The 71,452-nt window shown below is 42.9% G+C and overlaps 2 protein-coding genes across 4 annotated transcripts; one reads left to right on the plus strand and one right to left on the minus strand.

Annotated features, from left to right (window-relative positions):
* The first annotated feature begins 7,885 nt into the window (after positions 1 to 7,885).
* Positions 7,886 to 26,205, plus strand: C5H14orf180 (chromosome 5 C14orf180 homolog). Of its 3 annotated transcripts, XM_056493732.1 has the most exons (6): positions 7,886 to 8,008; positions 14,905 to 15,005; positions 15,838 to 15,945; positions 19,520 to 19,646; positions 21,385 to 21,411; positions 24,103 to 26,205. In XM_056493732.1, exons 3-6 carry the CDS (start codon positions 15,928 to 15,930, stop codon positions 24,303 to 24,305), a joined length of 375 nt encoding a protein of 124 aa, XP_056349707.1. In that variant the 5' UTR covers positions 7,886 to 8,008; positions 14,905 to 15,005; positions 15,838 to 15,927; the 3' UTR covers positions 24,306 to 26,205. The 3 variants fall into 3 exon arrangements, with proteins under 3 accessions (XP_056349707.1, XP_056349705.1, XP_056349706.1); XM_056493730.1 differs by lacking the exons at positions 7,886 to 8,008; positions 14,905 to 15,005; positions 15,838 to 15,945 and adding an exon at positions 17,010 to 17,243; XM_056493731.1 differs by lacking the exons at positions 7,886 to 8,008; positions 14,905 to 15,005; positions 15,838 to 15,945 and adding an exon at positions 17,010 to 17,243 and having other exon boundaries at positions 24,106 to 26,205.
* A 2,291-nt stretch (positions 26,206 to 28,496) lies between these two features.
* On the minus strand, positions 28,497 to 42,593 carry TMEM179 (transmembrane protein 179). Its single transcript, XM_056493775.1, has 4 exons — positions 42,292 to 42,593; positions 38,498 to 38,635; positions 36,849 to 36,927; positions 28,497 to 35,950 (listed from the first exon to the last, which is right to left on the minus strand). The coding sequence occupies exons 1-4, from the start codon at positions 42,591 to 42,593 to the stop codon at positions 35,771 to 35,773; spliced, it is 699 nt and encodes a 232-aa protein (XP_056349750.1). The 3' UTR covers positions 28,497 to 35,770.
* Positions 42,594 to 71,452: the final 28,859 nt, after the last annotated feature.

Consider the following 71,452-nt stretch of genomic DNA (forward strand, 5'->3'; position numbering starts at 1 on the left):
AGTGAAACCACGTTGTTAGATGTGCAGCAGAGCCTGTGTAGTGCTTGGACTGCCTGCTGCTTCATATTTATTAATTGAGAAATCCTTGGGCAAATTGCCACTCAAGCCTCAGTGTTGATAAATTCAGGAGTTGCTGGCACTCCAGCAGCATGCAAAGAAGCTGAACAGGGCTGATTACAGTGTGCAGCTCTCTCTGCAGAAGGTTGATTATATGGTTTCCTTCCTAATTAAATATCTAAGCACCCATTTACTGAGGAAAGTGAAATTGAAGAATCATCATTTACAGCAGCCTTGTGTGGAATAAGAGACCCAGTGTGAAAATTCCTGGAGCACAAAGACACTGTGCTGGCCAAGCCCTCTCCAAAAAGCAGGCTGGAGCACAAATGCAGTTTTGCATGATGAACACATCCTGAACCTTGTCACTCACAAGAGTGAGATGAAATTGGTGGTGGAAGAAGCAGTAAAATCAGCTTCTGTCTCAGCTTCTGGTGTGGCTGGGATGGAGCTGTGCCCATGAGCAAGAGTTACCACAGCACCATTTTCTGCTGGCACCTCCCAGGGGCTGCCCAGGATGCAGCAGAGGGACTTTCTGAAATGGTGCCTCAGGGGATCCAAAATCTCAATTCCAGATATTACTCCTGAAGGATGGCGTGCAAGAGGCTCACTCTTTAGAGGAGGAGAGGCAAGGGGCAGGGAGGGGAAATATCTTCAGCAATGTCTTTTCTCTTGTTCCCTCAGTACTTTGTCACTCCACCTTGATGCTGAATCAGACATTTACAGGCATACTCAAACACAGAAATTACCATATGGGCTCAGCAGGGTCTCTAGGAATGATTTCCCCCTTCACAATTCCACATTAGGTCTCATCCTGATCTTTAGCATTTAACAGCATTATTTCTAATGTGAATAATTAAAAATTAAAGTAAAATGGCGCTGCAGTCTCTTTTGTGGAGGAGTTGTGGAAGCTAAAGGATGTTGCCATGAGAATAAATTACTACAAATTAGCCATCAATAACTTTAAACATGATGATTAGAGCACAGGAAAGTCTGAAAAGGGCTTCTGAAGGACTCTGGGCTCTGAGAGCTGCTACACTGTGTGAAGTCTACCACATTTAGAAATGGAATTGTATGATATGATTGCCTGTAATAGGGGACTGGATTTAATGCCTACTGCATCTTTTTCCATCTCAGTCAGCATTCAGCAAGTCCCCAAATTCTTTTCTTCATTGCTGATTTTAAGGACTGCTGAAACAATACAATCTCCTTTAATGATGTCAATATCTTGTCTGGTCAGATGATGCCAGGGGAAAAAAGGTCACTAAAATGTTTGAGGGCCAAAACTAAAACAAGCTTTTCTTTCTTTTTTTTTCACTTGGGTGAACTCCTGCCTTGTTATTGTTGTTGCTGCTATTTTTCAGCCTGGTATAGCTGATGGAAAAGGTGTGAGTGAACAATTAAAGGAAAGAAAGGCTGAGCAGGACCAACATCACCAAGGGTGATCCCAACAATGATTATTCTGCTTTATGATCCTACTCAAGTCCATGCTTGGGCAGCTTAGGCCAAATCAGCACTTTTCATTTCATTTAACAGAGCTACTTCCAGTTGGAGCTGAGGCCAGGTGAGGATCCACAGAGCTGCTTCTCAAAAATCCACCTCTGACATCAAACACATGACTTAACCTTCATTTTCCTTACAGCCCTCTGGTAGAAAAAATGCCACCAGATAAACACAGCCCACCATTGCAGTGTCTGTGGTGCAGCAGACAGCATTTGCAAAAATTAAGGGAATTTTTTAAGTACTAAATGATTAGAAAAATGCACAATCAATACATGGGAAATGCATAGAGTTTAGCTCCAAATTTAGAAGAATATGATGCACTTCAGAGATTAAAAGAAATGACAAAAGTAAATAAATTGCATAGTACTGGACTGTTAAATATTATTACCCTACCAACCCAAAGTAAGAAATACTTTGAGGGTTGACTATATGTGCCCTTCTATAAAAAAAATAACATATGGTTTAAAGGAAACCATAGTCACACAAAGTTAGCAAGTTTATGTAAATATAGAAAACTGATGCAATGGAGACTTAAGAGCAAGATTCTCTAAGAATAAGCAGAGGCACAGAAGCACAAATGGTTCAGCAATTCCCAAGGAGCTGGTTGGTGCTGATTGTGCTGTTTAAGCTGTGTGTCTTGTAGGTTACTAATGTGAGCAACAGGCTGCCTGCTGCATTTTAAATCACCAGCCACTTCCAGCCCATTGTTTTATGTCATTCCCCCTCTGAATAAATATATTTATTCATAAGTAGCTGGCTGTTCAGTGAGACTCCCTCTGCTTTGTGGAACTCACTAAACCATATATTTCTTCAGTCAATCTGCACCAAACATTCCCTGTGTGAGCTGCTGTGAGCTTTGTGGGTCACTAAGTCACTATTTAGATTAGATTTTAGGGAGCAGCTCTTTACTCAGAGGGTGGTGAGGCAGGTGAACAGGTTGCCCAGAAAAGCTGTGAATGCCCAAGCCCTGAAGTTTGTAAGGCCAGGTTGGATGGAGCTTTGAACAATCTGGAAGGTTGGTGGAAGGGACCACTACCCATGGTGGGCAGGTAGAAATTATATGGGCTTTAAGATCTGCTCCAACCCAAATTTTCTATGAGTCAATGACCTGTGAAGCCTGAAATAGGATCAAAATTTGGTCTCTAAATATTGCTGTCGATCACCAGACCTCTGTCAAGAGCAGAAGGGCTCCACAGAGGCATTAGAAGAAGCAGAAGGGTTAAAACAAAAATAAACAAAATAAAAAATTAAATTAAAATAAAATAAAATAAAATAAAATAAAATAAATAAAATAAAATAAAATAAAATAAAATAAAATAAAATAAAATAAAATAAAATAAAATAAAATAAAATAAAATAAAATAAAATAAAATATAAAATAAAATAAAATAAAATAAAATAAAATAAAATAAAATAAAATAAAATAAAATAAAATAATAAAATAAAATGCCTTCAGCAAATGAAGCATTCATTCTGGTGAAGGAACAGGTGAGTTGCAGAGGTGACCTGGTGGCTCTCCTCAGATGCCACCAGAGCTGAGCATATTTAAGCATATTAGGAACAAGGGCCCCACACTGTGTTAGTGCTGTAGCCAGCAGTGGTGTCAGTGAAGCAGGGACTGGGACAGGGGGTCTGACCTGGGCTCCATCTGACCTGGGCTCCATCTGACCTGGGCTCCCTCGTGCTGAGCCCATGGACCACGAGCAATGCCAGGGGACCTGGGAGCCAGAGCCACCTCTCCATTGCATCACCAGGCAAGGGGATAAAAGCAAGAGGGAGAGCTCATCCATCTTTTAATAACAAGCACTGTAGCTGTCTGAGGCCTGGAAGGTGACAAAGCCATCATAACAGTCATAGGATGTTGCCAGCTGATGTTTGCCTTGCTGTGACAGTGCATCCAAACCTAAAAATTTCATCACAACTCCACCCTCAGCCATGGCTCATACCAGGAGAAGTTGTTGAGATGAAGAACTTCACAGCCTGTCCTGAAAAAAGCAGAGCTATCACAAGGCTGATAAGGCTAAGGATTAATTCCTATTTTTATTCTCTCTCACTTGTGTCCAAGAGTTGAATGCTTGGTAAGATGAAGGGTTCAGCACACAGCACACAACTCTGAGCTGAGTTATTGCCTCTGGTGCCTGGAGCAAAAGTGCCCCCTGGGATGTTTGACAGGATATAATGTCTGACTTGATGATGGAAACAAAAGAAGTCCTCTCCATGGCAGATTTAGTCTCTTGAATTTACTGATAATGCACTCTCCTCCAATAAATCAAAATTCCACTTCACCCACTCAGATGTCAGCTCTGTGCCCTGCTGACATACGTGGAAATGCAAACCTCCCATAAAAGTGAAAGAAAATGTAAGTTATGTTCTGATAAACAAAGAGAGACTTCGGAATAGGGGGAAAAGCCTTGGTTTATATTTAAAATTATCTCTCTGAACCACAGTAATAGAGAGATTTCAAAAGAAAGAGGAGCTGGTGCAGTGCACATGCAGCTCACCTGGGTAGTTCTGCACTGAGGATTCAATCAGGGGTCAGTTTTCTCTTTGGTAACCCCTCCTTGCCTTTCCCTTTTCAGCCCAGAAAACTCACTCTAGTTAACATTCAGTGCAAGGTCACCCCACAGAGATCTCCCCCTCCCCTGCCCCTCAGCAATATGTATTAAAATGTCATCCTGGCCTTCAGGAAAAGCAATTTTCTCTGCCTTAGTGTAGGGTAGGTGTGATGCACCAGTCTGGATGGAGACATCTGCATCAGAGCCTCCCTGCTCTGGAGAGAGGAAAAGGCACCTGCAGGATAGGATTCACACATAGCTGATTTAATTTTAGGGTTTTAAATTAGGATGGATGAATTGCCCCTAAAAGCACTTTTTGTCTCCCTGGACTGTAGTGGGGGCCTGGGGTGATGTTCTGAACTGTGGGGCTCCTGCATGGCAGCAGATACATGAGCAACAGAATCCTGAATTTGCAGCTAGTGAAAGAAAGTATTTCCTGGTGTGGAGGAAATCCTACACAGGGTGTGAGTGCTCATGCTTCTGCTCCATCCAGATGAGCAAGGATTTGCCAATCTGCTGATATAAATGGGAGCTGAACTGCTTTATGCATCTTTTCCACTTTATGCTGGTGAGCCTGGGAAGAGGCAGGAGAGAAGGGAAGGAGTGCAGTGCTTAAGGCATGAGAGCTCATTTGTGATCAGAATTTTGGCAAATAGAAGTCCTGGCCATTCCAGACAGAGCACTTGAACCCTCACAGCCTGCAGTTCCCAAGCAGCTGAACATGTTGTGTGCCCAGCAGTGGAATCACTGACACTGACACTGGCTCTAGCCCACTCCCACTCAGAGGAACCCAGTCCCTGGGTCTTCTCAGCTATCTCAGACATCTGACCTAAACTAGGCATTGTGGCTCCCTGCAGAAAGCTGTCAGCTCCCCTCCAGCCCAGGGAAGGGGTTATCAGCTCATCTGTTTTAGAGCTCTTGGAATGGGATGGGCATGCTGCTCTCTGTGACTGCCTGCACCTCTCCTGGCTGATTATTCCATTTGCTGAGGAGGATAAATGCCTCTAAATGAAACTCAGCACAACACTGAGAGCACTTTGAATGCCCCCTGCAGAAAGCAGATTGAGGGCAAATTTAGCCCATCCATGCACAAGGTGGCAGTCCTTGCTTGGTGGGGAAACCCTTTCTCCCTTCCTCTCATCCCAGACCTCAGAGGGTGCCTGGGAGGTGGTGGGGGCATCCCAGCTCTCAGTGGGGGGAGTCTGGAGCTAGAAGCCCAACAAACAAAACAGAGTGAAGAAAACCAGGCTTTGTTAATTTATCCTGGGGTCTCAGCTCTCCCTAAATCAGCAGTCTGTACACCAGCCTCAGCCTGCTTGCATATTCTTATATATCAAAGGAGAATGAAATGTTGGCAGAAGAGCTGAATTTCATGTACTAATTCAAGAAGCAGCCTGTTCGAAGAGATGTCAAATGTCAAATTTAAGTGTCTCCCTTCCTCCAGCTCCCCCATTCCAAAGAAAAACTGGAGCACAGTCATCTTCCCCTAACAGAGGGCAGGGTGTGCAGGAGCTGGGGTGCTGTGCAGGCTCAGGCTGCTGGCCAGGCACAGCAAAATGCAAAATCCCTGTCCCCTCCACACACTTTGTATGGGCAAGGAGCTGTTGTGTGTGACAGATGAGAGCTGCAAAGCAGGCAGGTCAGCACTGTGGTGAGGGTCAGGGCTGTTTCAATGGCTGGAGATGCTCTAATTGTAGTGTTGGGAAGGCTGGAAGCTGCCAGGTTCAATATGGGAATTATGTGACAAGGGAATTGCAGAGTAAAGACATTTGTTGTTTTGTTCTTGGCTTAACTCAGGGACAAGGCCTTTGAGGAAGGAAAAGCAAATTTAAGGTTATAATTCAGTCCCAGGAACACTGAACATATATATATAATTAGACAGAATAAAATAAATCAAGGCAGCCTTGTGTTTATTGCACTGGCTCCATCTCCTGTGCTGTTGGCACTGTGTGCTTCCAGCTGAGCTCCAGCCAGTTGCCTGGGTGGTTAAATATCCTTCAGCAGGATAAACAGCTGAGGAAACCCTGCTGCTCACTCACACAGAGCCTTGGTGGGTGCTCAGGCAAGTACATGGCTTTATATATATTGCACTGTCCCTTTTTGCTACCTGCTCCACACTCTGCTCTGCCTCACTGCAAAACTTTCACAGGGCTGCTCTTTGGTGTTACAGGATTTATAGCAGCATTTCCCACAGCTTTTACAATCTGATTATCCTTAGGGTGCTTTCCCTGGATAGTTGTGAGCTGCAGAAGACTTTGCTTGAAGTGTCTCAGTGCAGACTGGTAGCAGGGGAATTTTAGGAGGTGGGATGAGCAGTAAGTTGATCCCAGCACTCAGCTCTGCTCTTGCATTTATGAGAGGGCAAGCCACTATACAACCTGGTGCCTCAGACAGATGGGACAAAATCAGTACAGAGGCAGCTGCATAAAATATTCTTGGACACTTTGACCAATACAGCAATCAGAACTGGGAAATAAACTCCTCCACATCACTCACAGCCCAGCTCCTGGGGCTGCTGCCAGTCTGCACCAGCTTTCCCCATGCCCTGCTCTTCCAGAGACCCTCCTGCCTCCATGGCACACCTCCACCTCTCCTGTGCTTCAACAACCTCTCCTCCAACTATCTTTTTTTCACTAGCTCAGTGGAGCATGTTACCTCAATTTCCTTGCTCCCCTTCTCCAGGGATTCCTCCTGTTAATTACTTCAGCTTCAGCAGCTCCCCATCCTCTCTCCTGTGCCCACCACAGCAGCCAAGGCTCTGCCTGCTCCCCCATGGGGAGCTCAGTCAGTGATTTCCCCCAGCTATTCCTGCTTAGGAGAGAGTTGTTTATTTCCCATTTTTTCTGTAGTTATGCGAACATTCACATCATGTACGGTGGTGATTAGTTTTTTCTTTAATTTAAAAAGTAGGAAAGAGCTGGCAGTCAGTATCTGGTGTAATGTCAGAGCACTAGAGAAGCATTAAGTTTTGATCTGTTTACTCTGATACTATTCCTCAGGCAGGGATCAATCACTTAAAATCAGAGACATTGTAAAAAATTTACGATAAATACAGCTAAAGTCAAATACTCTGATACTCTTTTATTTTATCCAGGATAGGATTTAGTCACATCCAAGCCAAATTTATCCCAGATGGAACTCAGAGAGGAACTCAGCTCATTTGCATTACCTTACCTTTTTTATGGAAACTGAAATACTGGTAATGCAAGCAAAAGTGCAAGGGAGGGACAAGCTCATAACAACCCCCTCTCTATGGTCACCATGGCTATTTGTGCTTTGTTTCACTCTTTTTACAAGTTATTAAGCATATTGACCACAGCTCTGTGTTTTGAAATCAAGAATGCAAAGAATCCATTTTTATTACTTTATTAACCTTTTTTATTTAACCTGGTAACAAAACTGCTCAGCTGTGTGGTGGAATCTCAATTAAAATTTGCCTCTCCAGGAGTCACAGAGTCAAATGCTCCAGCAGTTATCAAAGTTGGTTTCCCTGTAAAAGCTGTGCTGTGTTATCAGATTCTGTTATTCAGTACACAGATCCTGCTTTCCAGCAAGCATCTTTTCAGGAGGTGCTTTGAAAGCTTCCAGGCTCTCCCAATGATTGCTCTGCTTTTCTTTCACAGCAATTACAGTCTCTTCATTTAATTTCAATGGAAACTTTAGTGTTTTAGACCTTGCCCATGTAGCTGAATGCTCATCTCTGGATCTTATTTCCAGTCCTCAGGAGGACTGGTTTTGATGACCTAGTCTGATTACAGCATCTTTGACAGCTTTAAAGGAATTTGCCCTGGGGAAGAAGACAGCAGCTGCCCTGATGAGGGATTTTTCTGAGCAGGCCTCCCAAGCCAGACATGTCAGTGTGAGATGCTGCCTGCATTTTTCATCCTGACCAACAGGTATGTCTAAAAAAGGTTGTGCGTTCTAGGCTGCACAGGCCAGTGTGGAGAGAGCCTCTGTCCTTAAACTGCTTAACCTGTTCCTGTCAAAACACTGCAGCTTCTTGGTTTCTTTTCCCTTGTGCTCTATACTCAGCCTCTCTGAAAACTGTGGGCCAGATGTGTGTGCTGGTGTGAAGTGGCATTGCTCCCTCAGTTTATACAGAATATATACAGTTTATACAGAATTTATACTGCAGGGTAGGAACAGTCTCTTGTACAGCTCTGGTCTCCAAAAAGGCTGATGAAATTTTGCACTTTATTTATGAACAGCAGCCCTTATTAGGAGCTGCAATAAAATAACTCATCAGACTTTTTAGAATTGAATCAGTATAAAAGCAATATGGTAGTCGGTTCCCCTAGAGCCCATTTTTTCATGAATGTTGAAAAGAAGATGAACAACATTTCAAATCCCAAACAACCCATTTTACCTCCAGAAAGGAGGTCTGATCTGCTTAAAATAGTGTGGATCAGGAAAACTGCATGTTCCCTTCCAAACCCAGGAATGAAACTCAGTTTTTCTCAGATAAAGTACCTAGAATGAAAGGATCATGATTCAGAGGGGCATGTTTTGCAGTAAAAGATTTTGACAAATATCTGAATTTACAAAGTTCTATATCTTCATCCTGGAGCAGCTACTTCAATTTTTGGGGAACAAATAAAGTAAAGATTTCAGATAGAAGGACCAAAATTAGAACTGCATGAGCTGGGGTAGTGCCAAGATTTAGAAGAATTCACCCCCAAGACATCTTCAGCCTTGGTTTTTTAAAAGAGATAAATAGATGGCTTGGAGTTCTGAGAGGTCTTTGGTACATGGAGCAATAACTTCTCCTCTCCAGTGCCAGCCTGTTTCCACCACATGCTGCCCCAAAATCAAACTCTGAACTGACTAGTAAAGGTGGCAGTCACCAATTCTCCAGAATTTAAATTTCCAAAATTAATATTCTCAAAATTCCTTTTTTCCTTCTCTGTATTTTTTATTTATTTTTCATATTTTCAGGGGGAAAAAGAAAAAGCAAAAAAAAAGTGTCATTTTGCTGCCTTGCAGTAATTTGATTTGTATTTGGTAAAGGCAAAGGAGCTGAGGGTTCCTTTCTGAAATGACAGTGGAGAGCACAGAAGAGAGCAAACCCACCAGCTTTGATTAACCTGGCACTTCTTAGTCTTAATCTCTGACACTGATGCTGGCTCACACTGATCCTCCTGAAAAGCACAGACAGAGTGGTGGCTCCTGGAGCATCCCTTGCTAGTAACCTTTTGATTTGGGCTGTCAAATATTCCATTGAAGAAGTTTTTATTTCCCAGTTCTGGCATTATCCACACAGCAAGTAACAAACCTTGCCAAAAGCAGGAGTGTCAGGAAAAGGTGTTTCAGATCTACAGGTGTCACAAAGGCAGGAGAGAACTTCTGGGGAGGAGGAGTGGTGGTGTCACTTTTCCATCATCTTCACTTTGGAGCTGCAAAGAGCCTTTGGGCCCAGTGTGCTCCAGAAAGAATCTGATATTTTCCCAGATTTCCAATGAATAGGGAGAAATGCTATAGGTAGGAAGTATAGGAACACTCCAGTCTCAAAACTCTCAGAAACACTTGCTGGGGTGGGTATAATGCAAGATAAAAAGGATGCAAGACACTGCACTAGCTCTGTGTACCCAAAAGTTTTGTCTTTGTGAGGGAACAGCCATGTAGACAGAATCACAGAATAGACCAAGAGCTCAGCCTCCACTCCTCTCCCTTCAGATTCTTTTATTTCAGCATCTCCACAGCTGTGCCATGAGCTCCATTCCTTGCCTTTGCATTTCTCTGGCTTTGAAAGAAAAGGCAAAGTAATTTCTATTGTTTCACTGAGGATGCTGACTGAAAGGCTCATACATTTGAGATGATGACAAATACACAGGTGAAAACACTCCACATCAGAAAACAAAAATGCGTTTGTTGAGACAGAGATTATTCTGACCAACATATTAATTTGAGAGGTTTCCTGGTCCTGGACCAAATTTCTGATAAGAATGAAGAAGAGAATGGGGGAGAAAGAGAGACAGCTGAGCTGTTAGAAAGGAACAGGAAGGAGTAGGAAGCTGCATCTTAGAGGATTTGCACTTGTAGGTTCTGATTCAAACCTGCCAGGGATCAAAGCTGGACCCTGTTTTCCCACTCTACCCTCAAAGCACATCCTGCTCTCAGCTTTGTAAGGCACAAATTGTCTCAGTGTGAGCAGCATCCTACAACTCTCTTGAAGGAATGCCAAAGGATGCTCTGCTTTGGGATGAAAGCACAACTTAAATATTTAGCTTGCCTCTGCAAAACACAACTGGCTTTCAACCTGACTTATCTGTGCAGCCTGATGCCAACAAGTGTACTTTGATGTTCTGCCTGAATTTTCCCTTGCTTATTTTCTTTGTCTCAGCTTAAACTGAGATTAAATTGGATATAAGCTCCAGAAGTTCTCGTCCAGTTTTGGATATTGTTAAACCTATTTGTTTTTCTCTGAAATCACCAGTCTCCAGGGCTTGGAGAGGTGGAGGAGGGAGACTTACATACTAATTAGAAAAACAAATATCCTTCATTAATAGACTTAACATTAATGTAAAGCAGTTGCCAATGACAGAGGGATTTGCCACTTTATAATCTCTATCATCCAATATCATTATTGAAATGCTTTCCAATTCATACTTTTTTTTTAATACATTTGGGCTTTTGTTACACTTCAATCTGCTCTTTTCTCCATTTTTCTGGTCTTCTTTCATGTCATTAATCTAATCTAATCCTCTTCCAAGGTGACACCACAAATGGAGCTCAAGTGCATTTACATCAGTGCCCTCAAATCATGTTGTGTAGCTGCCTGTGTCTTGGTGCTTTGTGATTCCCTTGGCTCCTTCCCTTCCCACTGCTGTCAGCCCTGCTTGCTGCCCCTTGCAGGGCCAGTTTGGCATTAGCAGCTGCCAGGCTTCTAAAATCCATTTTAGGGGAGAGACAGCAGCTCACAGAAGTCAATTGGAGTCTTTTGATACCTGGGATTAAAACAAGACCACTAATCCCCTTTTGAGGCTGCAGTCATCCTAGCTGGACTTCTCCTCAGGTCAAAGCTCACCTAGGAAAGTGGGCAGGAAGCCCCAATGAACACAACATCAAGCACAGAGTGATTACTGCTAAAATAGAGCTCCTGAAGATAATTCCATTTTTCCTTTTTATGAGGGGATTTCTTTGCATGACTTTTCTCTTTCAGCCAGATGTCCCCCTGCTGGCAGTGGGTTTCTCTTCATTCATCTCATGGCTGATGGCAGCCCTGCCATCAATAGCAGCCCAAATGCTTTAGGAAGAGGTTCCAGTTCCACGGTTTTTGCTCCTAAAATAAAATGGGTGTTTAACAAAAGCTGACTCAGAATGACCTCACTCCTTCCAGCCCTGTCCATCTCTCACATCCCACATCAACAGGACTGACTGATTTGGAATCAGTGAGCCAACAGCAGATATTAGCATTTGGTTCCTTGGTAACTCTTATTCAATCAATACATGTTTTACATTTTAGGTCCCAGTGACAGGATGATCAGAACAAATTAGAAAATCTCAGGTGGAATAAACCTAATGGCTATGGGACATTTCTAAAATAAAAATGCATGTTGAATCACAAATAATAGCTTGGCTGCAATCTCAAGAGTCTAATTATGAAATGGATGTGGAATCATTCTGTAATTATTTAGAAAGTTCATTTCAGCAGCCAGAAATTCTCTCTCTGTTTACTACATATCATCACAAGTCCTCTGTGGTTATTTGTAACATCTACCCGGAAAGACACATGACTAAGAGAGGCAATTTTAAGAAATGGAGACAGATTCATGCCTTTTGTAAGTCAATGGACTCATGCCAGGGATAAATTGAGACCAAATTCATTAACAGAGTTAAATCACTTCCAGTCACTCCAAATAGAGCAGAGATTTCTCTGCCCTGCAGCAGGGATGTTCTCACCATAATGCAAAACCCTACAACGCTTCTGCTCAGTTCTTCTACTTTTGTGTTACACTAGGGCCCAGTTCAGAACCAGGAAAAACCTGTGCACAGGTGTAAACTGGTGCCACAGCTGCAGGAGCACAATCATCACTTTGAAGGACCTGCTGCATGGTCCCCATGGTACTCAGTGCTGGTGAGGCTGCACCTTGAATCCTGCTTTCAGTTTTAGGCCACTGACTACAAGAAAGACATTGAGGAGCTGGAGCAAGTCCAGAGAAGGGAAATGGAGTAGGGGAAGGGTCTGGAGCACAGGACTTATGAGAAGCAGCAGAAGAAACAACTCCAGTTTTGACTGGAGAAAATAAGGCTCAGGGGAAACCGTATCACTCCCTGCAACTACCTGAAAAAGGATGTAGGTGGGGGGTGTTGGCCTCTTCTCCCAATTAACAAGAAATAGAGCAAGAGGAAATGGCCTCAGATTGCACCAGGGGAGGTTCAGATTGGATATAAGGAAAAATTTCTTCACCAAAAGAGTTGTCAAGCTCTGGAACAGGCTGCCCAGGGAAGGCATTGGGTCACCTTCCCTGGAGGATTTAACAGGCATTTAGATGTGGCACTTGGGATAAGGTTTACTGATGGCCTTGGACTCACTGACCTTAAAGGTCTTCTCCAACCAAAACAATTCTGAGATTTACATCTGCAAATAGGGCCCTGGCTCTGCCTTCAGAAGTGAGTTATTTCGTGGTGGATTAGATGGCCACGTGCAGTAACACCACCCCAATCCAATTTTTACAAAGGTTGGCAATGTTGAACAGCCCAGGTCTGCCTGCCTGCATCACAGGGGTCCTTACAGACCTGTGTGATCTGTGAAAACTTCCAGCACAGGGCAGTGATAACTAAGGGGCACAGGGAGGGTGATCCTGTGGGTCCTTCACGGAGCACCACGGGGAATGTTGATGCTGCACTTTGCACTGATCACAGCTGCACTTCCTTGGGGAGAAACACAGCTGGAATCACAGCTCTCAGGAGCTAACAGGAATGAAAACTGATTGCTTTCATCCTGGCTGGCCACACACACCCAGTGTTACCAGATCATCTTCCCATTCAGTGCTCTGTTTCCATTATGCTTTGTGGTTGATCTTTTTTTTCACCAACTCCACAAAAATGCCCCATTTTGGACTGACCACCAGACAGCAGATTAATCATGATCCTTCTGGATGTGGAATGGAAACATGCAGTCCAAAGAGATGATTTTTGTCTTGAGGCTGGGATTCACACAGTGGTTTCTTTACTGGAAGGTTGAGAAGAAATGGTGCTGTACAATATCTCATGGGTGTCCCATAACTTCCAGCAGTAAATCTGTTTCTCCAGAGGCAGAAAAAGGAAGGAGGCAACAGCTAATTATACTCTGTGGGTCAATTTGCTGTTTTATTTCCTGATGTACTCCCTGACTAGTGGAAAATCACTCTTGGCAAACACAAAACTTACCCTGCTTCCAAAAGGTGCATCTCTAAATTATTAATCAAGAGTACACAGAACCGCCAAAGGTGGAATATTGAACAAAGGCTCAATTGACACTCTGGAAGTTGAGGAAGATATGGAAGACACCCCTCTAATTTATTTATTCCTTTTCTGTTCTGTTATCCTGATATGCTGCTTCCAGTTACCACTGCACCCCACACTGTATGGTATTACGTGATTTTGTTTTCAGATTGTTGGAGATAAAGTTACTTCATTATTAATATATATGCACTGTGCATATCCATAAATATTGAATATGTACGTGTGTGTGTGTAAACCTGCTGGAAGTGTTAATGGTTAAGATAAACGAAGTCCATTATTGCAATGAGTGACTATTTCTATGACCCTATTTGCAATAAAAGCAGATTCAATGATATGAGAAAATTGCTAGGTTTCAGAATAATTGAACCAGGCCAGACGAATCCCCACAAAGGCATCATTTACAAAGTACTTTGCTTGTCTAAAATATTTATTCCCACAGAAGGAAATGGAAAAAGAGTTCATGTGGTTACATGGCTATCCTCTGAGTGTAAAATTGTTTTATCATGTTATGTTTATTTCCTAGACACCTTCCACTGGGGTATTGCAGAAAAAATACTGGCTGTGCAGTTAATTCCTTTGTGTGGACTGTTCATATTTATTCTCTGGGAAGTCAATCATGTTTTGTTTAGGCATGTTTTGTTTTTCTGCTGAGCAAACACTTAGCCAACCCTTTTCTTGTAAAAACTTATTTGCATATACAATATGCACCAGTCAATGTCGGTGCTACACAGAGAGTTGAAATGTTTTTGCTTTCCCTCCTATGTACCATGGGAAGTAGTGGATTTCTTGATGAAAATGTTGGTGTTGCTCTTTAAGACTGCAGTATATTGTTCATGTTTAAGGGTAGAAATTATAATCAGTTATAATCAGTAGTTATAGATAATTTTAGTTTGACTTTTATTGAAAGCCTGGATAGATTTTTACTATTAAATGTTCACAGCAAAATGATTCCAAGCAATCTACAGACAAAGAATTACTCCCAGCAATTATCCACTGAATAAATCTGAATAATGAATACATTCACAAAAGTCACTATCTATTTGTGAACAATTAGCTGAAGGAAATAGAGGTGACACTCACAAGCTAAATAATTCATTTATGAATTATTTGTCCAGCTTTGTTTTTGACATACGTTGCATGAAATGAGATCAAAGCTTTGATAAAAAATTACTTTAAAAAGAAGGGCAATAATAAAGGAAATTCTTACAGCTTCTAATGCAGAAATCATCCCACTATAGTAACTATTATTTATTACCAGTGATTTCAGAGGCTAGAGAAGTTATTTTCTTAGATTATTTTACTTTAAGAATTGGGCTGTGTTTTATTCCTAACATATATCCAATTTTAGATTGTCAAACTACAATCAAAAGCACTTAGTATGAATGGAACTGTCCATGGCATGAGATTTGAACTCCTGACATCTTTATCCACTGAAACTTGAGTGCCCAGGTAACTACTAATTATTCAAGCATTTACAACCATTGCTATCAATATAATTAGCACATCTTGAGATAAAAGTGAGAATGTCACTGTGAAATTATCATTCCTGGCATTTAGATAGCAATCTTTCAGGAAACACTTATAAGCTGCCCAATTATTTTTCAATCAAATGAACAGAAAAATGGGTTACATTTAAGCACAATCTAGAACCGAAAAGAATTTGTTTCTGGCATCAAAAATTGTAAATGTCATCTCCATATGTCCATTTATTGAATAGAACAAATCCCATCAACTTCTGCATTGGTAGTTTTTTGGGATTGGGTTTTGGGTTTTTTTTTGGGGGGGTGGGTTGAGAAATTATCAAAATATCTTGGACCAAATATTTAGAAAACTGTGAAACCTTCCTTTGAACAAAGCCAGGTTCAATGAAAAAGACATGAACAAGGTTTTTCATTCAGGTCTAACAGCTGACAAGTGCATTGTCCCACTCTGTAGGAATAAGAGGCTGCACAAGACCTTCTTATGTGCCTTGCTGGATGACAATAATAAAAATAAATGAGACAATTCCCATGGACAAAGTCAAAGCTAGATGAGGACTAGAGTCCTAATCCCACCTTTCTTTTGCTGGCCAAAACAAGGTAAATTCCTTCTTACATGAATTAGTAGTAAGTGATTACCACAACAGGAGGAAGGAGGAGCCAGAGAAATCAGGGACCAGGGTTTGACAGATTTTGTCACTTTTCTGTCTAGCATCTACTGTGAACAAAATTTTAATGACTGTCTTTTCCCCACCAAAAGTCATCCTAGATATCCTGAAATAACTTCTGTGGAACACTTGCAGGACACAGCAGAGAGGGGATTTTGGGAGAATTTCACAAGGTCTGCAGCTGTGAGCTGGTTTCAGCATGAGGAAAAGCCCTCCATCACCCCAATGCACAGGAAAGAGAAGGTAAGGTAACCCTCTCTGGGGGGTTTAGGTTTAGTGCATTCAGTGGAGAGCCCTAGACCAGAAAAATCTGTCCCTCTCACGTGGATACTGATGCCACTAAGGGCAGGTTTGAGGACAGTAGAGCCAAACAGAGGCTGAGCTGCAGGAGAGCAGTTGACCAGTTTCCTCTGGGGGAAGATCCCAACCCTTTCTATCTGTTTCCATCTATTCCAACCAATCCCCATATCCTTGAAAGGAGGTGAATAAGCAGTGAAGCCCACAGAGCAGCTGTGCCCTCTGGTTCCCAGGCCTGCATGAGCATCTGCATCTCTCTGCACTGCAGAACAGCCTGAACATGACATGGAAATGTGCATCCAACCACCTGCTAAAAAACCAAACCATGTACATTACACATGGCAATGCAAATAAATAGCTCCAGGAAAAGAACTACAACAACAAAACCACATTTGTGCTTGCAGGGACAGTAGACCAGTATATTTAAGTAATCATGGCAGGTATTTCTAAATAAAAAATGTATAATTTGATGATTCCCAGACTTCAGCATTTGACAAGGGGCTGTTAACACCTCTTTAACAGTAAATCACCTCTCTTTCTATCAGTAATCTTATTATAAGTAGAAATGTCAAATGTTTAAATCCCACTCTATTACTATAATAATGGATTTAATTTTTAAAACATATAAAGTGAGGCCATAACTGTTCTGGAGGGAGATATCTGTCATCCCACTATATTCATATAATTTCCTGATGGCTTTATCCACATATTTTGAACTGAAGGAGGATTAAAAACAATCCCACTTGTAAGATTTTTGTGATTGGGAATGGATTCCAGAAAGGAAATTAACATGATCACAGAAATGCAGAAATTGTTTTTTAGAAAAACACCCTCAACTTCACATTCGTGCAAAACAAATACGTAGGTGTTTATCTGTGACTTGCTCCATTCAGCCCCTCTCCTGCTGCCAGAAAAGCCCTGCTCCCAGCTGCACAATCAGTGTTATCACCATGTGCTATTTTTGGCTCCTGAGTACATCTCAGCAGCGTCATCCTTCCCACGCCAGCCCTGGTGCAGAGGACACAAATCTTCCTTCCTTCCCCTGCCCCGTCCTGGCTGCCGCTGCCGCCGGCCCCGTCCCACCGCACAGGGCTCTCCAGACCCTTCTCCTGCTCCTTCCCACCTTCCCAGGCAGGAGGCTTTCCATCCAGAGCTTCATGTGGGAGGCTTCATGTTGGCATCCAGAGTACATGTCCCAAATATGTCCAGCCTCACTTTCTGACCCTAGTGCCAAAGAGCTGCGGGTAAGTAATCTTCTGATGGGGGATGCAGTCCCTGCGTCCAGTGCCTGGAGCTTGTTACAAATGGGTTGCTTTTGGGGTCATACAATTTCCCAGCTGTCACTTTGGTAGGTTTCCAGCTCTTGTTGCAGTGTGTTGACACCAGATTTCTGTCTGAGGGGACTGTGCTTTGTTTGTTCTGACACTGTGTAGCTTTGATTTCCACAGGTTATTAAAGTCTAGTAAATATCATTAAATCACTTCCTTTTTAAGGTCTTCCTTGACTAGGTGCTCTCCAACCAGCTAGTTGTTTAATGCTTTTCTCTTCTGATGTGCTATCACTGCTAAGTGTTTGGAAAAGCTCATATGGGCAACAGCTGCACTTGGAGTTTTAAATCTCTTCAAATATAAGGTTCAGTTTCCTTGGTGCCACAGGAGAAGCCCTTATAGCTAAAGCTATAGCCACCCCTAGCCTGAGCTGGGCTGTGTCTCCCTAACCCTGTTTCATTTTACACAGAATAATCAAATATTTATTATGTGAGCAAGTGTGTGTGTGGCTGTTGCAGAGTGATTGGGGTACTCACCTGCTAGATGAGAGACCCTGTTCCCAGTGACCGCTCCAATGAATATTTAAGCATTACATATTAAGTATTCATTGGAGCAAGGATAGGAGCAGACTTCTGCCACCCCCAAGGGAGCACCCAAACACCAGGCTGTAAAGTCATTCTTTCTTTCTTTAGCCCAATGAGTATTTAATTATTCAAGGCCAAACAAGACAGCTTCAGTGGCAGAGACTGAGATTCCCTGCTCTCTGTGTGCACCATAACTGATGATGAGGCTGTATCTAAGACATGGCTTTGTATTTCTTTGGACTTGGAAAGAAGTGAAATCCAGGTTTCCCATAACCTGAATGGGGCTTCCAGCTTCATAGCTACTGAATGAAAAACATAGAGCTCCAACAAACCCTGCCCACAGTCATGAGACAGAGGTGATATGACCCCAAGATCAGAGAATGCATCCTTATCAGTATTGAGATTGGTTTTATGAATCTCTCAGGAAAAGGAATCAAAGCTGAAGACATTCCTCACCCCATGGCAGTTTCTGATGGATGTGTAACATGCCTTTTGAGGTTATCCAGAATGTGATGTGTAAGAAAACCTATTTTTGCCCTTTACTCTGGAGTCTGGCACCCCCAGATTGTAATCCTGATTCTGCAGTCCAAGGGGTGGGTGTGTGAAATGGTGAATGTGGGGAAAACATCCAATAAGAAAAGTCAAGGCAATGGCATTTGGGTCTAAAAGAGGACAAAAGTAGATATTTGAGGAGTAGAAAGATCAAAGCAAGGAGAAAAATTGAAGTAAGGAGCAGGCAGTCACTGAGTGGGGGAATGACAAACAAGGGGAATAAAGGCAGTAGAGACAGTGACCAGAAGAAATATCTTTATCTAGCAGAGGAACAGAGGGAAGAGATGGAAAGGGCTAGAGAAGATTACTTCAGCCTTAAAAATAAAATATGAAGAATCTCTGCCCCTCACTTTGATCTTTGAAAAGTAGAAAAATTGCCATCTGCTCTCTACTGCCAGAGGACAGTGGGTGTCTGAACCAAGGTTCTTTGGATTCACTTTGGGCAGTTGACAGTGGGAGCATTCCCATGCAGAACTGTGACTTATTGTTAGTGAAGCTCTGTTTCTTGTCATTTCAAAGAATCTACAGCATTATGATTCAGTTGTCAAAGACTAAATGTTGTCAAAGTTGTCAAAGACTAAAAACCAGAGCAACAGCATAATTGTTATATTGAAGTGCAAACAAATTACCATCTTGTACCCATCAGGAATGTCCAAAGCCAAGTCAGCTGCATAGCCCCAGTTGTTGAAATGGCAATGCCTCATTCTGAATGGAACTGCTTAGCTCAGAACATTTCAAAGGTGCTCCAAATGATACGGTTCATATATTTCATATCACATTTATGTTCTTCCAGGAGCAGCCCAAGGCTGTGGAGCAGCCACCTTCAGCAAATATTTGTTACAATTTAGAGAAATCCTTTCTGAACATTTTGCTGTCCATTGCTCTAACTGTCCTTTTCCCTGAGAAGACAGCTTTAGAGCACTGTAGGTTTGTGGCAATGAAGGAATATCCCTTTTGTCTTTCTGTAGATGTTACAGTGCTCTATGTCCAAGCAGATGTGTTACATATCATGTCCTTCACGGGGCACAGTAACACATCCACCAAAGATCCAGCCTTCACCCAGATACCTCACCCTGTCTGAATGGCCACCTGTTTTGTGTTTTGATAACTCTTTAGACAGATGACAGCAGCTATCCTCCTTCCATACTGAGAAAAAGGCCACCTGTGGACCAAGCTGTGGGGGAAAAGCGGAGAGCAGAGAGAAGGGTTCGATTTCGTGAGCCAGAAGAAGTCATTGAACATGGTATGCTCAAGTTATCAGGAATTTTGGCATGACCTTTCTAGCTTTTAACATCCACTCTGTCTGTCCACATCAGCTTCCCCTCCTGCTAACGTGATTTGTGATTTTGAGCTCAGCATGGAGCAGAGGATGGATGATTTTTGCTCTGTGCTCTGCAGAACTGCATCTGGTCCATTTGCCTGCCTGCCCTGGGAGGAGACAGGCTCTGCCTTACCCTCAGCTGCTGTCACAGTGACCTCCCCAGTCAGCTCCCACCAGGATCATTGCAGAACATGGGCCTGGCTGGACCCCAGGGCTTCCCCAGGAAAATGTTTCCACTCAGACAAAACATTTATTTAAACATAATTATGTGACTGTGGGTAGCTAGGATGCCACAGAATACAATAGCAGAGGTCTGAGCATAGCAGCCAGGATGTAGTAACTTCTGCCAACAAAGGCTCCCAAGGACTGACACAATTAACAAAACCTCTGGTCTTTTCATTCATGAGCCAAAATACTGCAGGTAGTTCAACTGGGAGTGACCTTCAGCAGAGGTCTGGCACAAGGATCCAGTTTGCACTTCTGCTTTTGCTGTATGCCATGCCAAATAATAATTGGATTACCTTCTGACTTTCCCAAACTCATCCAACCAAGAAAATTGTATTTCTTGGTAGAGAACTAAAATTATATGGGTTCGATGTGTCAGTTGGTGAAAACACAGGTGGCAGAATGGTAAAATTTCTATGTCAGCCACCTGTTTGGACTGCTACAGCTTCTGAAAATAAGGCTTGGCATCCACTGATGTGTCTATAAACAGAGCTCACATTTGTTTGTCAATACATTGTTTGGGATGCCTCCTGATGCAGGAAGGGGAAGCTGTTTCTTGATAAGCCTGTTGACATGGCCTGGGCTTTCTCACCAAAACTGAACTCCTGGAAGGACTCAGTGAGTCAGCCTTAAATTCCTCAAAGCTCATCTGACTGCTCAAGAGCAGGATTCTGATGGAATGGATAACTCCCTCAGCTCTCTGCCAGAGTCCTTGCCCCACACCAGCACTGAGAATCTGCAGTCAGTCCAGCCCAGGGGACCAGGCTGGTCTCCCACTGGCTCTGACTTCAACAAAGCCATGCTGGAATGTGTAACATGGAGAAGGCTCTGACTCTTTTTTGTGGAAACATGAGAAATGTTCCAACCCATCAGACTGTGCTGCAAACAGTCTGTGATTTAGATTATTTGCTGTTTGTCCACACAATATTACTCACATTAAGGCTGGTAAAATGAAGGTTTCTGGCACCACTGAAACTTTTCCATTCTATGGACTTTTCATCCTGGGCTGTGTCTGGGCCCTGGCTGCCAGGCAGACGCATTTCCAGGGTATTGTTGATGAAAGTTAGTCTGACAGTGCTTCTTAACTTTCATTCTTTCAGCCTGCTGGTCTGAATCCTTTCCTTTCTAGGAATTATGTGGAATAGGGGGAGGCCTTATCAGAGCTGTTTCCTGACCTCCCTGCAGCAGCAGCAATCCTGCCTCTGAATTCTCACACACAATAGATTTTGCTGGCTTTGCTGAAGTGCACCTGCACCTGCATGTTTGCATGGATTGGGTAGGTCCTCATCCAGATCCAAAAGTGGTGTGAGAGGCTGCCCAGCATCTCCAAGGTGACAGGCAGCTTCAGAGACACTGCTTGGTTCTGGCTTCTCTTGTTCAAACAGTGCCAAGAGACTTTCCAGGCCAGTAAGAACATTTTCATTCTGTTTTCTAGTCATTTCCTGCTGTGACTACGTAGTGGGTAAGTTGAATTTTTCACATATAACTGTGAGCCATCCATAGCATTAACCTGAGTTTGCTTTTGCAGCTGGTGGGATGCACTGTGCAAACATACCCTCCATGCACACAGCATTTTGTGCTGTCAGTGGTTGTTGTTTCCTCTTCTCAGCATAAGCAGCACAAGGTGCTGATGAGGTCTGGTGCAATTTTAAACAAGATGTCTAATAAGACAAATAGTGGAAACAAAAATTAAATCCCTGAAGCTATTTTAAATTTAAATACAATTAATATATTTTATGGCATTGGAATAGGCACAGGTTTCTCACTAAGATATGCAAGGAAAGCACCCCAAGCTAAACAATAGTTCTCCCTGCTGAGTTTCATATGAGGGGAAGAGACAATTCATTTATATGCTGACAGCAGGGTAGAAATAATAAAAATAATCGTTTTTCTCTGTTTTTTTGTTTGAGGCCTGCCAGCCTCACAGACCACCAAGTAAATGTGTGTATCTGGATATTCTGATGATGGTGATAATTTCTAGTGGCCCTGGGCAACATTCAGCCCCTGCTGAACTCAGGGCTATATAAGTGAATACACACTCAGACCTGTAGTTCTGGGAGGCCAAAAAGCCTCTCAGGCAGATGTTCCCATATCCCTCAGTATTGCTATTGTCCAGGAAGAGGGGCTGTATGCTCATGACAATGGAAGCATCATCTAGGGCTGTTATTGGGCTAGAAACAGGGTACTACAGCCAGGAAAGGGCCTGGTGGAAAAGCAAATACCAAATATTCTTCAGGGTGCAGTGGAAATGTGTATCCAAGGCAGGAACTGAAACAAAATCTCCTGTATCCAGGACCTGTGCTTTTCTCAGATCAGTTCCATTAGACTGGACACAGATCTGTGCTCTTCCAACAAGCAATTTAAATAAAATATTTAAGCATTAAATTTCTAATTGTAATCTAGAAAAGCAAATTTTGTTTTCAGCACCTAAATGTAGTGATGGACTGAAGCTGTTATGAGCATAGCTCATCACAATTTTGCAGGTGGAATTACTCTTCTGCATTATTTTTTTCTGTTCAAGAATGGAACACATTTCCTAACTGAGAGGATATAAGAAAAGCCCAATTTTACATTTGAGATCACCCAAAAATTTCACGTGGAAAGTAACATTTTAAAAGTTGAAACAGATTACAAGCACTTCATATGAAAGGCTTCATGTGAAAAGCTGTTCAGGAAGGTTTCCCTGCTCCCATGAGTGCTCACCAGCCGAGCCCCACATTGGAAAAGGAAGGAGGGCACTCAGTCAAGAGCTGTAGCCTGTGGTGTGGGAAATCTCACAAAGAAAACCCCAACTCCCAACTCACAAATCTCTGCAAAACCAGAAAGTGGTGAGCAATTCCCTGGCTAAACACCTTCACATCAACCCTTCATAGAGTAATGCCAAATAAACAAATTTATAAAATCTGAAGTCTGCACATGGATAATTTGCAAACAGAAAGAAGGGCTAAATTCAAATGAATAAATTACTTGCTGCAAATAATTCACTCAGATCTATTATGGGACATTGATTTGGTTTCTGGTTAGCTATAAAATGACTGCCTATTAACATTTTACCTTTTCCCCATACACTTTTTGATACATTATTATGTGTTTCTGGCTTGGTTTTATGACTCTTACCTTCCTCTCTGTACATCTGTGTGACAGTTTAATTGACTGGTGTGTATTCCAGGGCTCGGAGTGGAAGCTAATTTAAATATGTTACAGCTAATGTTGGCCCTTTACCCATAATAATACACTCCACATTTTTATCTCCTTATTGATTATGTGCATATGGCAGGAAAATAGCTGCACACTATGGGTTTTATTCAGGCATGAATTTGGCTTTATGCTGCATGTTTAATACTCTAAGTGCTTTGTGAAATAGCCCCGACTGTGCAATGGCCGTGCAGTCAGACAGAGCAGCCAGGTCTGAATCAAACAGGATCCCCAGGGCCTAGGGATGGATTCAGCAAGCTGGATGCAGCCCTCTGATTTCCACATGTGTGCTGTGCCCGACCTGTGGCACTTCAAACATATTTGAAAAATATTTTGAAGGCAAGAAAAATCTTTACTCCTTCTGAAGAGCAAGTGCAGAGGATGTTCTGGTGTAATTAGCACACACAGCACTCTGAGAGTGGTTCAAACCACCAGAGCTTTCTGAACGTGCCTCTTGGTTAATGGAGTCATGTTTGGGTTCTTTCCATAATTAGCAGCAGTCCCAAACAAGCTCACTTACCAGGGGAAAGGACAGAAATCTATAGCTTCTGTCTTTAATGGAGCATTTGTGAACATTAAATAATTAGACCAAGTAGCTTCATATCCTTCTAGTATTCATTGTAACATTTAGGGTAAAGGTATAAAAGGTATAAAAACTAATTGCTGGAGGGGAAGTTGAGATCATGCATTAGCTATGCTAATCCTGTTCTTATTGTATATAATTAAACTCCTTAAATGCTCCATTAGATGATATCTTTTATACTCACCACCCTCCATCAGGAGGTGTGACTCACTATCACTTAACTGATGCCTATAGAAGTGCTCACCACCAGAGCCCTCTGTAGCCTGCTGTTCCCAGAAAACTGGGACAAAGGCATCAGCAGGGGACCAAATTTGGGAAGTGTTTAAGATGGCACTAAAATAATGCTGCTTTCTTTCTCTCCTCATCACCGTTCAGCAGATGACAGGACATCATCTGGATTGCCTGTGCTCCTGTGGCTCTCATTCTGTGCAGTGCTGGTCCTTGCTGTGAGTCTCTACTACACCAGCATGAAGAAAGATGTCAAAGTCCTGGAGGAATTTCAATCCCGACTTGTCATCTTCTTTCTTCATGTAAGACACGTTGCTCAGAGGTGCTGGACTTGGTTTATGAGGCAGTAGCAGTGTCCTCCAGCCTGACACTGCTAAGAAACATCAGTGCAAAGCTCCCAGCCTGCTGCAGCCACATGCAAGGAGCACATCAGCATCCACCTCAAAGAGCAAGAAAATCATCCCACCTGTGCACCACCCAGCAAACACTTGTTCTCCTTTTTCCTTCTTTGATGTTTTTTTTTTTCCTTCTTCACATAAATGAGCATTCAGACTAATGCCTTGAAGTCCCACCAAACTCATCCTCCATCACCCTGAGCAGCAAACAAGCATCTGGATTTGGTTACCCAGAGTTTATAGCTGCTGATATGAGGAGCAAAAGCAGAGAGAGAAATACATGGATCTGTGCAGGCAGCAGCAAACTTGGAAGAAAAGTGTTATGAGTCTTGGGTCAAAGCTTTAGATACCAAACCATTTTTCTCCTCAAGTCTCCTAAGAATTATTCTGCAAAGGTTAAAAAAAAGTTGAGGTATTGCACAGACACTGCTCTGTGGCCAAAGGTTTGGCAAGCTGCTATATTTATACACCTGAAATTATTATTAGTAAAATCCCAGCAAATGGCTTTCTTGTTTCCCTTCATGCCTTTTTTTCCTCCATGGGCAAAAGCTGGTTCTTAATGCTTCACTTGACTCCCAGGTGTGAAAAAGAATACAGAAACTCATTTAAACAGAAAGTGGTTTATTTGCCTAACATAATAAATAGCTGCAATGAAACCCAGGTTAATCATCAAATCAGTAGTTTAATCCTCTGGGTTTGATTCAGTCCATAAACCCCACAGGCTGACATGAAAGATTTATGATAGTGCTTGTATTCAGACAGAGGTTATGCCTGGGTGTTCAAAGCCTTATATATGATAATATGGACCGCTTATGAAGATGTTGGATACACAGATCCTTTATCACTCCATTGTCCCATCATACTGTGCATTTCTGTGAAAGGAATCCTTTTAATGAAGATCATGTGAAATGGTGCTCTGGGTATCTGAGAGGAGAACAAACAACTGCAAGTTCATGAGCTCCAAAGAACCAGCACAACCAGATTTTAGACCTTAGATTCTGCTCAGCTAGCACCTGATATGTGCTTGGGGTTATTTTGTATGGTAAGATTGACATCAGAACCGGTAAGAGATGAAGTAAAAGAAAAAGGGAAAAAATGTGGGGGGGAAAATCACTGCAGAGAAGATGAAGAGATGTCTGTGAGACATTGCCTTATATTCCCCCTGCCACTGCAACCATCAAAAAGAAAAAATGGTGCTTTATTTCTAGTTATTTTTTTAAAAGAGGGCCATACATCTGCCCCAGCAACCTTCTCCCAAGCAGCCCAAGGACTTTAACCAGGAGAGGATAAACAGAAACACAAAGTGCAACCTTCTCTAAGGAGAAAAGGGGGCAGGAGCTTGATTGAGAACAAGTCAGAAAAATTGCAGGCTGAGACAGAAAGAAGTGCCTTCAGTGGCTTCTCTCATGCCTCTCTTAAGCTGTCAAAGCCACAGGAGTGGCATTGGACATGAGCTGGTCTGGGAATCAGGGGTTGCTCTGGCCTGGGAAGCAGGGGATGCTGTGGTCTGGGAAGCAGGGATGCTGTGGTCTGGGAGGCAGGGATGCTGTGGTCTGGGAAGCAGGGATGCTGTGGTCTGGGAGGCAGAGGATGCTGTGGTCTGGGAGGCAGAGGATGCTGTGGTCTGGGAGGCAGAGGATGCTGTGGTCTGGGAGGCAGAGGATGCTGTGGTCTGGGAGGCAGAGGATGCTGTGGTCTGGGAGGCAGAGGATGCTGCAGGAGCAGTGTTTGGCTCAGGGGCTGTGTGCTGATCACTCAGGTACCCCAGCTCAGAGGGAAAGTCCCACTACTCTTTCCCTCCCTTCTACCCTGTCTCAGCCCTGCTGTTTAGGTAATAAAGAAGAAAGGTTTTAAACTTGTGTGCTGGTGAATCCCTTGGGAGGTTTAGATTGGTACCTGCACAGGGCAAGGGGGTCATTTCGACTTCTGTTTGCATTTTTTGATGTTTGTAATCTTATTAATGTCCAGGTTGAAACTCTTTGGAAAATCAGTGGTGTTTCTTTATGGCTCTGGGCTGACTCCTCTTAGCACTGTGAGGGGCTGGTGTGAAGGTCAGATATGTGCTCACCTTCCTGCACAGCTCCCCAGGAGATGACACAGGACACCTTTCCACTGAGCCTGCTTTAAATGGAAAATGTCCACATTCCTCTTGTTGGGGCCAAATTTATTGGAGTGAGTGAGAACTGCTATCACATCTGGGCTGTCAGGGATATTTAGCAGAGGAACAGCTATTTTTGGATTTTGTGTTGGCTCTGTTTGGGACTGATTTGGGCATGGGAAAAGGCAGCACTTGAGTTATCTTGAGACCACTGTTGAGGTCTCACCATGGCTTTACAAAGTCTTTCAGGTCAGGATTGTTTACTGTGGTCAGTCAGATACCTGGCAGGCAGCAGAAAGCCAAATTAAATTTGTCTCAAAGCCAGAAGGTTTAAGATAAATAAAAGCTAAAACCTGTTCTGGCAGAGCAGTGGCATCTTGTAGGTGAAGCAGCTGAAGCTAAGAAAGCCATTGCATGTGGGAGTGAATGAAGTAGGTCAATAACATGACTGGGAATAGGAGAAAAAATTCCACCTCCTGGGCCTACATTTCTTTACTGCTGCACAGCTTCACTCTGGACTTACCTGATTTATTTCCTTGTCACCCTGAAGCTCTTTTTCCATTCAACCATCCAGCTTAAACACACACAAGCCCTTTTCCCTCTCTGCCCCTTCATTCTTAAGCCATCCCAGCTTTATGCCTGTCACTGTGAGCTGGATGTGATTTCTCCTTTTTCAATGGTTCAATGGTGTTTTTTCTGGGTGTGACTCCTTTATGAGTATGGGCCTCTAAAGTTATATAAAATCATCTGTGTGGGATAATAGTCCCCTTGTTGGCCATGCTGGGCAATATTTGCCTCCAGTGGAACTCCTGAGAATTCCTCAATAAAGGTAAAAAGGAGAGAGAGTACATAATTTATTGAAACAATGGAGATGCTCACCTGAATTCACACTGGAGCCAGCTTGGTGAATTGCTTCAAAAGTCAAAATCCTGCAGCCAACCAGCTCAGGGCAATTGTATGATGAAGCTTGGAAATGGCCATGTTTTAGATGTAAAGGACTGAAAGAGGAGGGATGCAGGACAGGACTCTTGGCTCAGTTTTTGCAGCAGACAATGGGCAGGAGGCATTCCCAGGAACAGGGTTGGGGTGGCAGGAGACAAAGGGCCAGGGGAGAGTAGCAGGTCTGTGCATGAAAATGGACTAATGGCAGTCCCTGAGGGCAGAAGTGCAGCCTAAACTCCCTTATGCAGTGAGTATGTAAGTAACACACAGCAGAAACCAGCAGAGCACAACAGCAGGGTAAGTGTTGTTTTGACAGTGTTCAGCACATTCCTGCAGCTGCCAACAGCCTCTTCAGGCACATCAACAGCACCTGACTGCAGCAGCAGGCATATCCATCCCCATTTGATTGGAGGAGATGGAAAAAGACACAGGGAGATGAGATGGGATGGTTTTGCATTAACCTTTTGATGCACTCAGCATCAGCCCCAGTAAAAGGCAGCCCAAAGGCTGCCTCGAGTCCCCCTCCTTCCCTTCATCTCCCCAACCCTGACAGCCTGGAAATGAGCCCATAGCAGCAATTGTAATTGTCATCTCTGCCTTTTGTCACTTAAAAGCAAGCAGAAGAGCTGGCAGTTTGTGACTGTAAAAAAGGTGTTACCAGCTGCCCTCAAGGAACAGCTCAGGAACCTATAAGATAATAATGTGGACTTGCTTCTTCATTCCTTGCTCCAAGATAGGTGTTGGGAACCTTTAGGCCCAGCTCTGAAAAGAAGGACTGATGCTACGTGAAGAAAATTACCCAGCTGGCATTTAGAGAATTGGCCTGTCCATGCAGCCTGAGGTCTCCCCTACATTTGGTAACAAACTGCCTTTCAGCTGTTTGTGGACACAGGACCATTTTCTCCTGTCCCAGGGTGAGCTGCTGGAAGAGGACACCAGAAGGGCTCAGGCAGCTGAGGATGGTTGTGCATCCCCTTAACTATACAAGTTGTGGCTCAGAGAGGCTGGGGAATGAGTACAAAGACTCTACCACTGACTTTGAGAACGCTTTTTAATATTACATTTTAACAATTCAAACTCACCTTCAAAGAACAGGCACAGAAATATTGACTTTTCAAATAATTTATTTTTCTATTTCACCAAATCATAAAAAGCCAATGCACTGTTCAGCAAAAAGCATCCATATATAAAACACATTAACTCATTATCAGTGATGCTGGGGTGTACCACGTACACTGAGCCCAGTCCAGCTCCTACTAAAGCCAGGGGAAACTCAGTGACTCCACTAGCAGGAGGATTGGACTCAGCATTTTTCTTTGCTGGGTGTTTACAAAGGGCTGTATTAAAATGCTAGTAAAAAGCTTCCCTTTTGAGACTGTATCAAAACAATAATAAACCTCACTCTCTTTCTGGTTTTGTCAAACACATGCAATTAAAGCTCAAAGTCAGCAGTCATTACACTGCAAAAGACCATACAAATCAACAGAAATAATATTCAAAACAGGCCAGGCTCTACCCTCAGCTTGTGTGGACTGCGGTGGCTCCTCACAGGATATTCTGTGTACACTGCTGAGGGATCTGCTCCTCAGCTGCTCTCAGTGGTTAAACAAATCATGAAAAAGTGTTCCATTTTCTCCCCAAATACCCATTGCAGGAACCTCTTTAGCAGCATTAAAAAAATATAAAAATAAAAAAAATAAATTAAAAAAAGGAGATAATCTAGCCTCTTATAAAGCTTTTCCCAGGCAGCAATAAGAGGCAGTAGCTCATGAATACATACATCAGAGGGCACATATTTCTGAGAGGCTGAAATGCTTTCAGGCTCTGCACTGACTCACAAGAAAGAAAGATCTGCTTCAGATCTTTGCAAGTGGTACCTCACAAAACCACTAAACCTTTTAAAACTATGGGTACTGATGAGCTCCACTCACAAATACTGAGTAAAAGGAAATTTGGGAACAGTCCTTCCTTCCTGTGCCACTCACGAGCTGCACTGCACAAAGGGCCAGAGTAGGAGATCTGGGTCTGCTTTCCTCCAAACCTGGTGGCAATGTCAGCACCTTTACACCAGATACCTGCACAGGTGGCTCTCTCCAGAAGCTGATTTTGGGTCAGCCCATGGTTCTGCAATTTGTGAGGGTAGGGGCTGAGCAGCCAAGCAAAGGCTGAAATTGGTGTCAATACCACTCCCTCTCATCACAGCCCAAAAGCTGAAATCCCTCTTAGGAAATACACTAACTCCTCATTAACAATTTCTGTTCAGAAAGCAGCCTAGAAAGTGGAATGGATTAACTGATGCCATCCAGATCCTGTGTGCTCCAGGAAGATGTGCTGTGTTTCAGACACAAACTGTTGTACTCCACAGGGTTAATTGGGAAAAATCATTCTCTCTGCTGCAGGAGAGATGGGGTGAAGAGTTCTGGACTGTGTAATGTGGGATACCATGACAAACAGCTTTTTATGATTTAACAAACATATTTTCAAATAGTTTTTTATGGTTTAACATAGCACTTGTCTAACTCCACCAGGTTCCTGGAGAGACTGCTGGCACCAGCCTTGGAAACCTCCCAGAGCAACACATCACCCAAATCAGGCCTGGCTTATGTAAAGGGGAGGGTTCAATGTCATGATCCAGAGAGGCTGAATGAGAATAGGGAATATCTTTGACTGTTTTTCTTATTTTTTTACAAAATCTGCCATAGACACTGCAATTTTTCTCCCATTCATAAGTACACTTCAGAGTCTGTATCCACAGTAGAGTCAAATTTGCCCAAGTCTGGGGGAAACAAGGGGAAAAGAGGAGATGAAGAGTAGTTTAGTCTCAGGACAGTTTACTCACTTGTATGAGAAATCATCCAAGACACCAACAGTACTTACAAACCATCATTCTCACCTCCTGGCAGGTTGTCTCAACCTTCACTTTACAACACAGTCGAGTGGGGAACAAAAGCTTCTCACATTGGGTTTCCACCATTATACAAATAATTCCAGCTATTTCAGTGAGCAGCTCTTGCTTCCAAGTAGTTTATCTCCTTGATAAACACCAGAGGCACCACGTTAAATCATTGTTATTTAGGAATTTCAAGCCAAGTAGAAGAGTTCCAGGAGGAGGATTCGAGGGAGGTCAAGGATAACCTTTCGTGTCTAACAAATTGCTGTTCTTGGCTTTTTATTTTGGTGAGAAAAAATAAATTTAAAAATCTCAAACTAAAATTATATCAGTATTTGACCAATGCAAAGTGCTATTCACACAGCATTTCTCGGGGAAATGCTCATTTTTTAGCAATGAGGATTTTACAGGAAGCTAATAAGCATTAAATCCTAAATCATTTAGCTGTCTATGGAAATGGGATTTAGGCTCTCACATGGATTCAGTTTTTTTTTTTCTCTACTGTGTGCAACAGCAGTTCAAGCAGTTATAGTAGTTATGAGAGGTAGAGATCTTTAAGCAGTCAGGTGAATACATTCACATTAATCTATGTTTGCAATCACACTCTTTGGCATGGACAAAAAAAAAATAAAGGGAAATCATGGCTTTGTTAATACTCTTCCCAACAACAGGATGGAAATACACTATTTATTAAATGTCTGCACTGAAAGAAGCAGTACTTTCCATAACTTAAGTAAATTCTTTTCTAACCTCTCAGAAACAAATGCTAATTTTTCTGAAGGAGTGCAGTTCCCTTCTACATCAGGAGAGTATCAAAGTGCTGTCTTCTATGCAGTCCTTAACTTCATAAAGCACTGAGTTAAATTTTGTCAGTTAAAAAAATCCATTAAAAAAAGCTTTTAGGTGTATATATACAACTCAGGATAGTTTTCCTCCTTCTTATGGAGGACAAAAACAGAAACATGTACCTCAAGGCCATGAACAGAAATAGTTTTAAAACTATTTCTGTTCTTATGAAGTTATGTGACCATTTTGTCACTGAAGGTAAAACATTCCTATTCCCAGATTGCCTAACCAGAAGGAAAGGATATTTGTGGTTTCCAAATCAAACATTCCAAGAGATAAAAATGGGCTGTTTCCACCAGCAAAGGAAATGGTCTGAGGCACAGATTTAGGATCTGGACACAGCTAAGATGGTCATTTGCTCAAGGATACTCAGGCCATTGATAGAGAAAAAACAAAAGTTTTGTCACAATCCAGATTTGTTTTTCATAAAATACAGCTTCCATCCTGAACACTACATAGGTTAAATCAGCAGTGTTCCATATTGGGAGTGAAGGGCTTGAAGGGAGATCTGACTCTGATCCTAACTGGACTAATTTAGGCTAGCAGCAGGACATTACTCAGATAAAGGGGAGGAATTCAAACACCTGCAAACCAGCATTAGAAACTCATCTCAGCCTTTGGGAGGTTATGCACTGGCAGTGCTTTCCTACTCTGCCCACATCACTTCCACCTCTGGCTATCATAATCATTGTCATTGCACAAGTCCCAGTACTAAGTAAAAGCAAGTGTAGAAATTTAAGGCATTCAACAACTCCTCTAGCTGAAGCTGCCTATTAAGAGAGGAGCCTATATCCACATCAGAGAAGAGCAGTGGAACTATTCCTGGCATTTATCTGTGTACATTGTACATACACAGAGGAAGTTTCATCCTACAGACCCACAAGGTCTGTGCACTCAATCATCCATCACTGCTTGTTATACAACCTCCTTTTTTAAGGGACCACAGAATTGCTGCCATAGCACAAACCTCTCCTGCAGTTTTTAAGTAAATCATCATGCTCTTATTTTTGTGATTCTCACTGAAATCTCCCAGCTGAAAGATGCCTCATAAATTAGTGGTATGTTTTGATCATGAATGCACTCATGAGGAAGCTCTGTTCCAAAAGATGGCTGCAATTGTTTCTCCATTACATAAAATAGTAAAACAGCATTGATCCAAAAGCTCAGATGACACTTGTCAGCTTAGATTATTCTAACTCAATGAGGACTGCTGGCAGGGAATTGGTGGGGAATTTAACCTCAGATGGTAGCCAGAGAATATATTTGGTACAACAGAAGAATAGTGTGGCAACAGCCTAGTGCCTTGGAAAGGCCACAAAGCTTTTTGCCCTTCCACCATGTGACAATAAATAAATAAATACAGGTAGAAGTACCACACAGTGTTCTAGTTCTTTGAATACAACTCTTGTTAGAGTGCTCCCAGAGGCCTCCCTTTGGACATGGGAAATTAAAGATATCGAAATGTCACAGAAATGCAACATTTGACTCAGCCCCATGATGTGCTGGTTGGCAATGGATGACTAAAAGCAGGTGTCAGAAATGTACAAAAGAGAGAAATGCATGAGAGAGAGCATAGTAGGTAGTTATGTATGTGTGCAAAATTATAACACAATTCTAACACGTTTTCAGCTTGGTATCACCAGCTTGGCCTGGATGCCCAAGCTTTAGGAGAAGAGGTTGCAGAAAACTTACTGCAGATAAAAAGCACCATGTGTGTCCAATAATTGGGGGCTGCAGGTTACCCTTCCTCCCCTTGGGCCAGCCAGAGAGTTTCTCACTACATCCTCTGCCTTCTGACTCACACAAGGGCTTCCACCAAAACCAGCTCTGCCTTTAAGCATCACTGATGCTTGCAAGGGGGTACCAGCATCACCCCACCTGGTCAAGGAGGGAAGCTGTGAAAAACAGACTGAGATTCACATGGGACTCATAGAGGAGCTTCAGCTTCTTTCCATTTTGCATGGCAACTCCAAATCCAGTGTTTGCTGCTTCTCATGGAAGTGGAAAGGAGGGAAAAGACCTTGAGACAGGAGAGGTAGAAGAGAGCATGAGCTCCAGACAGCCTCACCCATAGCAGCATCCTCTCTTTCAGAACCAAAGCTTGGGCCCTGATACCTCAGAGCAAGAACCACAAGAACACTTGTTACCTTCTGCCTCATGGCTCTTCAAACCCTCAGGCAGCACCAGGAGCAGTGGTCCCAGCCCACATGTTACTTCAGCCTAAGCCTGATTTGGCATATGCATAAAATATATTGTACAAAGCAGCAGCATGGTTCCACACAAGGAGTAAGGCATGCACTGAAGTGATTTGTGGGAAGAGACATCACTGCTGAGTGAAAGTGAGACTGCCTTTCACAGCTGGGGAAACTGGGGAAACTGGGGAAACCGGGGAAACAGGATAACTTACAAGACCCAAGCTCTTCTTCAGGGTCTGAAGGTCATTCCCTGGCAATGGACTCAGGTACTTGCAAGAGTGTATCACCTACTAGAGACAGAAAAAAGACCTCTAGGAGAAAAAAGACCTCATCCAGTCAAACCATTAACCTGGCACTGCAAAGGTCACCACTTAACCCTCAGTGTCCCTCAGTGCCACATCTATGCTTCTTTTAAATATGCCCAGGGATGGTGACTCCATCACTTCCCTGGGCAGCCTTTTCCAGTGCTTGACAACTCTTTCACTGAATAAATTTTTCTTAATAGCCAAACTATTAGACCAAATTAATTTTAAAAAGTCACTCTGACAGTCCTGATATCTGAATTTTAACTTGGAATTAATTAACATGATCTCTGATTGCCTCTCCAGGGGTCCTGCTCTGATGTCAACTCCCAACCATAAAAAAAAGCCACCACTGCAAAGCTTTCAAAGGGATTACATTCTCTGGTGGGCAGAAATCATGCTGAAGAACAAGACCTCTCTGCAGAGAGCTGTGGCCAGCTGGGCTCATAAGCAATGTTGACAGGGCTGGCTCACTGCTTAGGGTTTTCTCTCTAAACCTATGAGAATATTTTGGCAGTTAAATACTATGTCAGATTTTACACCCTAAAATGTTTAATAATTGAGGGATTTGTCATCAAATTCTGTTTCAATGAAATGCTTAAGCTGGTACTTAGCTAAGCATCAGAGAGTCTCTAGAAGACAAATCTGCATGGTTGTGCTAACCCCAGGCTTGAGCCCTGACATGGTAGAACCTGCTGTCTTCTCTCTCCTCACCCTGATTTACCAGGTCATATAATTGTGTGTGATTTGCACTTCTGTCACAATAAATTCAGTCTCAACTCAAGCACAGGTACCACAGGCAGTGTGCAGTACTCTCAAAAAAAAAATCTTCAGTCCATACTTAGGTGTTTGCCTTAGCTTTCTGCTGATTTGGGGTATTCTGTGTAATGTGTACCTGGGGATAAATGCTTAATTCTAGCACAGCTTTGCCATGCAAATCCCACACTCCTCTGAGTGACTCTGCCTAATTATCAGAACTACCTCTGATCTCAACAATCCACCTGATTTGTTAAGCACTGGCCAAGCAAAACTGAAAGCAACAACACAGTCACCAGTGAGCTTTGTGTAAATAGCAATCTTCCTTTTCACAGCAAAATTCATCTGCCCTGGAACTCCTGCCCATGAGTGGGGAGAATGGACCCATTCAGCACTGAACTACCTATAAAATAACTCAGCTGTTTGAACTCCCTGCTATGTTTATATATAGAAACCTACAATGCAAATGCTTACAGTAATTTTGAATATCCTATATGAAATAAATATCACAAATAAATTCTAATATTCGAAACAGAATAGTATACAATGTTAGGCACCAAGTTACATTTATAAATGCACAAGCATTAATACTATCTATTCAGCTTAATTTCTTAGTATGCAAGCTTCAGCAATTTCTAGCTACACTTCACTTCAGAAGTCATAATAAATGCTGGTCATGCCAAAATCTAAGAAGAAACAAAATCACAAAAGTTCTCCATCATCTTTCCATATTATACACAGTTTTTAACAGGTGCTGTAGTAATATGCAGGTTTCATGGAAATAATTAACACTGTCCAATATTAAATATCAAGTCTGGAACACAGGTCTCTATGTTTTAAATAAAATCAGAGCAGGAGCAACATGTTTTTCAGCACTGCATCCATACAGCAAAAGCAGAGACAGCGAGAGTCTGCACCCAAACCAGAGCTGCAGCTTCCTGGGATAAGGAGAGAACAGGGGCAGCTTCACTGGGAAAGGGAGGAGAGGGAGAGGGGAGGGACTGAATGCAGCTCCAGTTACAGCTATTGTTGGAGAATAGGTTGAAGAAATAGCCTGGACTCTGTAGCCTGGTCTTGCCAGCTCAGTCCTCAGAAATGGCCTCTGTCCCAAAAACCAGTGATGGCACCTGGGAGCTCTGCTGACAAGGGCAGGGTACAAACTTTGCCTGCACAGGACAGAAAGCTTGCTATGCCATAGGCACACAGGGCAGTTCACTCTCATTACCCTAATATCAGTATTTCTGCCAACAATTTCTCATGGGGGAAGTGAGTGATTCAAAAATTCATTTCAGGAAAAGAAAAGATCTCACACACTCAATACCCTGACTCAACTTCAGCTCACACTACTGAATAATAAAATCTAGATCCTGCCTTGGAAATTTCCTTACACTTTAGATCATGCCACTTTTGTCTTCTTGCAAAGAGGATCGTGAAGGGGATCTTCCTAGCAGCAGCTCCTTCTCATGGATCAGGCTGTCTAGCAGGTCCTCCTGCCTGTAGTTGTGATAAACCTTCAGGAAAGCCAGGATGGTAATTGCCAGCCAAGTCAGCCAGGCAGCCCAGAGACCAAACTAGAGAGGGAAAGAAATTATAAAGAGGTCAGTACAGTATTGTGAAAACAAAGTCAGCTGTCCAGGTGATTATGAAAACCTCAGCTGCACCAAAATCCATGGAGTCACACCAAGCTAAATCCAGGGGGGTCCTGTGTTCTTCATAAAAAGGAGTCACTTTTATGGCATCTTTCTTTCCTAAATGCAATTTTGCCTGAGCTGAGCATCTAGATGCCAATGTTGGCAACAAAGACACAAAATTGGCTCATGGCCAAGAGGCAGGGTTACCTTCCAGGAATGCTCCAGGCAGGCTAATGCCTCTTTCCATGATGGGACTATTGTCCCTGCAAAATTAGCATGTGATCATGTCCCAGTGTTCGCTGACTCTGATCATTGAGTTAGAGCTGGAATATTCAATGGAAAGGTCTGACAGCCTTAGAGGTCTAATTCTCATGGATTCATCAGAATACAGCCCTATCTGAATGAATTAATCTTTGCTTATTTTCAATGGTCTGATATTGATACAGTTTAGGTGATCTCAGACAAACTCAAGGAAGGAAAAATTAGGAACCCCACAATGTGGTGCAGGTCAGAAATTATTTTGAACAGTAATGAAGAGATCCAGGACACCAGAGGGCTGCAATTTTTGCAGACCTCATCCTTTGGATAAACAATGAGTTTTCTGTCATGGTTAACATGATCAGTGTTAGGGTGAGGTTTGACATATCTGTGTTCAACACTTCTCTTTAGAATTTAAAATGCAAATGTGCCCATCACTATCATTCTGATTCAGCACATAGTGAAGTCAGTGGAAACATTCCCATTGATTTCTGAGAATGGTAGTTCAGCTCCAGCAATCCCAGGTCAATAAGCAAATGGCAAATGAACTGGAATAGAACCATGACTTCCTCTGACCTACCTGTGCAATAGCAAATTGGTCATAGAAAGCAGAGTTTTCCAAGTTCAGCTCAAGATCTATATCCTGTAATTCTTCACAGCTACCCAGAAAGGCATTTGGAAGGGAAAAACAAAAGAAGAAAATTATTTGAGGGATTCCAAGTGAACCAAATATGAAGTGAAACAACATATTAAATGTATTTTGAACAATCACAATGGCAGATTCTATCAGAGGATATTTAAGTTATTGCAATCATCAGGTTGTTTGCTGATCTTCTCTAAAACTAAGATAAAAATTACTTTCTTTTATTAAAAATAAAAAAAATAAAAAAAAAAAAAGTGCAGTTATGTAAGAGGTAACACAAATCTTCCATAAGTGAAATTGTAATAGTTATTGTGAACACAGCATCCTTAAACCCCTGTGTCCCACTGCCCCCTCACCTCCCACAGATTTGCCCCTGGCATCACCCCAGGTCGGTTGTCTCACCCCTCAATGAAACAAAGTGCATGATCCTCTGTTACCTTTTGACTTCATCAGGAAAAGCCTCAGAAGAAGGAATTGTGTTTTTGTTTCGGACGCTCCAGCAAGGAGACGATACTCTGATGGTAAGATAGGGGCTGCCTACAGATTTTACAAATAACTTGGACCATTAGTGGTGTGAAAAAAATCCCAGGATTTTGAGGTTGTCATTCTATCTCTTGGTTGATTTCTGCAGCCTCTTCTCTCTCCTTTTCAGTGCTGTCGGTCATCTTGGGTTCTTACCCGAATATTCGATTAGATGGGTTTGTAACTGAATTTTTAACCGAATATTCGAGTAATTCGATTAATCGTTGCAGCCCTAAACAGAACATTCACTATGGCATTTTACAACATATGACAATGTGCAACAGAAATGTATGCTTTAAGTAGTACATTTATTCAATATCATATGACATAAAATGTCACATTTTCCTCTCCCTTCATCATTATTTGTTTGATAGGAGCCAATCTTCCTCAACTTATCATGATTCCTATGAGGAGTATAAGCATCGTGGGATAGACACAGTGGACCATTTTAGGAGCTGTACATTTTGTGACTGTAACAAAGCATCAGCCATTTGTACTTTGCCCTTACAAAGTGCTTTCCATTCTGTGGCTCTCAGGGCATCCACAGCATCACTACAAGGCAAGGAACTCCACCCCAAATTTTTTGTCTGATGATGAGCTGTAGCACAGGCAGGATAAGTGGCTTGACCAGTGTCACAAAGTGCCTTGGGGACAGAACCAGGATTGCAAACCAGGAGCCCTGACCCCCAGCATCCTGCCCTGCTCACAAAGCCACATTCCCACCATTCTTAGAAAAACTCCAAATCTAGCATTCCTTTGGAAATCAAAAATTTTAACATAATGGATTTGTTTTTCATATGATCATGATTCAAAGAGACCACAAAATACTGTAGAAACACATTTTTCTTTGTGGCCTTCTAAATAAACAAACAAAAAAAAGTTTGATCTGCCTTTGATTTTTTTTTTGTTCCACATGAAAAAAAGTCTGGATTTTCACATTACAGATGTCTCCTCCCCCTTGCTCACCTTGCGTGTAATAACTACACTTTGTAACACCAGAGTTCAATTGTGCCTATATGAAAAAAAAAAATAAAAGGAAAAAAAATGTATTCTTCAATACTAACCTATTTGGCATGCTTCCTTTTTCAGTAATTGCATCACACCACATGTTAAATCCTACACTCACTATAGTGCTGGCAATAAATGTGATGAACACCACAAAGGCGCTGATCAGCAGATTCAGGAAGGCGTAAAAGAAAGAGCTGTAATAAAAGGGAAGAAAAATGCAACTCATAAACAGCTGAAACACAACATCAGCAGTCTCTGTAAGCAGCACAGAGTGGGCACAAAGACATCAGTTTCCATTTGAAACACATCTTTAATTAAGAACACCTAATACATTGAAACACTATGGACTTGATTTTGAGTCACATTACCTTCACTTGCAAATGCTTTTGATTTTGATTTCTTTTTAACCATAAGAAGATGTGGCTTTATATAATAAGTGGTGATTGCACATACACAATGTGGCTTTCATTAGCTGTAATGATGAAAATCACCATTGTTAAAATAAATGTCATTAGCTCAAATTATGTAGTAACTGGAGCTAAAATTATTTCATGACTTAAGTGATAATTGGGACAAAAATTGCTTAGGAGAGGGAAACGAAAAATAAAAACACAGAACTGATAGCTACAATCATTTTAAGCAATGTAACACAAGGTACTGCCATTCATAGGACACGAATCTCAGTTTTATGGGCAATTTGCAGAGCAGACCAGCTTCTCCTGGGATTTCTCTGGCTTTGGTGTCAGTATGCTATGTCTGCCAGCTGAATATCAATTACCTCAGCCCCATTAAATCTGCCCAATCAGGGCCCTCAGCACGTGCAGTGTTTGGAGTGGCATGGGTGGGATGCTTACAGATGTCCCATAAGAACATGGAATCACTCACTTGTTTTCCAGCCTCATTGTTTAACTCCTCTCCTGAATTCTAGCTGTGAAAAGTTTCTAATCCCAGTAGTCTGGCAAAGCCCTTCTCTACTTGAAACTAAGTGGTTGTTTGGAATAGAACACCTTAGAATGTCACGTTATGTAAAAGTTGGAACAAGTCTGGCAGCTCTAGGAGGTAGGTCATCCTATTCCGAGTGTGTGGTAAAGATGAATATGACACATTTTCACCAGTGCTACTCATTGTGCTGGTGATAGAAGGAATCTAATCACCCCAGAGAAGGAAAAAAAACCTCAGTCACTTCTTTTCCCTGGTTGCTCATTAAATGAAAAGCCAAGAGGCTTTTTAAATGAGTGTTTGAGTCCTGGAAGGTTCTGGGCTGGACAATCCTAATTTTTACAAGTATCCTAATTTCTACAAGTTATGCATGATACATTTGTGACCTCAGGAGAACTTCTTTAAAATGAAAGAAGGAAGCAATTATCAGCAGAGTTAGGATGTTTGCTCCTGGGTTGATATGGCTCTAGAGTGGCTGTCTAGGCTCTCTCCAAAGTGACTGTTGTCCCACCTCAAGACTGATAGAAAAGAAGTGAAATAAAACCACCTTCAAGAAGTGTCCCTATGGACTGCAATGGGTGCTGGATGCCTGGATACCTGACTTCTGGATGAACAATAAGCTGAATTTGCTCTGGTTTAGCTGGGCTTGTGAAGTAGATCAGCTCACCTCTGCTATGTGCTGGGGTCACCCATACACTGAGAGCTGCTATGAGCATACCAGATTTTGGCATGTTCTCTGCCCTGACTTCACACCTAGCCTGGATTTCATCCCAAGTCAGACCGTTCTGTGTGCATGCTAGCCTGAGAGGCAGAAAAGACTTGAGCCCTACACAGAACAAAAGTCTTGGCACCAGAATTAGTAAGAGCTCTAGGAAAGGAGCAGTTACCAGGACTATTCAGTGGGTCATCACATCCAGAATCTCCTGCTCTCCCTCTACTTCCTATCCTGCAGCAAAAGAGGTTCCATGGCCCAGGATCTGACCTGGCAAAGCAGGGCTCAGCCTTGCACTTGATTTGCATCTGGCAAGACTCACCATCACCAAGGCCAGGGCACCCTGATAGAAAACTGCTTATTTGACTCTTTAGCTCACCTGATTTTTCCTCCTTAGATTAGAACTTCAAGCTATGCATTGCAGATTGAGTGAATGTCCTTTAATAATAAATGTTTATGCTTAAAGTTGCTGTGCAATCCTAGCAATGAAGTATCTGAGTTATACCTCTACCCTTCAGCTGAGCTGAAGAGCCCCAGGCTGCTGAGGCAAGGGGTACTGAGACCCTTTTAAGAAGGTTTTTCAGCAGTCATAACTATCTGTCAGCAATCATTCAAAGCCATTGCACATGAAAGAAGCAAAGGGTGCTAACTAACCCTGACTGCCTTGGCTGGCTCACCCTGGAGCTGGCCCAGGAGCAGTGATCCTCCTCAACAGGATCACCAGTTATGACATTCTGGTTCTTCCTCAGCTACCTCTAATCAGAACAGACAATTCTCATGTATGGTGAGGAGCTCACATTGATCTCTCCATCCAAACAGAAATGTTTTTGTACCCATTTGAACCATTAACAAATGGCTGTCTAAAATCAGGACAGCATGTGCCCTGCCTGCTTTTCATACAGTGGCTGATGTGGTGCAGGACAGACCTTCCTTCTTACCAGGAAACTGCTGTTCCCAAGCATCTTGCCATGTTTTACCCTTCTGTGATCTGTGATTATCATCCCAACTTGCTCCATCTTTGCTCCCCATCACTCCACAGCCTTCTGCCTTTCTTGTCTGGAGCAACTATGAACAGTGTTACCATGAACAACTGCAAAATTGTTGAGATTCAATTAACCCTCTATAGATATTTGATCACCCGAGGCAGCTGCTTTCAAAGATATTAAATATGTGGTTGTACTTAGTGTAAGGTAAGTTTTAATATGAATAAGTTTCTGGTCCACATTTATTACATCATGTTTGAGTATTAGACAAGTTGGAAGTGGTTGGAAAGAGCCTTAGAAAGACAACACTGCTCCCCATTCTCCAGAATTACCAAGCCCAGATGTAACAGCTCCTTACTCAAGAAACCTCTAGTCCAAATAGACCTGGACAGGAGTGATTTACCATCAGCATGTCTCCTAAACCATGAGAGAAATATTTTCCTAGTTTAACAGGCACCAGTGCATTGTCCAGCCCTGGCCTGTAGAACCCAGAGCCTGGGTTCCCTGCACCAGGGTCTCTGCCCTCCCAGGTCACCAGAGGCAAGCCCAGAACATCTCAGTGCTCCTGAGCTGCTGCTGGCCCACCAAGCCTCTCAGCACACCTGCTGGGGTGGGATGTCCCTTGGCTTGTCTGAGACAGGAGGCAGCTGTCAGTGCTGCCCTGAGCAGCTGCAGGGAGCATCAGTGCTGCTCTCGTGTTGTAACCAAGCAATGGCTGCTGTCTGCAATTGCTGCCGTGTTCACAACAAAAGCAGCACAAAAAATAGAGGGGAGTCACCTACTTCTCCCTTCTGGCCCTCCCACACAACCATGTTGTTTCCAGGTTTTTCACAGCCAGTGCACACCTGGGGAAGGCCTCCTTTGGCACACATGTGTAGTGGGACCATGGCTCCAGCATCACCCCACAGCCCCCAGATCCTCCCATGCCCACTGCAGCTGAGTGGGCACACGCTGCACAAGCCTGCCAAAGGGCAGGGGGTGCACGGCAGTGGATCTGACCCCCACCCCAAAGCTCTGTATGGGAGCATCCTCTGGAGAGGGCCCTGGGCACACTGGGGAGTGCACGGGGTGCTGCAGACACACGGGCAGTGCAGCCCCTCTCCCCAGAGCCCTCGGGGCAGCAGCAGGACACGGGGGGTGCACAGCCCAGCTCACCCCAGACTGCTCCCGCTGCCCCAGCCTGGGGAGGGAGGGGCTCATCCCCAGGGATACTTACTCCTCGTGCCCTTTGCAGAGGAAGAAGAGGGTCCTCCAGGCCTGCACTGTGGCCAGCAGCAGGGAGAGGAGCCCGGTGAAGATGCTGAAGCGGCAGGCAGCCTCGGGGCCCCACTCCTGCACCGTGAAGCGCTGCCGCTCCACCGTCAGGTTGGCGTTGAGCCACATGCCCTCGGTGAAGAGCAGGCACCGGCCGTGGAAGTCGTTGCCATTCTCGGAGAGTGGCACCACCACGATGAAGCTGAAGAGAAAGGCCAGGAAATAGCAGATGCACTGGGCGAAGAGGAAATTGCTGAGCGCCATGTCCGCGGCTCTGCGCAGGAGAGGGAGGGAGGGAGGGAGAGAGGGGTGGAGAGAGGGATGGGGAGGAGGGATGCAGGAGGGAGGGATGCAGGAGGGAGGATGTAGGAAGGAGGGATGCAGGAGGAGGGATGTAGGAGGGAGGGATGCAGGAGAGAGGGATGCAGGAGGGAGGATGTAGGAGGGAGGGATGCAGAAAGAAGGATGTAGGAGAAAAGATGCAGGAGGGAGGGATGCAGGAGTGAGAGACGCGAGGGGAGCGATGTGCGGTGGGACGCGGGGAGGATAGAGGGATGGAGGGATGGAGGGATGGAGGGAGGAAGGCAGGCTGCAGCAGTAGGCGGTGGGGAGGGAGGGAGGATGCGCAGTGCAATGCAATGCAATGCAGCGCGGTCCGATGCTCCTCCGGACACGGCTGCTCCCTCTCCCGCAGCCCGAGCTGCCCCGTGAATGGTTTCTGGGCTTGCGGGGGAAGAGGGGAACGGAGAGAGGAAGAGCTGCAGTGGATTATCCCTCTTTGGGAAAATCTGGTTGCTACTACCCCCCGGCGCCCAGGGGGTTAAATCAGTCCGTGCAGGGCTGGGGACCGCCAGCGGGGGATCCCCGCAATGGCACAGGACACTGATGTCACCCCTGTTGATGGCCAGTACACACACACAAATACCCCAAACCAGCAAACTGGCTTCATCCTAGCAGCTGATCCCAGGAAATCTGGACCCAAGTTTTAAAAATCCGGCCCCCAGCCTCAGACAGTGGCAGTAACAGACAGGGTGCACAGCACCCCGGTGCCCACTGACCCACTTTTGTGTTCCTAGCCCCCCACCCAGATATTGCAAGGGGAGCAAAGGCTCATCAGGAGTGGGATAACTTTTCTTGGTGTTGTTTAGGGGCTGCCTGGGGTTGGGATCAGCTCTGTTATCCCCTGGCTGGCAGGTGGAGCTGGGCTGGAAGAGAATAACCTCAAGCAAGTTCCTGCTGGACATCAAGCTGAGAACAGACCAGCACACAATGGGACATGCATGGCAGGAACAGATGGTGTTTTATTCCCAACAGTGAGCACCCACCCTGCTCTGCACTGCCAGAGAGCAGCTCCCTGCCCCACACCATGCTTGGGAAGACAGAGCACCCTCTCTGCTCTAGGGCCAAACTGCAAGGCCAGGATGCCAGGAAACAAAAGGCATCAGAGAGGAATGTGAGTTGAGCTCAAATCACTCTGGCACAAAAATCCAAATTAAACTGACCTCAAGTGATAGTTTCCCCACAATCCCAATTTCATTTTTCCATCTCAGCATGAATCCTCTCTCCAGCACAAGACAGCACAATTAATGTCCAGTTCCAGGTAAAGTAATTTCCTAATCCAATTTCCTAACCACATCCAGTTTGAGATCATCTGCAGGTCTCAAATCACTTCTTAATCCCAGGGCTGTTTACTCTCATTTTATCACTGTGCCACTTCCCAGGCAGTGTTTAGAGAAGTAGATGAGGGACAGGGACCCCAAATATAGTGCACATGGGAATTCAGGCTGGTGTTTCCATTGGGCAACCAAACAATTATTTTTTTCTATGCTGTTAAGAGGTTACAGATATAATCCTGAGGAAGGCACTGGGGGGATTCTCAGAGAAGACATTAATTCAGCTTCATTGCAAATCATTTGTAATGCATATTATCTTGAAATCTCACTCTATCTGTGCAGGGTAATAATTTCTTGAATAAAACCTTTTGTCAGTATAAATGAAACGTGTCAGGGCAGTTTTCTGATCCTTACCAGTTCTGATCATCAAAAATTGTATTTCAGTTTTGTAAGATGAATTATAGAGCACTGACCTCACCCTGTGGGGATAGACATGTGCTCCTAACAGAAAAGATTTTCCAGATATTTCAGTCTATTGGTAAGGAGGAAAGTTTATTGCTCTTAACCTTGCATCCAAGAAGTGCTTGGTTCCCAAAGGATTTTGTCCTTTACCTGTAAAGAAATCAGACTTGGACTGAGGTGGAAAACTCTTTTCTTTGAAATGTGACACATCAGATTTGCCAGATAATGTTTTCTGAACTTAACTTGGGAGGTCAGCACCAACATAAAATTGTTTACCAACAGTTATTGCTTCCACTGGAGCCCACAGAAGGGGCCAGCAGATGCCAAGGGCTCTTTGCCTCAGGCAAGCCCAGTGCTCAGACCTCACCAGCAGCAGCCACAGGGCTCTGCTGCACGAGGGGTTTTGCAGAGGAGAATACAGGGGTCACCTGTAGAGCAGATAAAGTTGTCTTTGCTGATGAGCTAACTCAAGCAAGCATTTGTTGGAGAGTTTCAGCAAGCACAGACAGGCATTTACAAATGTGAGCAGACATGTAAAACAGCTGCACTTAGCAGCTGACAGCTACTGGGGCACAGGACTTGGTCTTCAGCAGTGACCACACACTGGAGTGAGCAAAGGGATAGAAATAAAACCTGTCAGCCATCACTTTGGCAGCTGCCTGGATTTCTCATACTCTTTTCTCATGTAAATCCTAAACCAAATCCTGCTAGGCTGGAATTGGTCTCAGAAACATGGAGCTGTTTCAGTGGAGTACATTGGATAGGTTTACTTTTCTCACCATGGTGAAGCTGAGGGAGGAAGGGAGTGCATGGTGAATGATGATTCATTCATTCTCTTATCACAGGGAATGGAGGACATTATATACACAGGCCAGGCAAAAACACTGAAACAAAGGAAATGCACATTTTTCTCACTGCACATAATAGTTCTGTGACACACTTCATGGGGCACTGCAGAGGCCAAAATAAATGCTGGTGCCAAAAGACATTAGATAAATTAATGGCAAAGAGAAGTCCAAAAGGACCTGAGAAATGCAGACCTGGGGAAGTAACCTTCAGCTCAGGAAGTTGCTGGGAAGCACAGCAGGTTGCTGGGGAGGTGGAGTGACAAAATGATCCTTCTGCATTTCCAGAATCCTCTATTCTCCCCTGAACCATGCACCTGCTCCTGGCAGGCCTTGGAGATGGGATTTCCAGGGAGAAAACCCTTTGCTCTGACCTGCTTTGGCCATTTCAGATTCTCTCCACAGCAGCTGGCTGCACCAGCCTGGTGTCTCAGCTTTCCCACCCGAGTGGGGAGAGCTGTCCCTCCAATGCATCCCCATGCCTTGGCCTCTGTGAATGTCCTTAGGAGGGAATTACCCCCAGAGCAGACCTGTGGGGCAGCTCTTGCAGCTGCAGAGCACTGAGAGAAGAGATGGGTGTGTGACAAGTGGAGGCTGCACATTGCCCCAGCTCTGGTGATGCCACCACAAGAAGAGTTCAGATGTGTTCTACTGCAGCCCCACCATGAACAACTCCACCTTGACCACAGCATCCCTTCTCACCACAGCACAGGGAGGTCTCACCTGCTCCAGGCACCCACCAGGCCTGCTGCACAGGAATTAAACCCCCAAGAGGACCATGTTCTGACAAGGGGCTGAAAGAGGCTTGCTCAGCATCAGGGAGGGTGCAGTTCAAAGTTTGTAAATTTTATTTCTCTGGGAAAAAAAAGGAAAGCCACAAAAATAAAACATGATGCAGGACCAGCTGCTGTGGCACCTCAGTGATAAGCAGAAAACCAACCAGGATAAATCAAGATTAGATATACCATGTTTGCCTGTATTCCCTTCTGCCCCATATCTCCTTCTAGCTGTCTGGCTAATCCTCTGTAGATCAAGTAACATGTATGAGTTGGGCTGATGTGGAATGACTGATGGGGATGGTGTTTTTGGCTGTGCTGCTCCATGCTCCCTCTCAAGTCATTAATTATGCCATCTGACATGAGCAGTGCTCTCAAGTTGATATTTGTGAGGTAAGTGATGAATTTCCTCTCCTCCTGATAGCTCATTAGGACATGTTTTATTATGAGAAAATTTGCTGAGGAATTAATTATTCAGGCAAAAACATTTTTGAGAACAGTTTTATTTGTTTTCATATTTATTCTACCTTGGATATATCATTTCTGTGGTCCAAGAAAAATAGCAGCAGCATGTCTAGAAGGTGGCTACCACCTTGCTACCAGTAATGCCCTGCTTATTTCTGGAGAGAAGCATGAAATCACAGCAGCACCTCTGCAGAAGGATGCCCAGGGAGAAACATGTCTGTATTCTGGGCAGTTGCTATTGAGCCAGCCTTTCAGTCACTCAAAGACAATTTCTCCCTGATTTACTTTAGCTCAAACCACTGGCTCAGCCCATTTTACCAAAGGGTTTAGCAAATGCAGTTTACCCCAGGCTTTGGAGTCTATTTTATTCAGACTTTTTATTCAGGCTCTCTGGTCTGTTTTATTATTATATTAATATATATATATATATATATATATATATATATATAATTGTTGTTGTTATTATTATTATTATTATTATTATTATTATTATTATTATTATTATTATTATTATTATTCCAAAAGTCTTAACCTATGGTATTTGTCCTCTGAAACTAATGGAAAGGACCCAGGTATGTCACATATTATCTTATGATTGTTGATGCAAGCAACACTTTTTGGGAGAGGTTTCTCATGGTAATCACTGTGTTTAAGAAAGTCTCTGCCACTAGTTCAGGATTATAGACAAAGTACCAAATTGTCAGCCACCTGTCACATCTGCATTTCTTCACAGCTATCACTGCATCATGAATCTCCCAGGGCATCTCATTTGGGAACATGCTGACATTTTGCCTTTTATTTTTTATAAGTATCTCCCTTCTGCTAGGAAAGCTGTCTGGTGTGTGAGGAGGTTATGAGCAGAGAGGGTGCCATGCTGACAGACGTTAATGGAGCAGTTATCAGGAAGCAACTAAATATCATTAATGTGTCCAGACAGAATAACCTCTTTATTTTGATAGCCAAGGAAAAAAAACATATTCAAACATACTCACATACTGAACTGAACAAGTGAAGGCTGTGGCTAAGATATAAATTTTAAAACAAAATAAAATCATAACAATAATAACAATAATAACAATAATAATAATAATAATAATAATAATAATAATAATAATAATAATAATAATAACAACAACAACAATAATAATAATAATAATAATAATAATGATAATAATAATAATAATAATAATAATAGTATAATGTGCTTGAGATTTTCAGAGCATCATTAACAAAAATCTCGAGTGGCTTGTGCATGTCAGACTCCAGAGCACCTTACAGAGTGTAAGTGCTGTAATAGCTGGCAGGAACATGTCCCTGTGTGTTTAACCAGGATAACTTTCACCACATGCACAAGTCTAGGAGGAATTTTAGGGAAGGCTGTGGACACTGCTGAGGGCTCAGTGAAAATTCCAGCTTGGATTTTCCCAGGATGGAGGCTTTCTCAGTTCCAGCTCAGACTTCCCCAGGCTGGAGGTTGTCTCAGATATAAACAAGAAAAGGAAGAATCCAAACGTAGATTAGCACCTGTTGTTGATCACAGAGCCATGTGTGTGCTACATGATGTTTTGGTAAAAGCATATTTTCAAGAGTTGTTGCCTTTCTTGGACCAAAGAGCCTTTTCTATTCTGTACTGCACAATCTATCCTATATGAGTGCAGTTGCTTTTTTAAACCACTTCCTTCTGCCTTGGGAAGGTCATGTGTGTTGCTGTATTATTCCCTGTTCCTAGTCTGATAGACAGAGAACCTCCAAGCTGTTTTATCCTAAGGCCTTTACTTGTGATGGAAACTTTGCAGAAGGGAGGCTGGCCCCAGAGTCTGGTGCAGGGGATGCTCAGCACTTGCAATACTGCTACTCCAATGCTGAACCTGTTGAAAATTATGTTCAGGTTTTTGTTTTTTCCCTGAAGATGACTGAAACAATTCCTAGCCTTGATATGATTTGGAAGATGAACTTCAGCCTTTGCTGATTTGGTTTGTTTTGTAAACCCATTTTAGTGTGCAGCAACTAATGTGTATCCCAAGGTCAAGTCATCTCCTCAGGAAATTTTCAAGGTCAATAGTTAAGGATCTGTCACAAAGACAGCAGAAAAGAAAAAAAAACCTCTCTAAATCATGGTGTTAAATGACCTATTGTGATAAAAAAAGGGTTTAGGGTTCAGGGGAGGACATATCACAGAGTATCTCTGCTGCTCATTCTAGTAAAACACAGGTTGAATCACGTTTTGGGGGCGGGGGGAAAGCATCTCAAACCCTTATCCAAGCAACTGGGTGCTACAAATCAGCATTCCTCAATTAGTTCCATCACTGCTGCTCAGTTTTATACCAAAGGAGGTTCTGACCCACCTGACTGCAGCAGCTCCTGCTCCACTCACAGAGGCACACCCTGAGAGCAGCTAATGGGTAGCATGCCAATTAATAACATGGAGTTGCTTTATGTGTGACATATTGTACCATGCACTGATTTTTAATCTGCTCACACTAGCATTTGTCATGCAGGGTGAAAGTCTGCTGTGAGAAATGGCCTCTTCATTTTCCCTGACAACTATTAACACTGAGCCAGTCTTCAGTGCTCCTGCCTCAGGCAACTGCTCCTGCCAAAAATAAATGCAAAGACTGAGGAGAGAGATGTTTTGCAAAATTAAACTCTGTCTCAAAAGTGAATAAATCAGGACAGAAGCACATCCTTAATTCCTAGAGACAGGAGGAACTTCTTGGTGTCTGTTTACTTCTGATGAGCAGTAAGAAAAAACCCAAAACATTAAGATGTGGCTTTGCTACTGGTTATAGATGGGGCAGTGCACCTGTAATGGGGGAAACTAGATGTAAATTATTCTGGAGCCGTAGTTAGGGGGGGAAGCACAAGGGTCTTGTTGCTTCTTTATCACACAATAATGTGTGCTCACACTCAGCATCCTAAAGAGTGTCAATGTCAGTCCCACCACCAAAATGCACTTTGGGCAGGTAGCTGTGAAAGCTGACAGCCAGCTCCAGAAAGACACAAGACACAAAGGATTAATGGGAAATTAGATAAATATGGCCCTCAAACAGCTCTTGTGGCTTCATTAGTGACCTTGCTCATATATGAGATAGAGACATCAGATGTTCCTCAGCTCAGCTTCTCAGCTGAAGGTGCTGGTACCAACCAAAAAACAGCTAGCAGGAGGTCTGACCTGATACATCATCTTTCAAGGCTACTGAGAAAGAAGATCAATTTTTTTTTGTTTTTTTTTAAGAGCCCCAGATCATCATATTCCTGGCTTGGTGCACTTTGCAACTCAGCAAATGAAACCACATAATCCAGGTGGTTTTGCAGAGCTCAGTTTCCATATTTCAGCCCAAGCCTGAAGTACCTGCCAGCTACCTACACAGGCTGGACACAGCTCTTCCTGCTCATGGATGCTCTGCACATGGATCAGTTGCTGTCACTGGATTTAGTTATTGTTAGCCAACAGAAAATTGGATAAATCTGTTTGTTTTGCAAACAATTTCTGAAGGTCAGAGGACTCCTAAATTTCTCATGTCAGTAGTGCTTTCTTATCATTAGCCTCTCTTGTAGTGTTACAAGGCATTTGCAAAATTTGGTCCCACTGAGGCTATACCAACATTAAAGGTTCAGGAATTTATTTCCCTTCTCATTAGGGTATTTATTTTTGCCTGTAATGTACAAAATTATGTGGTGGACTTTTAGTTTAAAGGCCTTTACAGGGAGGAAAACACCCACTGCTTGGGTAAATCCTGAGCAGCCCAGAAGTTACTGCATGGCTGGGACACAGTTACTGCCAAAGGCCTCAGAGGTTCTGTAGGATGCTAGAAAAAAAAAATAAGAAGAAGAGGAAGAAGAAGAAAAAACATAAAAAACAAGAAAAGGAGAAAAAAGGGTTAAAAAATAGAGTAAACCAATGATGAGTAACTGAGAGATTCACATGAGATCTCAAAATTAACTACTTTGTAGGTTCAAACAGAGGTCCCACCTTATGTGAGGGCACATGCAATTTACCCTGATCAAAGCAGAGTTTTGAATACCTGACATAGGAGATGAAATATAAATATGTGACTTGTGAAGTAAAAAGACAACACCAACAATAATGAGACATCAAAATAGATCTGAATGTCACACTCCTGGGTGCAACCATAGTGATACCTTCTCTTGTGACAGAGATGAAAAGGCAAAGAATACGAGATCATTATTGTAACAATTGCTTTAATAAGCACATAAAACTGGGGCTTAGTGGGGGCTTTGCTGTTTGTTGTCATGTTTGGTATTCATTTTCCTTGTGATTGTTCAAAGATTGATAAATAATACCTTTTATTACAATGCACAGTATGAGGAAGGTTTTCAGAGGTGCCCTGTGATGTTTGGATGTTTCACTTGCACTGCTCTAAACAGTAGCAGGCAGAATTTTGAGCATTTGACTGCCTGTACTCTGAACTTGCCATAATTAGGGCCAATTTAGGAAATATTTCCATTTGAGGGTGTCCTGCTAGGATCTATACCCAGGACATGCAGAGCAGAAACAGCCTGTGTGCTTGGCAGAAATATTTGTGAACATCTGCATCCTCTGCTGCTGTGTGCTAAAGCTTCCCCTTCCAGAATGGGCAACTGAACAACCTCCAAAAATAACCCCTTCTAGGAATCCCAGACTGAGAACAGAAAAATGCAACGTTCCAAATAGCAGCAATCTTGGCCCAAAAGGTTTCTCTCCTTCAAAAGCCACCAAGCACAGCACAACCCAACTTCTGTGGGAATCCTCATCCCTACCTCTCCCCAAATGTGCATGTCATAGGAGAAGTGACAAAATAGTGAAGGAAACTAAACAAACAGAGCAACTGTTAGTGACAGAGCTGCAGGAGGTCTAAATAAATCACTTAACATCAACTTCTCCTGCTGCAAAGGCCAGAAATGTTCATTGACAACAGCTGGATGAACTCATTGGGCTGCTCTTTTCCTGTCCAACTCCCAAGTAAATTTTTGTTATTTATAAAAATTCTCTTTATTTGTTGTAAGTATGAAATTTGCCTCTTAATTAGGAATTTTTTTCATTCTGGAGAAAATATTATATAAATGTGAAATATTTTTATTAGCATTTAATGGAGAATTGAGTGTGATATTGATACTAAGAAATGGACTGTATTATTTCCATACTGAAATATGCAAATATACTCATTGTTATTGCAGATTAGGAGACTGAATTTGCTAATGCTTTTTAATAATGCTTATTATATTTCTCTGACAAAAATACCCATTAAAATACCACTTAAAGAGCATGAAGATTGCAGACATCTGAAATTAATTCTGATTTTTTTTTTTAGAAAGCAAGTTTTTTAAATTCAAATCCGCATTTTTCTGTTTTTACAAATAGCCCACCAAATCAATATTTCAGGAGAGTGAATCAATATTTCAGAACATTGTGATGTAAAAAAAAAAAAGAAATTGGTCTATTAAACTCTTTTTATTAGCGTGTCAATTGCAGTGCACAAAATTTGCACATATGGGTAAAGAAATTGTTTCCTGAAAATGTGCAAATTGCTACTTCACTGAATGTAAATGAAGTGCTAATTGCTCTTTGCAAACAATATTTATGCAAATTATGCCCTACCATTACATTGCAGAGTGAAGTTTACATTTACATTTGATGCATTTTTTCTCCACCCATTTGACAGTCCCTGGACAACAGGACTTGGGATATTACTCACTTTTTTTTCCAAGATATTTTATGGAGACATGAATGGGTGAAGAATGGGAAAGGACCTGCAGGCAGTTATATATCATGACCTAGAGGGGCAGAAGATCTAAATCTGTTCTGTTATTCTGGTTCATCACTCACCAAGCAAAGTATTTGCAATAAATGATTTATATCAAATTTGCCTTTTATTCTGCTTGCCTTTTGACCTATGATACATTTGGAAATTCTCTACAAAAGTAATTTAAATAAAAATGCCTGCTCTCTAAAACAGGAAATAACTTAAAGTAGCTGATGCCATCAGATCAAACATTGAATTCAAAGAGGGTCATGGGCAGGGGTCATTGATGTTAACTTGGTTTTAATAGCCTGTTTCTTTCTCTTTTTTTCCCCCCTATTAATACATCTCATTAATTTGGAGAAATCAACATACCTTGTCTATAATTCCCAGTCATAAGCAAGAAGAGCCTTGAATCAGTTGAAGAACTGTTTTGTAATATTCATGGACATCAATTGAAAATTTTCACTTTGAAACCTTTAAAATACCCTATACCCCTATTAATATTGTATTTCCTGAGGTGAAATTCTCCCACATTTGATATTATTAGTTTTCCCACCACCTTCACAGAATCGCAGAATAGTTTAGGTTGGGAAAGATCTCTAAATTCATTAAATCCAGCCATTAACCCAGCACTGGTTGGGTTCAGATTAGCCTTTCATAGTTTAGTTCCTTAAAATTTGTCCTCTGCTTTAAAGTCTTCAAATTATCTTAACAAAAAAGCCATTAACCATTTTGGTTTCTCACACACACCAGTCACTTCTTTCTCTCAGAAGAGCTGGGAAACAGGAAGCTTCCTTTTTCAGAGAACTTTCCACGATGGGTTACTTGAATATCCCTTGAATACTGAGTCTCTACTGCTGGTAGAATACAGCTCTTTTCAGAGACACATAAAACCTCTTCCCCCATCCTTAGAGATTGCTTCTCTCTCTCCAGAGCTATGCAGTCCTCATGTGCATTCAAGGGAAATTCTCCAACATGCCTCAAATTTAGCCCTAGTTCAGCAACTGGAATTTCTCAGGACTTGGGCACATAACTGAACTCCTCTGGCTCAGTGAGTTGCCTCACCAAGTTAAATTGCAGCAGCCACATTTGTCCAAACTCTTGAAATGTTTTAATTCAAATTTCCTTGAGAGTGCTTTAAGCTAGTGTGCTTTATATCAAACACATCTCCCTCCTTTTTCCCAGAGTCATTACTGATGCTGAGTGCAAACTCCTGCACTGTTACCTGCACCTGGAACCCCAGGTAGATGCTCACCTCTCAAGCACTGGCTTGACTTCAGTTTTCCCCTGATGACAGCATTCTGCCTTCAGTGAGTCAGCCTCTGTTTATGATCACATTTTTAATTACTCCAGGGAACATATGTTAATTCTCATTCATCTTCAGTCTGAGGAGCGCTGCGAGAGTCAGGAGCCATATGGCTCCCATCTACAGAGAAGGAAAAGGTGTGTCAAATTCCTCACTCCATTAGCTCCCAACAAGATTAAATTTACATCCAAGGCTGGGCACAGCAAGACAAGGGCTGGCACCTGCAGCCAGCAGAGCATGGGCATCCCTGAGCTGCAGGGCTCTCCAAGCATGGCTCAGAGCCACAGGGCACTGCCAGCCCTCTCTGCCACCCCCGGGGTGCCTGTAGCACCTGTTTCAATATTACATTGCAGCATGTCATGTCTCAATGCTCATGGCTGCTTGAGCAGCCTGTGTGATGGGTGTTGTAGCCTGTTTTCTGTGGGGTGTCCTTTTGGGGCCAGGAAAGTGTGGGGAGGAGAGAGAATGGGCTGCAGCCTGCGGGAGTGTCACTGGAGTTTGAATTCCTCAGGTTTACTGCCGTGGATTAGAGGCTTCAGATTTAGTTTCCTCTACTCTCTGGGCTTAAAAGAGAATTTTTGGGAAGAGCAACTTTGGCATTTGTCAATCCAGGTGCACTGAAATGCAAAATTTGTCCCTAAAGAAAAACTCAGCACTTTCTCAGCAGATGAACAACACTGACATAATATTACATCCAGTAACAGCAAGGTAATACCACATGTAATCACATCCCATCCCTGTCATTTTGAAATTGTCTTGCACATGTTTTTTTCCTGTCAAGGAGCAATCTGGATCCAGCCCTTTCTCAGGCACCTAGGATAGAAGTGCTGACAGAATCCCAGCTGAGACCTCATCACTGGCAAATAATGAGGTTGTAGAGGTGTCACCAAGGGCATGCTTTGATCTTCAGGTTTTTGTTACTGGTGAGGGTATGTGAGAAGACAAGGATGTAGTTTGCTCTCAGAAATTAGTTTGGATCTCTAGTGCTGGCCCTTGGAGAGGAATAAACCCAAACAAATCCTTGGGAAGACAGAGCATCTCATCTGGCAATCAGAAGAATGCAAAGGCATAATGCTATTTTTAAATCAGATTTTCCAAGAACTGCTGTTTAAAATACATGTACAAATAGCAACCCCTAAAGCCTGGCAGTGGTGGTCTCCCCCTGAACCAACAGCTTCCAAATAGTTTGTAGAAGGCATCAGATTCCCTGATCCCTCTCACACTCATGCAGAAAGAATCTCATACACACATTCACTGGCAAAGAGCTGTTTGGGATTTGTGCCTCACCACTGAGAACAAGCTCTGACCCACAGTGCCCAAGTGTGAGGGCAGTACATATCTCTCAAACACGTGAATATTTTATTATCCCATGACATCCCTGGAGCACAGGGATGCTGCCAGCTCCACTCCAGAGCTGGCTGCCAGTGTCCCAGCACGTGCCAGCTCTCAGCTCCATCACCCCTCTGCTGCCAGGATGGGGCAGGAAAGCCTTAAGAGGTGGCAAAACAGGTCCAGCTCAGTGGATACTTGGTGGCACTTTGCAATTAGGATTCTCCAGTTCAGTCTCTGCTCTCTGAGAGCCACATGGGTAAGGATGCTCTCCTTGCATGAATTGCCATCTGCTCCCCTCAGTGCACCAGGAAAGCAGCTGCAAACCAAAGCAGCCTCACCTTCTTTCTTGTTTTGCTGAAGTGATTCAGGATTTCAGGTCGTTGATACTTTTTTTTTTTAAAGAAATCAAGAGAAGGACCTAAAGAAGCAATGTTCCAGTGATGCAGGCATTGTGAGGGAGGTGCTGGATGCCCTGCCAGCAGTGGGATTACCTGCTCCATGGGAGGGTCCCTCCTCTGAGGAGGGAGGACTGGGATGCCTGAAAGCTGAGAGCACTGAGTGAGAAGCTGTTTGAAGGAATGAAAATACCCTGCACATCACTGTGCTAATTCCTGACCTCTGGGAGAAGAATGACCTGGCATGGCAAACACCTCCCACTCCCTGATGGCATTTTTCTAAAATGGACAGTGTGGGTTCTGCAGAGGCTGTTCCCATTGTCTTTCTTTCCCCTGACATGCTGCAATTTTACTGCTTTGTTTGACTTTGCAACAGAAATTAAAAATGTGATGCCAGTAGTGGTGCTTTGCTGATGTGACTCAGTCTTCAATCCAGTGATAATTTCTCCTGTGTAAGTTATAATTTGTAGGCCAAGCCTGTCAAATCCCAACACAAAAAAAAAAAAAAAAAAAAAAAAAAAAAAAAAAAAAAAAAAAAAAAAAAAAAAAAAAAAGCCAAGGCTTTTTGCAATTAATATAATTTATTCAAATGTTAGACCACAGGGTTTTATTTATTTCAGTAAACTCTGCTGGAAAAAAAAAAAAAAAAAAAAAAAACACTGAAATCCTGGAGATGTTTTAAAACAAATATATAACCTACTCATCACTGCTGGCAAACATCCACCAAAATCCAAATTTAGCCTTGGAACAAACATACAAATCACCCATTCCCAAAGGATGGTGTTGCTTTAATTAGCCCAAATTTTTAGTATTTTACAGGACATTATTTTCCAAAAGTCACTGCCTGTCTTGTAACCTTTAAATTTCCAGGCAATGATAGAAGCCACTTGCCTAAGCCCAGACAATTCTCTTAGGGCACAGCTTGTTTTTCTCTTCCAGGCACTTCCAGGAGAGATTCCTCTGACTGCAAAGGGCCATGAGCCTCAGTAAAGAATCTTTTCCCAGTGTATTTCCTTGGCCATTAGAACAACCTGCACCACAAGGCTACCTCCCATTCTCAACTCAACTCTTCAGAGGTCACTTCTTCTCTTCCTTAGAGGGGAAGAAAGTGGAAAGAGAGAAAAACACATGAGCTACAAGGACTGTCAGTGGCCAAGGGCCAACTTGTTGAGATGTGCAATAGAAAATTTGCCTCATAAAATCATATTGGCCATAGAGAGAATCTATAAAACCTTACTAGACTTCCCTTAGCATCCTGCCTCCCTGTGTTTCTATTTTCCCCATAACATGGCTGCACTTCAGCCCCACATATGGAATATTTAAAACAATTTCAGTGATGATTTCTGTTGTCTGAGGTTTATGTTTTATATGTTTTTAATCTGCACAGTCAGCTGCTTGTTGAAGAGACCACATTACTCAAACCACAAGGAGTATTAAATTTAAAATATTCCCAATTGGCACATGTGGGGATTTTGTTTGTTTTATATAAGGTAATTCAGGTAGGTTCCAGTCTATTTAGCTGTTTTTCTACTCACCTTTTCTTTGTATAAATCTTCCTTACTCTGTAGGATGCAGGACACAAATATAAAACCTTTCATGCAAAGTAAGACAGCCTTGAAGGTTGTTTCCAGCCCAGATACCAGTGTGGCAGCAGGGAGACAGAGGAGGGGAAGAGAGATGAACAAGAAGATGGCATTTTCAGTATCCTTTCCACCTTCCCCATTTTCTGTGAAAACTTCAGGGTCTTTGGCTACCCACTGTTTCAGAATAGAAATGTCAGGAATGAAAGCAAGTACCCTTTTCCAACCTGCTCTAATAAGCAGCTCTGAGGAAACTGCCTTTGCTAGTTGGGGACTCAGCTCCTAAAGCATCTTCCTGTACCCCTGGCAAAGAAGCAATTTTGCTGTCATTGCTCCTGCAGCAGAGCTCACAAGAAAAATGCTCAGCAAGCTTCCTCAGTGTGAGCTGGATTTTGTACTTTTTATGATGCTTTCTTCATCTCAAATAAAAAACATTTTAGCTGAAAACACGGAGCTGTTCTTTGTGTTTAGAAAACATAATGCTACATTTTCTTTGACTCTAAAGGTACACCTAAAAATACCTTTACCAGGCACTCAGCACCTGCTATTGTTCCTCTCACAGCTGCAGAAACTGCCTCAGATTTGAACCTTGGAAGCAAGGGAAATGTGAAGTGGATACAGAAAAGCAGCATATTTCTCTCCAGCTGACAGCTCAAGGTTATTTCTGAAGTAAATAACGTGTTGCTAAAGAGATTTCTTTCTCTTTTCTGATAATAAAGTTGCAGCATGCTGAATTTGACTGTTTCTCATTACAGCAGAGCTGAACAGGTCAGAGGGTGGGCAGGTTCAATTTGTTGTTTCTGTGTGAGAGTTTCTGCACGGGCCAGGTTTGGCAGGAGGCAGAGGAATTCTCCAAGCTTCCCTTCACACAAAACATCTCCTCATTTCCATGGCTTATAAAAGTTGGGGAAAAGGACTGAAGATCAAAATGTCAAAGCTCTAGGAGCCTTTACACAGTGAGAGAAGCTCTCAGTCAGTGCTATCTCTGCTCAGCACAGCTGGGACAGAATCTGCAAGAGTAGCTGGGAGCAGCTGGAGACCCCAGGTCCTGTTTTGAGCACTTGGGCAGCACCTGGCTGACTGGCATACATCATTTACTGATGTCCAGAGCCACAGAACAGTTTTTCTTTTGCATCTTACAGGCTTTTCCTGTAGAAGGAGGATTATAGAGCCCTTCATGTTGTGGTGTTGCATCACCCCCTTCACAGCAAAGAGTGCAAGGAAAGAGCTAAAGGTGAATATTTATCTCTGAGATCAGTCAGCAGAGGCACAGAGTGACAAGAGAGAATAGCACATGCAGAAAGGCCTCTTGTGAAGAATTTGTATTGCCATTTTTCTCCTTTTCTGCAGATTTTGTAGTTACTAATGAGAATGAAAAAGAAAATTAAAATTAACCTGATGGATTGGCTTTTCCATCTAGGTCTGGGTCCCAGCCCTCCAGGTGGGTAAACAATAATTCAAAAACACAGATGGGCTGCTTCAATGGTTCACTGGCTTGGGAAGGGCTGGTCCTGCAGGGATTTCTTTCCTCCCATTCTCCTGCTGCCTGAGCTGCCCTGGTCCATGGAGGATCTCTTGCTCATCTCACACAACCAGCAGAAAATTAAGCTGTTAATTTATAGATATATATCAATATTTGGGGGTTTCTAGATGAGTGGATTAATTAGGTTCTGGATCTGCCAGCAACATCAGCAGCAACACCTGCAGCCAGTCCAACCCTGTTGGTAATCCATGGAGAAAAGGTTCTCCACTAGGCTGGCTAACAGAGACAGGAGTGGAAGGTGACAAAAACAGGTCCACAAGGACTTAAAGCACTGGCTAAAAGTGGATTCCCCCCTCTTGGCAGGCAGCTCCTCCTTCCACCAACAGCCTGGCCCTGTGATGTGACACTGAGCAAAGCCTGGGGGCTGCAGACCTGCAGTGGGATAATGCACCAAACTTCCCCAGCAGGAGAAAAGGCAGAATTTCCCTCTTCTGGGAAAGCAATGAGAATTTCTGTGCAATGCAGGGCTGATGTCTCAGCTGGGAGCTGGGTCAGAGAACAGAGCAGCCATGAGCCCACCACAGCCCTGCCCTGTGGGTGCTGCTGCAGCCCTGGCAGGGGCCAGAGTCACCCAGACAGGCTCCTGACATCTGGGCTTCCCTCCCTGTCCAGCCCTTAGCTCCAGCACTGGGGGGGTGAAGGACTTTGCTGTTAGAAAAGGTCAAATCAGGAATGGCTATTAAATTTACGGATAACAGTGAAATGGAGAAAGACAGGATCACTGGAGGTCACAGATGTGGAATGAGCCATTCCTAACAGAATTTTTTTTTTAGAGCATTCCTAGGCTGCATGGAAAAAACAATTAAGTGGTCTACTTGCAGTATGTAATGTTTTAAGTTTGCTTTAATAGTCCTTTAGATCATTATGATCAGTGCTGCAAGTGCATAAATATCCCCATCTCTTCAACATTTTCCTCTTGACAGGTTAGTTTTCTACCCACAGAGATATTGATGAGACACTTTTGTGCTCCAGATATGTGCATTTTTCTGCATTTTCAAATAGGAACTACCATTATCTTTTTGCAAGCTGAATATTTTTTATACATCATTTACTAGTGACTAATGTGTGCTTCAGCCATGGGCTCCAAGGACTGTCATTTATCTTCCATAATGACCACAAGTTCTTAAAAAACCAGCAACACACTGGCTGCAAAAGATGATCACAGAAGGCTTAGTTAGAGCCCATAGAAACAGAGCAAAATGCATATTTTTCTTGGAAAACAACAAACAAAACCCTTGTTTCTCTTGTATGAAATGCAATACAAAATAAAAGGTTTTCAAATACTGCCAAAATATACAGAGCTTTGTTCTGCTCCTGAAGTTGGCTTGTCACCTGAAAAAAACCCCAATGTAACTCCAGTGAAAATCAAAAGCAGCTTACAACACTAAACTTAATTCTAGTGCACTGACTGCCTGGATTTCTTACTGCCACTGAATATTTTCTATATCAATATTATAAGCAACTAGATTTGTATGTTATATTTAGGACAAAACCAGAGGACAAAAAGGACTAGCACTGAGCCAATGCTTCCATATGAAAGCAAACTGGATGCAGTGCTCTTCAGCAGAAGAGGTTTCCTTTAAAGCACTCAGATTAAGCCTTTCAATGCCCTGCATTGCAGCAGCTGGCCAAGTTTGTGCCAGAGCATGCTGCCACATCTTCTGGATGGAAGGTGACAGGAAGGAAAATCTCCCCTTGGGTTGAACATGAGCAAGACTGACAGTACTGCAGGCAGAGCCACACAAGCTGGATTTTGGGAACTCTGCCCAAGCTATGCCAGTCAGAACACTCAAGAAATAAATCCTGGGCACTTCCATGGGTGGTAGAAAACTTTGGGGTCCTTACAAACAAATTGTATTTCCAACTGTTGTCTGAGTCATTCCCAGTGACAATATGAGCTCATTTTTCATGTGTTTCTAATGATTTCAAATGCTCTATTTTACCTTGATTTTCATGGGAAGGAAGCTCAGTGCTTGTTTGGATGTCTTCTTATAAGCATTTCCTTTGCTACAGTTTTACTGGCAGCTCAACAAACATTTTCCCTAGTGCCAAATAAGTTCCAGCTACGCAACAATTTTTCCACATGCTTTCAGCTGCTATAAAACAGCTTTATCTCCATTCTGTGTCTTGGGGTTGAGTTATTTTTTAGTATCTTTCCTCCTATTAATAAAAAGCAATGGAGTGATAAATGTGTGTTTTACTCAATACACATCATTGTGCATGTGTCTTGCTGCTTCCAAAGGCTCAGCCAGTTCCTACTTAATGCAGGCTGTACTCAGCCTCCTCCTGCCAGCAGGAAAACCTACTGAAAGCACAACCCCAAAACCCCTCTGTTGGTGGCATCACCAGGTGAGAGGGCAGGTTCTCTGCAGGGAGAGACCAGAGCCAAATTGACAGAAACCCCTTTCACTTCTTTGGAGGCATTACCCCTTAGTAATATTCACAGAAAGGCAGCATATCTTTCCCTGTCAGGTGTGCCTATAATCAGTAAGGTTATAAATAATATTGACATCAGATTATTACAGAAATGGTCACACTTTACCTGGTTAAACTTGCCCAATTTCTGGTTTCAAGTACCTCACAGTTTGATTTGGTACAAGATTCCAGATTCCAGCTGATTGATGATATCCCTAAATTCTCACCCTTCTCCAGATTTCCAAGCCTGTCCACTGGAGAAAGGTGTCTGATAAAGACTCTGCTTTTTCCTACCTACACAGACACCAGTCATTGCTTTTGGGTGCAGAGGTCCACAGCAGTGGATTAGGATGGACATTTTCTAAGCTCATTTTTAATTCAGAATTATTCATTTACAGGTTATATACCCACAGTATCCATAAGAGATCAAAGAGATCTGATTTTTAGAGTCTGAGAATTTGGAAAGTGAAGATCATGGCAATTCAGTGTCCCTGAATAAACTTTTTCCATCTTTAAAAGTTACTGATTGGAAAATGTAATTGCAGTGAAGCATGTGTTCATATCAGAGCTCGTGAGTGTGTTTGCCCAGGTGTGCTCCTCCAAAATACAGTCACTGATAAAGATAGATGGCTTTTCACAAGGAACATCAGTCATTTTCAGAAATCTGATGAGGCAACTGTGTGCTCAAATGGCTTTGCATGAGCCCAACAAATGCTGAGCTTGGAGAATATCCTTGTCTCCCTGGGCATCTCATAGCATCAGTTACATGTGCCTTGGGAGCATTTAATCTATAGTACCAACAGTATTTATGGTGTCTGGAGTTTTACATGGCTAAAGTAATTACTGTGATAAATGCCAGCAATATTTTAAAATTAACATTGAAGTTTCTTTCCATTTAGAAGCTGAAAACACTTAATTGACAAAAATGGGATTACAGTAAATTCTTTTGTTGTTTAGGGTCTGGTTTTGCATAGATAATGTGCAGAGGGAACTGGACTTTCATCCTGAATCAGGTGGTTTTATTGATTTCTGAAGTGCTGTAATGGCCAAAAGATCAGGTTTGGTGATTGTTTACCTCATTCCCCTCCTCAGTGACTTCAGCTTCATCTTTTCCTCACAGTGGAAGAGACAAGAAACCTTCTTTGCCTCAGAGTGTAACCTGCAGCTTGGCTGCCAGATGGACAGATAACTCCCACTCCATCTACTCCTCCTCTACTGCAACATCACACAACCAACAACAACAGAGGTGCTCAAGGATGGTCCCAAATTTCCTCCAAGCCACTTCTAAAGCACTTGAGTGCAGACTTAACTCAAAACAAATAGGATTTTTTATCACCCAGAGGTCACCCAGAGGAACAAACCCAAAACCCTGCCAGAGTCAGAATCCAAGCTGACACCCTGTCAGTCAGTCAGGGTGTTGGCACAGTCCCATTCAATGGTGGCTGCATCCTCCTGCAGTGGCAGATGTGGTTCAGCTGGAGCAGTGCTCCTGGAGAAGAGAACAGTTTTCCTCTGAAGGTCCAGTGATGGTGTGGAAGGGTCTGGTTTTCCTCTGGAATCCAGTGGAAAGAAGGCTGCTTTGGTGTTCCAAATCTCAGTTTTTATCTAGGTAGGAAAGGCTTGGCTCCTCCCCTGGCTGGAGCATCTCCCAGTGGGATGATGGAATTTTATCAGTCACACAGTGGGACTGAATGGGCCAGCAGCAGATGATATCTTCCTGGAGGGGGGATGGGGTGTGGAAAAGATAAAGATGATTGTCCCACCTGGTTTCAACAGATGGTGATAGAATACATTCTTTTGGTCACATCCTGTATTGCAACCCAAGACACTCTCTGTGGTGCCTGAGCTCAACCAAGGTTTTTAAACATGGAGCTGGTCAAGTTATGGATCATGCTTTTTATTCAGTGTCCTCCATCCCTGAGCCCTGCTCACAGCCCCTGATACTGTTAATAAAGATCTGTCTGTGCAGTTTCAAACCTGAAACTTCAGGTGTTGAATGGAGGTGGCAGATACCTGATATATATTCAGCTACAAGGTCTTCATTTAACCTGAACAAAAACTGCAGGGCCTTTTCCCCTTTTCTTCAGAAATTACTCCTGTTTTGCATTCCAGAACACTTGTCACCCTGGTGAATATTAATTAAAACTTGCAATTAATTAAAATGTCAATTAATTCCTTTATTTTATTCTTTAGGGTAATCTTGTATTCTGTGCAAGAGAGAGCATCAAGTGAGCTTAGCAGAATGAAATAAAACAAATTTCAATGTAAGTGCTGCTCTGTGGATCCTGGAAGAAGTGATTGCCTGGCCAAGGGAGAAAGAGAGGTTTAGGGAGTGCATGCATGACAGCAGACAGACCAGCACATTGCAACAGTCTGGGGACCACCTATGGCCAATTTATGAATTCCAGCTCTGATTTTACAAGCACTCTGTGCATTCATGAGCTGGGATGGTCATTTGTGGTAGGCTCACAGCTTATCCTAGAGGGATGGGATTGCAACTCAATGCCCATCTCTGAAACAGGAGGTGGTCAGGACCATGACAACCCTGCTGTAGCATCTGTTTATGGCTTCAGCAAAACTATTTTTCTAGTCTTAAGCAGGAAATCACCATTTTGGCCACACTGATCACAAGGCAGGAAGGGATAGAAACTGAAACGACAGATTTTTTGTTTTCCACCGGAGCTGAAAACTTTTTGAATCAAGGAAAACATGAATGAATGGAGGAAAAAACTGCAAGAGTCAGCAGAAGTGCAGCAGTTACCCCAAAAAGCAAAGGATTTAGTTTTGGGGTAGCCAACAGCTTTGCTCTGTGGAATAGACTTATCCCAGGTGTTGCTGAAACAAAAAAAAAAAAACATGTTAGTATGTTTGCACATGGAAATTGAAAAGAAATTAACTTTCTATCCAGATTGTCACCATGAGAATCATATTGGTGTTGTATTTAATATAGGGATTCTGATCAATCCCTTCCACAGACACTACAGCTAATCTTTAACTTGTTTTGAAAGGAGAAAACAAATCACAGCATTAGCTGTGGGAGTTTAATAACATACAGATGAAAATTCCCATACGTGTAAAATCAACATATTGACATTTTGTTTACCTAGAAGTGTCGATCTTCAACTTTGTTATTGCTTAATTTCCTTGCAAAGTTTCTCAGAAACCGCAGTTATTGTGTCTGGCTTCCTCCTCTTCCTCTCCAGGGGCAGGTCTTTCCAGATCAAGGCAAACAATGAATTTGCACAGCATCCTCACCAGGCACAATGAAAACATGATGAAATGCTGCTCTGTAAACCTTTCCTATCAGCTCACACAGATTATTCTTTTGAGATACCTGAACTGCTTTTTAAAATGTGTATTTGCCTTTAATAATCACTGACCACAAAATGCAGTGCAATATAAACACAGCCTTTCCTTCATTGTTTTGTGTTTTGCTACAGTATTTTTCTAAATCCAGTTAATCATCACCACAAACAGGATTTTTTCTTGCAAAAATAAGTCAGCAATGTGAATGTTGTATTTAAGCAAGTAACCTTGACTCTGTCTACAAGCACAGAAACGTTTTTAAGACATCACTCATCTCATTCTAAAATACATTATATGAACATTTGTCTTAAATATTTTCTTTCCAATCACTGTGGCTATGCATGACCAGCTCTGAGGAAGACACAGACAATTACAGTCCAGGTGTCAGGTAACTTTTTCTAAGAGTCTTTACTGGACAGAGAAAATCCAGGAACCAGCTTCATTTTTGCTTCTGATATCACATCTGTCGTGTCAGTTCTCTAATGGCTGGGTTTCCCACAATAGAGGACATTAATTTGAGTAAAAATCCATAATTACTTTTCTTTCCACTCATTTTGGCTTTTATTCAAAAAATGCAGGCATAAAAATAATATGAGGTTTCTAAGGTGGTTTGTTCTCAAATTCAGACTTTCCAATGATGTGGTTACAGACCAGCAAGCAGAAATTGTGTTGGGCTTGTCCATGAGCAATTTCACTCAGGAATTTCATTCATCTCACAGAGAAACAAAGGGGCATCATGTCCAAGGGGACATTAGTCCCAAAGACCACCAGTGAGTTTCTCTTAGCAAGACCAGTTCTTATATTTCCAGATAAGAAAGAGAGAAGATGCTCTTACAAATGGTGAGTTTTTAACTTTCAAAGCCTGGAATGGGAGATCTGCTCTAACCAGCAGTGCTGCTGAGAAAGCCACATAAAACTGGACTGCATTAGGAGCTTCTTCTGAGTCTGAGTTTTAGTGGCTGGGCACTTACAGTTGCTGCATCCAAAACTCCAGCTGGGATGTCAAAGGATTTCAGCCCTGTGGATGACTGGCAGATCCTTTCACATATTCCCAAAGGAATAATGCACACCTCACATAGAAAAAGATGGTATTTGCAAGTTATGCCACAATTTACACCCATCTCCCTGCAAGTTGGAGGCCCAGGTAGCTGGAGATTTCTGGAGTGCAGTTCAGGCTGTGTGCTCCTTTTGCTGTCACCTCTAAGCAGTCTCTGTCCCCACAGGTTTCTTTTCTGCTCTTTTGAGACAATCCACCCTGACAATGCCCACGGAGCAGTGGGAAAGCAAAGCATGGATTGTCTTGACAGAGCTCTTTAAATAAAGTCAATTGACTGGAAAAGTGAGTATCTGCCTAGGGCTCCTCACTCTGGAAGGATTCTGACTCCGTTGATGCACATTCTTATCACAGTATTTGTCCAAGCTTCCTCCTGTGATAGCAAAAACCCACTGTAATTGGGGAGGGCAGAGCAGCAGATTAGCACACAGCACAGTGAATAACATCCCAGCATCTGCTGTCACAGATTTGCTGACAGCTGTTTCTGCAGAGTAGCTGGAAATCTGATAATCCTAAACATGAAATTTCTTGTTATCTGTGCAAGGGCAAGTGCCAGCCTCTAATATGACCCTAAAGGAAAATCTGCAGTTTTCAGCAAATGCCAGCTACACCTGGACATCTCCTTCAGCACCTCCTGAGAACACACAGCTGGACACATCTGCACCAGGACTGCCTCCTACAAGGTGACACTTCTAGCAATCTTCAAATGCCTAGAGGGGCTGAAAAAAAAACAGAGACACACCTTTGTCAAGGACATGGAGTGATAGGACAAAAAGTAATGGCTTTAAACTGAAAGAGAGGAGGTTTAGATTAGATAGTAGGAAAAGATTCTTTACTGTAAGGGTGGTGAGAAACTGGCAGATTTTTCCAATAGAAGCTGTGGATGTCCCATCCCTGGGAATATTCAAGGTCAGGCTGGATGGGGCTTTGAAGAGTCTGGTCAAGTAGCAGGGGTCCCTGGCAGAGTGAGCTGGAATTAAATGTTCCCTCCAACATCATTTTAAGATTCTAGGATCTATGGAGAGGCACTTTTGGTCCCCAAGGGGTGTTTTTTCATACTCCACATTTTTATTCTATTGGAAGCTTCAGAGAGGATCCAGGTTGAAAACTTCTGCCAAAGAGAACCCAGGAAAGAACTGTGATTGATGTGGACACTCCATAAAAGTTCTGAAGCCTCTGGAATATTTACAAAAACTTTCCTTTCACTGAGTCCTGGGTAGCATGGTAGAATAAATCAATGTACTCTCTCCTTAATGAACCCATGTCCACTTAGACAGTAAGGGACAGTGGAATTCAGCACAAACCTACAGCCAGATTTATTTTGCAGTGAAGACTCACTTTTGCAGGCACTCAGAGGGTGCATGTGAGCAGGGATGGAAACCAGACACAGGGATGTTTGAAGATTTAATTCTGTTCCCCCCAGCCCAGGTTTAGCAGGGATGTGTTCATGGAGTTTACCAGGGCATTAGTGGTGCCAAACACTTGCTCTCTCATGAACCCACTCCTGTGCTAAAACCTGGTACAGCAATTGCTGGCTAAAACTTATATATTGGTGGCTATAACTTGAAACTCTGAAGCTTTTCCCTTAACTGCATTTTAAAATGCCAATTAAAATGTCTGCTCCTACTGCAAATGTATTCTTACATACACGAATAATAGTGAGAGCCAATCCTAATAACAATTGGGCACCTTTGCAAATCACAGTTCTCTGCATGGCAGCCCACAATCAGCAGCAACCCCAGACACTGTGAAATCCTGACTACAGGCATTACTGCACAGGCCCATTAAACACAATTCTCATTCTTGGTTTCACAGATTAGTGAGTAGCTGCCATGCCCAAATGCCATTTTATAGCCAGGTAACACCAAGGGAAAAACACAAGTTCCTTCTGTGGTGTATGAACTGGACCTTGATAACTGAGATCATGTGTGACACTTTAAAATACAAAAATCCAAAGGAAAGAAGTTTAATACCTGTGAAGAGCAGTATTAAAAATTACCAAGCACTGTTGCAGTGGGTCTGTCAGATGGGCAGACAGTGGGACTACTTCTGCTCTTGATGTTTTGCCAGTTAAGGCTGCAGTTCTGTAGGGCTGCCTACTTCCACATGCTTTAAATTTTGGACTTGTTCCTGGGGAGTCATGGGGGTATTGCTCCAAATGCAATTTTAACAGGTTAATGCCACAGGAACTTCTAAGTGAGGTTTTAAAGACAGGATTTGCATGTTACAGATCCAATTTCTGTTTTTTCAGGACACACCTCCTGGATGGATATTGCCAGTGCCCTGTCAGCTGGTGGCTTTGTTTCCCCAAACACATTAATTGCTGTCAACAAGGCAAACCTGACTCTGCCTGACTGCATTACCAATGAAAACTGCTGTCCTTGTGACATTTATAGTACATCCAATGGATGCAGAACAGACACCAAGTGTCCTATTTGCTGCAACAGGTGCCAATTTCAGAATTCTAAACACTGATTTTAGAAGTCAAATGCATGAGACTGATGTATTAAAGCCTGTTTTTCAGAGAAAAAAAAGCCAAAACAACAACAAAAACACAAACATACAAACAGAACCTAACAAAAACGAGAACAAACAAAAAACCCAAACAAATAAAAGGATTTCAGGTGCCTGGGTGTCCATGTTACCTTTGCATATACAGGCATATTTCCCATTCCCTCCTTTTGCCAGCTCTGCAGCCTTTGCAGAGGTATGAGGTGTGGAACAAAACAACTCACATAGGTGTCTCCTTCAAAAAACAAAGAACTAAAGGATAGAAGGAAACTACATTTCATGATTCTCATAGAGAAATCATCACTATCTCCAACACACCTGAATATTTCCCATTTCTGTCCACGCTATAGCAATGGCAGCTCTGACCAGCTCATAAGATCCATGTGGCTGCTGCAGGAGAAGGTCCTTGCAGGGTGGATGGTGGTTCTGTGCAGGGGCCTCCTCCTGTGGCCTTAGTGACAGCAATGACACATGCCACACGTGCCACAAGTGACTTGGGAATGGTCCCAAGTGGTGCCTGTGGCCACCATCACTGCACAGTTCCAAAGATCTCACAGCACATGGCTGGCACAGCAGAAGAGGATGAGACAGCTGAGAGGACTGGAGTGGTGATGCAGAATCTCAGGATCACAGACTGGATCAGGTTGGAGGGGACTGCAGGACGTCACCTGGTCCAGCCTCCTGCTCAAGCAGGGTCATCCCAGAGCACAGGGCACAGGATTGTGTCCAGACAGTTCTGGGATCTCTCCAGTGAGGGAGATTCCACACCCTCTTTGGGTGTTCCCATCCACAGCCACCTGCATAGGAAATTTCCTCCTCATTTTCAGGTGGGGGTTCCTGTGCATCAGTTTCTGCCCATTGCCTCCTGTCCCATTGCTGGGCACCACAGAGCAGAGTCTGGTCCATCCCCTGACACCTCCCTTCAGACATTGATGAGGTCTCCTCTCAGTCATCTCCTCTCCACTCTGAGCAGCCCCAGCTCCCTCAGCCTTGCCTTGCAAGAGAAATGCTCCAGTCCCTTCATCATCTTTGTTGCCTTCCACTGGATCCTCTCCCCACACAACAGGAGTGTCTACATGTAGTCTCTGCTGCTTCCTGGTCTGGCTCACTGTAAACTGAATCATAAAATCCTAAAATTTTAGAATATCCCACAATGGAAGGGATCCACAGGGACCACTGAAGCCAAATCCAACTGGGCTAATATCCCACAGCAGTGGGGGATTTCAGATTTCACAGACACAAATGAATCTGTTGGAAGTGTTATGCAAGCATAAGGATGTATTCCTCAGACAATTAAGATCTGACCTCAGAAGCAGAGCAGAGCAGAAATCATTGTTACCATCACATATCTCACACTGTCATTAGTCCCTCCACACAGATTAATGTTTGGATTTCTCAGCCTGGACAGCGACTTTTTTTAATTCCAGCAAAACATATTTCACTTCATTAGTTTATTACAGTAATTATTTTTGTTATTTCACATTTTTAATGCAGGAGCTGTGAAAGAGTGTGAGTTACAGCACAGCACCTCATACTTGTGAGCTCTTAACTGGGAGCCCAAAGGCCATGTGCCACTGAATGTGGGAAGTATGAATTTACTGAGCTTTAAATGATACCCTTGTGTGCCTTATTGAGAAGATAAACCAGCTCCCAAAGCAGAACTTTTCAGGACTAAGGGTAAAAACCTGCACTGATCCCTGGGCTGAACTCTGGAGCACTGCACAAAGAATCAGAAGGTATTAAAAGGATACTACTGCTTCCCTCCTACCCCAGAACATTACCACAAGCCCCTGTTTTATGATTTTTTCAGTGGTATACAGAAAATGCTCTGTGGAAGGAAAGTCATGAAGTTTCAATAAGCCAGATTTTATTTACTGAGCTTTCTGTCTTTCCATCAGAAACTGAGAGTGGCCCTGGCCATCCACTTGGGAGGAATATAGTGACAATCTTTCCAGCTGTGAAGTTAGACTGATTTTCTAATCACAGTCTCACAGACCTGACAAAAGCCAAAGGAAATGTAATTCTAAGGCACATGGACACTTAAATCCTATTTTAAGCACGATTAAGGTTTAAGTGCCTGAGCCTCAGTGCCTTTCACAGGCAGCTGGGGCTCAGGATCCTGACAGAGTGACCATCACTGCATGTGCTCCCCTTTGGCTTGTACAACTAGGGGTGTGTTTAGCCATATTAATAAAAGCTGTGCTTTATCCCATTGATTTAGGATGATGAGTCTCAGTTTCCAAATCAAATCAGCACTTAATACTTCAGCTTGATGACTTTGCAAAGGTTAGAAGTAATGCAAACTGACCCTCTGTGTGCTTTAACCCATTTCTCATGTGAGATACAATCAGACACTTTATCCATCTTTCAGGGGGACTTGTGTTCATATATTTTATTTTACATTTGTCCCAGTTAAGAGCACTGACACAGAGCCTGGATTCCCATGGTCCCAGCAACATCCTTCCCACACCCCTGGGTATCCAAACCACAGCCTGGAAATGAGGCTAAGCCTCCTGGCTCAGCTAAGAAGCAAGTCATTATATAGCTCTGAATAAAATGAAAAATATCATTAAAAAGGGGATGGGGTGGGGGACCAACTCCTCTGAAGTTTTGGTCGCTTGTGTAAAAATGAAGCCAAATTTCAGTGTTTTGTGATTAACAGCAAATTCTGCTGCAAAGGTCAGTGGCATCTAGGAGCAGCATCTCCAGAAGCCACACAGGCAGTTCAGGGATCACCAGGATTCCTTCCTTGCCCATGTGCAGAGCTGGAAGGATCTTCCTGCCCATCTCTAGGTAATTTCAGCCTTGCCTTGAAAAAACCCAGGACCAAACCAAGACAAAAAGCTCACATTAAACCCAGGTCTTGTCCCTTACTGTGTCTCAGCACGGGGCTGTCAACCCTCCCCACCACTGAGCTGTCTTTGTGGCTTTGGGAAACAAACACATCCTTGCTGCTCTTATGAAGTATCCCTGTTTTATATATGATGCATTCAGACCAATCAATCTTCTATCTTGGTGGCCTGTTTAGAGACTCAGGGAGCTGGCATTGATTAAATGCCTATAATAGAGAGCATTAATTTACCCGTCAGTGGGAAAATCACCATTGTAAATTGTCCCAGTCGGTTTGTATATCACCAAACGATGTGCAGCATGTTCTGGGGTGTGTGCTGAGCTGCTCCTGCACATAAAGCACATTCAATTAGCAGCACCAGCACTGCTGGCCATAGGCAGAGGTCTGGGCTTGATTCTGCTGCCCTCTTTAGGATTTGTGCCTGGGACTCCACATCCTAATAATAGATTAAGTACAAGATCACTCAGTGTCTAAGGACCCATAGGGAGACTGTAGCATCCCATGGGATTGGGGAAAAATCAGCATAATCCATCCTTTCACTTATCATGCTACACTCTTTGTAACAGTAATGGGAAAAAAATATCCTGGTTTTTTGGAACAACTGGGGGTCCCTTCACCCGTTGAGTTCATGGTCCCAGCTGAAATTTCACATCTTAAGCCCTTGGAGCCCAAGGAAGTAGATCACAGCACTTTAAGGGGAAGCAGGAATGAGTTTCTCTTGAGCAGTGAAGCAACATTAGATTTGCATTGCCCTAATAAAAAAATGTTCAGATTCAGACTGTAGGTAGCTATCTCAAGAGGAGGTATCTAGATCCTTATTTTGGCTGTACAGGAGGGCATGAGGGTGAAAGAGGGATCAGCTGAGTGAGGAATAACTGGTTTTGGTAGAAGGAAAAGCAAGAAATTGTCTTTTATAGGTGACCCA

The sequence above is a fragment of the Oenanthe melanoleuca genome, chromosome 5 (assembly GCF_029582105.1).
Source record: "Oenanthe melanoleuca isolate GR-GAL-2019-014 chromosome 5, OMel1.0, whole genome shotgun sequence".
Classification (NCBI taxonomy): Eukaryota; Metazoa; Chordata; class Aves; order Passeriformes; family Muscicapidae; genus Oenanthe; species Oenanthe melanoleuca.

What these genes read in the sequence shown, in the direction of transcription:
- TMEM179 (XM_056493775.1), bottom strand. Translation starts at nt 42,593, where the DNA reads ATGGCGCTCAGCAATTTCCTCTTCGCCCAGTGCATCTGCTATTTCCTG. An exon ending in AAAGGAAGCATGCCAAATAG is followed by an intron (nt 36,928 to 38,497) that starts GTTAGTATTGAA and finishes CTTTCTGGGTAG; the next exon opens with CTGTGAAGAATTACAGGATA. An exon ending in ACCAATTTGCTATTGCACAG is followed by an intron (nt 35,951 to 36,848) that starts GTAGGTCAGAGG and finishes TTCCCTCTCTAG; the next exon opens with TTTGGTCTCTGGGCTGCCTG.
- C5H14orf180 (XM_056493730.1), top strand. Translation starts at nt 17,157, where the DNA reads ATGTGGGAGGCTTCATGTTGGCATCCAGAGTACATGTCCCAAATATGT. An exon ending in AGAAGAAGTCATTGAACATG is followed by an intron (nt 19,647 to 21,384) that starts GTATGCTCAAGT and finishes TCTGTTTTCTAG; the next exon opens with TCATTTCCTGCTGTGACTAC. An exon ending in CTGCTGTGACTACGTAGTGG is followed by an intron (nt 21,412 to 24,102) that starts GTAAGTTGAATT and finishes ATCACCGTTCAG; the next exon opens with CAGATGACAGGACATCATCT.